Here is a 68,831-nt window from a genome sequence, read left to right on the forward strand (position 1 = left end):
ATACAGCTCTGGGAAGAGAGGGAGAGAGAGAGAGACAGCACGAGGGAGAGGGAGAGAGAGTGAGAGCATGAGGGAGATAGAGGTAGACAGCGCAGGAGAGAGAGAGTGAGACAGCACGAGGGAGAGAGATAGACAGCATGAGGAAGAGAGGGAGACAGCCCGGGGTGAGTGAGAGAGAGACAGCGCCAGGGAGAGAGAGAGAGAGAGACAGCATGAGGGAGAGAGAGAGACAGCGCGAGGGAGAGAGAGACAGTATGAGGAAGAGAGGGAGAGAGAGAGAACAGCATGAGGGAGAGAGAGATAGAGACAGCATGAGGGATGGAGAGAGAAAAAGAGATGTGCGAGGGAGATAGGGAGACCGACAGCGGGACGGAGAGAGAGAGACAGCACGGGGGAGAGAGATAGACAGCGCGAGGGAGAGAGAGACAGCACGAGGAAGAGAGGGAGAGAGAGAGAGACAGCGTGAGGGAGAGAGAGAGAGAGACAGCATGAGGGATGGAGAGAGAAAAAGAGACAGTGCGAGGGAGAGAGAGAGACAGCATGAGGGATGGAGAGAGAAAAAGAGACAGTGCGAGGGGGTGAGAGACAAAGCATGATGGGTAGAGAGAGAGAGAGAGTTAGCGCAAGGGAGAGGGAGAGAGAGACAGCATGAGGGATGGAGAGGGTGACAGCGTGAGGGAGAGAGAGTGACAGCATGAGGAAGAGAGGGAGAGAGAGAGAGACAGTGTGAGGGAGACAGAGAGAGAGAGAGCATGAGGGATGGAGAGGGAAAAAGAGACAGTGCGAGGGAGAGAGAGAGAGACAGCATGAGGGGGAGAGAGAGAGAGAGAAAGAGAGAGTCAGCGCGAGCGAGAGGGAGAGAGAGAGACAGCGTGAGGGAGAGAGAGGGAGACAGCATGGGGGAGAGAGAGACAGCGCGAGGGAGAGGTAGAGAGAGCGAGAGAAAGACAGCATGAGGGAGAGAGAGACAGCGTGGGGGAGAGAGAGAAAGACTGCAAGAGGGAAAGAGTGACGGCACGAAGTACAGAGAGAGACAGCGTGAGGGAGAGTGAGAGAGAAACAGCTGGGGGAGGGAGAGAGAGAGAGAGAGACAGTGCAATGGAGAGAGTGAGAGAGAGAGACAGCGCAGGGGAGAGAGAGAGAGAGAGAGACAACATGAGGGAGAGGGAGAGCGAGAGACAGCGTGTGGGAGAGAGAGAGAGACAGCGTGAGGGGGAGAGAGAGACAGCGCAAGGGAGAGAGAGAGAGAGACAGCATGATTGAGAGAGAGAGACAGCACGTGGGAGAGAGAGACAGCACGAGGAAGAGAGGGTGAGAGAGAGAGACAGCACGAGGGAGAGAGAGTGTGCGAGAGAGACAACGCAGGGGAGAGAGTGAGAGAGACAATGCCAGGGAGAGGGAGAGAGAGAGACAGCATGAGGGAGAGAGAGAGAGACACCGTGAAGGGGAGAGACAGCGCAAGAGAAAGAGAGGGAGAGAGAGAGAACATGAGGAAGAGAGGGAGAGTGAGAGAGAGACAGCGTGAGGGAGAGAGAGAGACAGCGCGAGGGAGAGACAGACAGCATTAGGAAGAGAGGGAGAGAGAGGGAGACAGCGCGAGGGAGAGGGAGAGAGAGAGACTGCATGAGGGAGAGAGAGGGAGACAGCGCAGGGGAGAAAGAGAGACAGCACGAGGGAGAGAGATAGACAGCATGAGGAAGAGAGAGAGACAGCCCGGGGGAGCGAGAGAGAGACAGCAGGAGGGAGAGAGATAGACAGCATGAGGAAGAGACAGTGACAGCGCGAGGGACAGGGAGAGAGAGAGACAGCATGAGGGAGAGAGAGGGAGACAGCACGGGGGAGAGAGAGTGTGTGAGAGAGACAGCGCAGGGGAGAGAGTGAGAGAGACAATGCCAGGGAGAGGGAGAGAGAGAGACAGCATGAGGGAGAGAGAGAGACACCGTGAAGGGGAGAGACAGTGCAAGAGAAAGAGAGAGAGAGAGAGACAGCATGACGAAGAGAGGGAGAGAGAGAGAGAGACAGCGTGAGGGAGAGAGAGGGACAGCGCGAGGGAGAGAGAGACAGCACTAGGAAGAGTCGGAGAGAGAGAGAGACAGCGCGAGGGAGAGGGAGAGAGAGAGACAGCATGAGGGAGATAGAGGGAGACAGCCCGGGGGAGAGAGAGAGACAGCACGAGGGAGAGAGAGAGACAGCCCGGGGGAGAGAGAGAGAGAGACAGCGCGAGTGAGAGAGAGAGACTTTATGAGGGAGAGAGAGAGAGACACCGTGAAGGGGAGAGACAGCGCAAGAGAAAGAGAGAGAGAGAGAGGCAGCATGAGAAAGAGAGGGAGAGGGAGAGAGACAGCGTGAGGGAGAGAGAGAGACAGCGCGAGGGAGAGACAGACAGCAGTATTAAGAAAGGGAGAGAGAGGGAGACAGCGCGAGGGAAAGGGAGAGAGAGAGACTGCATGAGGGAGAGAGATAGACAGCATGAGGAAGAGAGAGAGACAGCGCGGGGGAGAGAGAGAGTCAGCGCGAGGGACAGAGAGAGAGAGAGACAGCATGAGGGAGACAGAGAGACAGCTTGAGGGAGAGAGAGACAGCATGAGGAAGAGAGGGAGAGAGAGAGACAGCATGAGGGACAGAGTGAGATAGACAGCATGAGGGAAGGAGAGTGAAAAAGAGACAGTGCGAGGGAGATAGGGAGAGAGACTGCATGAGGGGGAGAGAGAGTGTGAGAGAGAGTCAGTGTGAGGGGGAGGGAGAGAAAGGGAGACAGCGTGAGTGAGAGAGAGAGACTGCGTGAGGGAGAGAGAGAGAGAGAGACAGCGTGAGAGTGAGAGAGAGACAGCAGGGGAGAGAGATCGAACGTGCGAGGGAGAGAGAGAAAGCATGAATTAGAGAGAGAGACAGCGCGAGGGAGAGAGAGAGGGAGAGACAGCTGGAGGGAGAGAGACAGACAGCGTGAGGGAGAGAGAGAGTGAGAAAGTGTGAGGGAGAGGGAGAGAGAGAGACAGCGTGAGGGAGAGAGAGGGAGACAGCACGAGTGAGAGAGAGAGACAGCGTGAGGTAGAGAGAGAGAGAGAAAAAGCTTGAGGGAGAGAAAGACAGCACGGGTGAGAGAGAGAGACAGCACGAGGGAGAGAGAGACAGCACCAAGTAGAGGGAGAGACAGCACGAGGGAGAGAGAGGGAGACAGCGCAGGGGAGAGAGAGAGAGAGACAGCAGGAGGGAGAGAGATAGACAGCATGAGGGAGAGAGAGAGACAGCCCGGGGGAGAGAGAGAGAGACAGCATGAGGGAGAGAGATAGACAGCATGAGGAAGAGAGAGAGACAGCCCGGGGGAGAGAGAGAGAGACAGCGCGAGGGAGAGAGAGGCAGCACTAGAAAGAGAGGGAGAGAGAGAGAGAGACAGCGCTAGGGAGAGGGAGAGAGAGAGAGCATGAGGGAGAGAGTGGGAGACAGCGCGGGGGAGAGAGAGAGACAGCACGAGGGAGAGAGATAGACAGCATGAGGAAGAGAGAGAGAGACAGCACGGGGGAGAGAGAGAGAGACAGCGCGAGGGAGAGAGAGAGAGAGAGAGACAGCATGAGGGAGAGAGAGAGACAGATCGAGAGAGAGACAGCATGAAGAAGAGAGGGAGAGAGAGAGAGACAGCGTGAGGGAGAGAGAGAGACAGCGCGAGGGAGAGAGAGACAGCACTAGGAAGAGAGGGAGAGAGAGAGAGGCAGCGCGAGGGAGAGGGAGAGAGAGAGACAGCATGAGGGAGAGAGAAGGAGACAGCGCGGGGGAGAGAGAGAGACAGCACGACGGAGAGAGATAGACAGCATGAGGAAGAGAGAGAGAGACAGCCCGGGGGAGAGAGAGAGAGACAGCGCGAGGGAGAGAGAGAGAGCCAGTATGAGGGTGAGAGAGAGACAGCATGAGGGAGAGAGAGACAGCATGAGGAAGAGAGGGAGAGAGAGAGGGACAGCGTGAGGGAGAGAGACAGTGCGAGGGAGAGGGAAAGAGAGAGACAGCGTGAGGGAGAGAGAGAGACAGCATGAGGGAGAGAGAGGGAGACAGCGTGGGGGAGAGAGAGACAGCGTGAGGGAGAGGTAGAGAGAGCGAGAGAGAGACAGCATGAGGGAGAGAGAGAGACAGCGCGGGGGAGAGAGAGAAAGACTGCACGAGGGAAAGAGTGACGGCACGAAGTACAGAGAGAGACAGCGTGAGGGAGAGTGAGAGAGAAACAGTTGGGGGAGGGTGAGAGAGAGAGAGAGACAGTGCGATTGAGAGAGTGAGAGAGAGAGACAGCGCAGGGGAGAGAGAGAGACAACATGAGGGAGAGGGAGAGCGAGAGACAGCGTGTGGGAGAGAGAGAGAGACAGCGTGAGGGGGAGAGAGAGACAGCGCAAGGGAGAGAGAGAGAGAGACAGCATGATTGAGAGAGAGAGACAGCACGTTGGAGAGAGAGACAGCACGAGGAAGAGAGGGAGAGAGAGAGAGAGACAGCACGAGGGAGAGAGAGTGTCCGAGAGAGACAGCGCAGGGGAGAGAGTGAGAGAGACAATGCCAGGGAGAGGGAGAGAGAGAGACAGCATGAGGGAGAGAGAGAGAGACACCGTGAAGGGGAGACACAGCGCAAGAGAACGAGGGAGAGAGAGAGACAGCATGAGGAAGAGAGACAGACAGCGCGAGGGAGAGAGAGACAGCACTAGGAAGATTGGGAGAGAGAGAGAGACAGAGCGAGGGAGAGGGAGAGAGAGAGACAGCATGAGGGAGATAGAGGGAGACAGCCCGGGGGAGAGAGAGAGACAGCACGAGGGAGAGAGGGGGAGACAGCGCAGGGGAGAGAGAGAGAGACAGCAGGAGGGAGAGAGATAGACAGCATGAGGAAGAGAGAGAGACAGCCAGGGGGAGAGAGAGAGACACAGCAGGAGGGAGAGAGATAGACAGCATGAGGAAGAGAGAGAGACAGCCCGGGGGAGAGAGAGAGAGACAGCGCGAGGGTCAGGGAGAGAGAGAGACAGCATGAGGGAGAGAGAGGGAGACAGCGCAGGGGAGAGAGAGAGACAGCACGAGGGAGAGAGATAGACAGCTTGAGGAAGAGAGAGAGACAGACCGGGGGAGAGAGAGAGAGACAGCGCGAGGGAGAGAGAGGCAGCACTAGAAAGAGAGGGAGAGAGAGAGAGACAGCGCGAGGGAAAGGGAGAGAGAGAGAGACAGCATGAGGGAGAGAAAGGGAGACAGCGCTGGAGAGAGAGAGAGACAGCACGAGGGAGAGAGATAGACAGCATGAGGAAGAGAGAGAGAGACAGCCTGGGGGAGAGAGAGAGAGACAGCGCGAGGGAGAGAGAGAGAGAGAGAGACAGCATGAGGGAGAGAGAGGGACAGATCGAGAGAGAGACAGCATGAGGAAGAGAGGGAGAGAGAGAGAGACAGCATGAGGGAGAGAGAGACAGCACGAGTGAGAGAGAGACAGCACTAGGAAGAGAGGGAGAGAGAGAGAGAGGCAGCGCGAGGGAGAGGGAGAGAGAGAGACAGCGCAAGGGAGAGAGAGAGAGAGAGAGGGAGAGACAGCTTGAGGGAGAGAGAGAGACAGTGCGAGAGAGGGACAGCATGAGGAAGAGAGGGAGAGAGAGAGAGACAGCGTGAGGGAGAGAGAGACAGCGCGAGGGAGAGAGAGACAGCACTAGGAAGAGAGGGAGAGAGAGAGAGACAGCTTGAGGGAGAGAGAGAGAGAGACAGCATGAGGGATGGAGAGAGAAAAAGAGACAGTGCGAGGGAGAGAGAGACAGCATGAGGGATGGAGAGAGAAAAAGAGACAGTGCGAGGGGGCGAGAGACAAAGCATGAGGGGTAGAGAGAGAGAGAGAGAGAGAGTTAGCGCAAGGGAGAGGGAGAGAGAGACAGCATGAGGGAGAGTGAAGGAGACAGCACGGGGGAGAGAGAGAGACAGCATGAGGGAGAGAGATAGACAGCAAGTGGAAGAGAGAGAGACAGCCCGTGGGAGAGAGAGAGAGACAGCGCGAGGGAGAGAGAGACAGCGCGAGGGAGAGAGAGACAGCACTAGGAAGAGAGGGAGAGAGAGAGAGGCAGCGCGAGGGAGAGGGAGAGAGAGAGACAGCATGAGGGAGAGTGAAGGAGACTGCGCGGGGGAGAGAGAGAGACAGCATGAGGGAGAGAGATAGACAGCAAGAGGAAGAGAGAGAGACAGCCCGTGGGAGAGAGAGAGAGACAGCGCGAGGGAGAGAGAGAGAGGCAGCGCGAGGGAGAGGGAGAGAGAGAGACAGCATGAGGGAGACAGAAGGAGATAGCGTGGGGGAGAGAGAGAGACAGCATGAGGGAGAGAGATAGACAGCATGAGGAAGAGAGAAGGAGACAGCGCGGTGGAGAGAGAGAGAGACAGCATGCAGGACGGAGAGAGAAAAAGAGACAGTGCGAGGGAGAGAGAGAGAGTCAGCATGAGGGAGAGGGAGAGAGAGAGACAGCGTGAGGGAGAGAGAGGGAGACAGCGTGGGGGAGAGGGAGAGACAGCGCGAGAGAGAGAGAGCATGAGGGAGAGAGAGAGACAGCGTGGGGGAGATAGAGAGTCGGCGCGAGGGAGAGAGAGACAGCATGAAGTAGAGAGAGACAGTGCGAGGGAGAGGGAGAGACAGCTGGGGGGGAGGGAGAGAGAGAGAGAGAGACAGCGCCAGGGAGAGCGAGTTTGTGAGAGAGACAGCGCATGAGAGAGAGTGAGACAGACAATGCGAGGGAGAGGGACAGAGAGAGAGACAGCATGAGGGAGAGAGAGAGAGAGACACCGTGAAGGGGTGAGACAGCGCAAGAGAGAGAGAGAGAGAGAGAGAGACAGCATGAGGGAGAGAGAGAGACAGCGTGAGGGAGAGAGAGACAGCACGAGGAAGAGAGGGAGAGAGAGAGAGACAGCATGAGGGAGAGAGAGAGAGACAGCGCGAGGGTGAGAGATACAGCTCTGGGAAGAGATGGAGAGAGAGAGAGACAGCACGAGGGAGAGGGAGAGAGAGTGAGAGCATGAGGGAGAGAGAGGTAGACAGCGCAGGAGAGAGAGAGAGAGACAGCACGAGGGAGAGAGATAGACAGCATGAGGAAGAGAGGGAGACAGCCCGGGGTGAGTGAGAGAGAGACAGCGCCAGGGAGAGAGAGAGAGAGAGACAGCATGAGGGAGAGAGAGAGACAGCGTTAGGGATGGAGAGAGAAAAAGAGACAGTGCGAGGGAGATAGGGAGACCGACAGCGGGACGGAGAGAGAGAGACAGCACGGGGGAGAGAGATAGACAGCGCGAGGGAGAGAGAAAGAGCACGAGGAAGAGAGGGAGAGAGAGAGAGACAGCGTGAGGGAGAGAGAGAGAGAGACAGCATGAGGGATGGAGAGAGAAAAAGAGACAGTGCGAGGGAGAGAGAGAGACAGCATGAGGGATGGAGAGAGAAAAAGAGACAGTGCGAGGGGGCGAGAGACAAAGCTTGAGGGGTAGAGAGAGAGAGAGAGAGAGTTAGTGCAAGGGAGAGGGAGAGAGAGACAGCATGAGGGAGAGAGAGGGAGACAGCGTGAGGGAGAGAGAGTGACAGCACGAGGAAGAGAGGGAGAGAGAGAGAGACAGCGTGAGGGAGACAGAGAGAGAGAGAGCATGAGGGATGGAGAGAGAAAAAGAGACAGTGTGAGGGAGAGAGAGAGAGACAGCATGAGGGAGAGAGAGAGAGAGAGAAAGAGAGAGTCAGCATGAGCGAGAGGGAGAGAGAGAGAGACAGCGTGAGGGAGAGAGAGGGAGACAGCATGGGGGAGAGAGAGACAGTGCGAGGGAGAGATAGAGAGAGCGAGAGAGAGACAGCATGAGGGAGAGAGAGAGACAGCGCGAGGGAGAGAGAGTGACAGCATGAGGAAGAGAGGGAGAGAGAGAAAAACAGCGTGAGGGAGAGTGAGAGAGAAACAGCTGGGGGAGGGAGAGAGAGAGAGAGAGACAGTGCGATGGAGAGAGTGAGAGAGAGAGACAGCACAGGGGAGAGAGAGAGAGAGAGACAACATGAGGGAGAGGGTGAGCGAGAGACAGCGTGTGGGAGAGAGAGAGAGACAGCGTGAGGGGGAGAGAGAGACAGCGCAAGGGAGAGAGAGAGAGAGACAGCATGATTGAGAGAGAGAGACAGCACGTGGGAGAGAGAGACAGCACGAGGAAGAGAGCGAGAGAGAGAGAGACAGCACAAGGGAGAGAGAGTGTGCGAGAGAGACAGCGCAGGGGAGAGAGTGAGAGAGACAATGCCAGGGAGAGGGAGAGAGAGAGACAGCATGAGGGAGAGAGAGAGAGACACCGTGAAGGGGAGAGACAGCGCAAGAGAAAGAGAGAGAGAGAGAGACAGCATGAGGAAGAGAGGGAGAGAGAGAGAGAGAGACAGCGTGAGGGAGAGAGAGAGACAGCGCGAGGGAGAGAGAGACAGCACTAGGAAGAGTGGGAGAGAGAGAGAGACAGTGCGAGGGAGAGGGAGAGAGAGAGACAGCATGAGGGAGATAGAGGGAGACAGCCCGGGGGAGAGAGAGAGACAGCACGAGGGAGAGAGAGAGACAGCCCGGGGGAGAGAGAGAGAGAGACAGCGCGAGGGAGAGAGAGAGACAGTATGAGGGAGAGAGAGAGACAGCGTGAGGGAGAGAGAGGCAGCATGAGGAAGAGAGGGAGAGGGAGAGAGACAGCGTGAGGGAGAGAGAGAGACAGTGCGAGGGAGAGACAGACAGCACTAGGAAGAGAGGGAGAGAGAGGGAGACAGCGCGAGGGAGAGGGAGAGAGAGACAGCATGAGGGAGAGAGAGAGAGACATCATGAAGGGGAGAGACAGCGCAAGAGAAAGAGTGAGAGAGAGAGACAGCATGAGGAAGAGAGGGAGACAGAGAGAGAGACAGCGTGAGAGTGAGAGAGAGACAGCAGGGGAGAGAGATCGACCGTGCGAGGGAGAGAGAGAAAGCATGAATTAGAGAGAGAGACAGCGCGAGGGAGAGAGAGAGGGAGAGACAGCTGGAGGGAGAGAGACAGACAGCGTGAGGGAGAGAGAGAGTGAGAAAGTGTGAGGGAGAGGGAGAGAGAGAGACAGCGTGAGGGGGAGAGAGGGAGACAGCACGAGTGAGAGAGAGAGACAGCGTGAGGTAGAGAGAGAGAGAGAAAAAGCTTGAAGGAGAGAAAGACAGCACGGGTGAGAGAGAGAGACAGCACGAGGGAGAGAGAGACAGCACCAAGTAGAGGGAGAGACAGCACGAGGGAGAGAGAGGGAGACAGCGCAGGGGAGAGAGAGAGAAAGACAGCAGGAGGGAGAGAGATAGACAGCATGAGGGAGAGAGAGAGACAGCCCGGGGGAGAGAGAGAGAGACAGCATGAGGGAGAGAGATAGACAGCATGAGGAAGAGAGAGAGACAGCCCGGGGGAGAGAGAGAGAGACAGCGCGAGGGAGAGAGAGGCAGCACTAGAAAGAGAGGGAGAGAGAGAGAGAGACAGCGCTAGGGAGAGGGAGAGAGAGAGAGCATGAGGGAGAGAGAGGGAGACAGCGCGGGGGAGAGAGAGAGACAGCACGAGGGAGAGAGATAGACAGCATGAGGAAGAGAGAGAGAGACAGCCCGGGGGAGAGAGAGAGAGACAGCGCGAGGGAGAGAGAGAGAGAGAGAGACAGCATGAGGGAGAGAGAGAGACAGATCGAGAGAGAGACAGCATGAAGAAGAGAGGGAGAGAGAGAGAGACAGCGTGAGGGAGAGAGAGAGACAGCGCGAGGGAGAGAGAGACAGCACTAGGAAGAGAGGGAGAGAGAGAGAGGCAGCGCGAGGGAGAGGGAGAGAGAGAGACAGCATGAGGGAGAGAGAAGGAGATAGCGCGGGGGAGAGAGAGAGACAGCATGAGGGAGAGAGATAGACAGCATGAGGAAGAGAGAGAGAGACAGCCCGGGGGAGAGAGAGAGAGACAGCGCGAGGGAGAGAGAGAGAGCCAGTATGAGGGTGAGAGAGAGACAGCATGAGGGAGAGAGAGACAGCATGAGGAAGAGAGGGTGAGAGAGAGGGACAGCGTGAGGGAGAGAGACAGTGCGAGGGAGAGGGAGAGAGAGAGACAGCGTGAGGGAGAGAGAGAGACAGCATGAGGGAGAGAGAGGGAGACAGCGTGGGGGAGAGAGAGACAGCGCGAGGGAGAGGTAGAGAGAGCGAGAGAGAGACAGCATGAGGGAGAGAGAGAGACAGCGCGGGGGAGAGAGAGAAAGACTGCACGAGGGAAAGAGTGACGGCACAAAGTACAGAGAGAGACAGCGTGAGGGAGAGTGAGAGAGAAACAGCTGGGGGAGGGTGAGAGAGAGAGAGAGACAGTGCGATGGAGAGAGTGAGAGAGAGAGACAGCGCAGGGGAGAGAGAGAGACAACATGAGGGAGAGGGAGTGCGAGAGACAGCGTGTGGGAGAGAGAGAGAGACAGCGTGAGGGGGAGAGAGAGACAGCGCAAGGGAGAGAGAGAGAGAGACAGCATGATTGAGAGAGAGAGACAGCACGTTGGAGAGAGAGACAGCACGAGGAAGAGAGGGAGAGAGAGAGAGACAGCACGAGGGAGAGAGAGTGTCCGAGAGAGACAGCGCAGGGGAGAGAGTGAGAGAGACAATGCCAGGGAGAGGGAGAGAGAGAGACAGCATGAGGGAGAGAGAGAGAGAGACACCGTGAAGGGGAGAGACAGCGCAAGAGAACGAGAGAGAGAGAGAGACAGCATGAGGAAGAGAGAAAGACAGCGTGAGGGAGAGAGAGACAGCACTAGGAAGAGTGGGCGAGAGAGAGAGACAGCGCGAGGGAGAGGGAGAGAGAGAGACAGCATGAGGGAGAGAGAGGGAGACAGCCCGGGGGAGAGAGAGAGACAGCACGAGGGAGAGAGGGGGAGACAGCGCTGGGGAGAGAGAGAGAGACAGCAGGAGGGAGAGAGATAGACAGCATGAGGAAGAGAAAGAGACAGCCAGGGGGAGAGAGAGAGATACAGCAGGAGGGAGAGAGATAGACAGCATGAGGAAGAGAGAGAGACAGCCCGGGGGAGAGAGAGAGAGACAGCGCGAGGGTCAGGGAGAGAGAGAGACAGCATGAGGGAGAGAGAGGGAGACAGCGCAGGGGAGAGAGAGAGACAGCACGAGGGAGAGAGATAGACAGCTTGAGGAAGAGAGAGAGACAGACCGGGGGAGAGAGAGAGAGACAGCGCAAGGGAGAGAGAGGCAGCACTAGAAAGAGAGGGAGAGAGAGAGAGACAGCGCGAGGGAGAGGGAGAGAGAGAGACAGCATGAGGGAGAGAAAGGGAGACAGCGCGGGGGAGAGAGAGAGACAGCACGAGGGAGAGAGATAGACAGCATGAGGAAGAGAGAGAGAGACAGCCCGGGGGAGAGAGAGAGAGGCAGCGCGAGGGAGAGAGAGAGAGAGAGAGACAGCATGAGGGAGAGAGAGGGACAGATCGAGAGAGAGACAGCATGAGGAAGAGAGGGAGAGAGAGAGAGACAGCATGAGGGAGAGAGAGTCAGCACGAGGGAGAGAGAGACAGCACTAGGAAGAGAGGGAGAGAGAGAGAGGCAGCGCGAGGGAGAGGGAGAGAGAGAGACAGCGCAAGGGAGAGAGAGAGAGAGAGAGAGAGAGAGAGACAGCTTGAGGGAGACAGAGAGACAGTGCGAGAGAGGGACAGCATGAGGAAGAGAGGGAGAGAGAGAGAGACAGCGCAAGGGAGAGAGAGAGAGAGAGAGAGAGACAGCTTGAGGGAGAGAGAGAGACAGTGCGAGAGACAGACAGCACTAGGAAGAGAGGGAGAGAGAGAGAGGCAGCGCAAGGGAGAGGGAGAGAGAGAGACTGCATGAGGGAGAGAGAAGGAGACAGCGCGGGGGAGAGAGAGAGACAGCATGAGGGAGAGAGATAGACAGCTAGAGGAAGAGAGAGAGACAGCCCGTGGGAGAGAGAGAGAGACAGCGCGAGGGAGAGAGACAGGCAGCGCGAGGGAGAGGGAGAGAGAGAGACAGCATGGGAGAGAGAAGGAGACAGCGCGGGGGAGAGAGAGAGACAGCATGAGGGAGAGAGTTAGACAGCATGAGGAAGAGAGAAGGAGACAGCGCGGTGGAGAGAGAGAGAGACAGCATGCAGGACGGAGAGAGAAAAAGAGACAGTGCGAGGGAGAGAGAGAGAGTCTGCATGAGGGAGAGGGAGAGAGAGAGACAGCGTGAGGGAGAGAGAGGGAGACAGCGTGGGGGAGAGGGAGAGACAGCGCGAGAGAGAGAGAGCATGAGGGAGAGAGAGAGACAGCGTGGGGGAGATAGAGAGTCGGCGCGAGGGAGAGAGAGACAGCATGAAGTAGAGAGAGACAGTGCGAGGGAGAGAGAGAGACAGCTGGGGGGGAGGGAGAGAGAGAGAGAGAGACAGCGCCAGGGAGAGCGAGTTTGTGAGAGAGACAGCGCATGAGAGAGAGTGAGACAGACAATGCGAGGGAGAGGGACAGAGAGAGAGACAGCATGAGGGAGAGAGAGAGAGAGACACCGTGAAGGGGTGAGACAGCGCAAGAGAGAGAGAGAGAGAGAGAGAGACAGCATGAGGGAGAGAGAGAGACAGCGTGAGGGAGAGAGAGACAGCACGAGGAAGAGAGGGAGAGAGAGAGAGACAGCATGAGGGAGAGAGAGAGAGACAGCGCGAGGGTGAGAGATACAGCTCTGGGAAGAGATGGAGAGAGAGAGAGACAGCACGAGGGAGAGGGAGAGAGAGTGAGAGCATGAGGGAGAGAGAGGTAGACAGCGCAGGAGAGAGAGAGAGAGACAGCACGAGGGAGAGAGATAGACAGCATGAGGAAGAGAGGGAGACAGCCCGGGGTGAGTGAGAGAGAGACAGCGCCAGGGAGAGAGAGAGAGAGAGACAGCATGAGGGAGAGAGAGAGACAGCGCGAGGGAGAGAGAGACAGCATGAGGAAGAGAGGGAGAGAGAGAGAGTCAGCGTGAGGGAGAGAGAGATAGAGACAGCATGAGGGATGGAGAGAGAAAAAGAGACAGTGCGAGGGAGATAGGGAGACCGACAGCGGGACGGAGAGAGAGAGACAGCACGGGGGAGAGAGATAGACAGCGCGAGGGAGAGAGAAAGAGCACGAGGAAGAGAGGGAGAGAGAGAGAGACAGCGTGAGGGAGAGAGAGAGAGAGACAGCATGAGGGATGGAGAGAGAAAAAGAGACAGTGCGAGGGAGAGAGAGAGACAGCATGAGGGATGGAGAGAGAAAAAGAAACAGTGCGAGGGGGCGTGAGACAAAGCATGAGGGGTAGAGAGAGAGAGAGAGTTAGTGCAAGGGAGAGGGAGAGAGAGACAGCATGAGGGAGAGAGAGGGAGACAGCGTGAGGGCGAGAGAGTGACAGCACGAGGAAGAGAGGGAGAGAGAGAGAGACAGCGTGAGGGAGACAGAGAGAGAGAGAGCATGAGGGATGGAGAGAGAAAAAGAGACAGTGCGAGGGAGAGAGAGAGAGACAGCATGAGGGAGAGAGAGAGAGAGAGAAAGAGAGAGTCAGCACGAGCGAGAGGGAGAGAGAGAGACAGCGTGAGGGAGAGAGAGGGAGACAGCATGGGGGAGAGAGAGACAGTGCGAGGGAGAGATAGAGAGAGCGAGAGAGAGACAGCATGAGGGAGAGAGAGAGACAGCGCGAGGGAGAGAGAGTGACAGCATGAGGAAGAGAGAGAGAGAGAGAGAGACAGCGTGAGGGAGAGTGAGAGAGAAACAGCTGGGGGAGGGAGAGAGAGAGAGAGAGACAGTGCGATGGAGAGAGTGAGAGAGAGAGACAGCGCAGGGGAGAGAGAGAGAGAGAGACAACATGAGGGAGAGGGTGAGCGAGAGACAGCGTGTGGGAGAGAGAGAGAGACAGCGTGAGGGGGAGAGAGAGACAGCGCAAGGGAGAGAGAGAGAGAGACAGCATGATTGAGTGAGAGAGACAGCACGTGGGAGAGAGAGACAGCACGAGGAAGAGAGGGAGAGAGAGAGAGACAGCACGAAGGAGAGAGAGTGTGCGAGAGAGACAGCGCAGGGGAGAGAGTGAGAGAGACAATGCCAGGGAGAGGGAGAGAGAGAGACAGCATGAGGGAGAGAGAGAGAGACACCGTGAAGGGGAGAGACAGCGCAAGAGAAAGAGAGAGAGAGAGAGACAGCATGTGGAAGAGAGGGAAAGAGAGAGAGAGAGACAGCGTGAGGGAGAGAGAGAGACAGCGCGAGGGAGAGAGAGACAGCACTAGCAAGAGTGGGAGAGAGAGAGAGACAGCGCGAGGGAGAGGGAGAGAGAGAGACAGCATGAGGGAGATAGAGGGAGACAGCCCGGGGGAGAGAGAGAGACAGCACGAGGGAGAGAGAGAGACAGCCCGGGGGAGACAGAGAGAGAGACAGCGCGAGGGAGAGAGAGAGACAGTATGAGGGAGAGAGAGAGACAGCGTGAGGGAGAGAGAGGCAGCATGAGGGAGAGAGAGAGACAGCGCGGGGGAGAGAGAGAAAAACTGCACGAGGGAAAGAGTGACGGCACAAAGTACAGAGAGAGACAGCGTGCGGGAGAGTGAGAGAGAAACAGCTGGGGGAGGGTGAGAGAGAGAGAGAGACAGTGCGATGGAGAGAGTGAGAGAGAGAGACAGCGCAGGGGAGAGAGAGAGACAACATGAGGGAGAGGGAGAGCGAGAGACAGCGTGTGGGAGAGAGAGAGAGAGACAGCGTGAGGGGGAGAGAGAGACAGCGCAAGGGAGAGAGAGAGAGAGACAGCATGATTGAGAGAGAGAGACAGCACTTTGGAGAGAGAGACAGCACGAGGAAGAGAGGGAGAGAGAGAGAGACAGCACGAGGGAGAGAGGGTGTCCGAGAGAGACAGCGCAGGGGAGAGAGTGAGAGAGACAATGCCAGGGAGAGGGAGAGAGAGAGACAGCATGAGGGAGAGAGAGAGAGAGACACCGTGAAGGGGAGAGACAGCGCAAGAGAACGAGAGAGAGAGAGAGACAGCATGAGGAAGAGAGACAGACAGCGCGAGGGAGAGAGAGACAGCACTAGGAAGAGTGGGAGAGAGAGAGAGACAGCGCGAGGGAGAGGGAGAGAGAGAGACAGCATGAGGGATGGAGAGAGAAAAAGAGACAGTGCGAGGGGGTGAGAGACAAAGCATGAGGGGTAGAGAGAGAGAGAGAGAGAGTTAGTGCAAGGGAGAGGGAGAGAGAGACAGCATGAGGGAGAGAGAGGGAGACAGCGTGAGGGAGAGAGAGTGACAGCACGAGGAAGAGAGGGAGAGAGAGAGAGACAGCGTGAGGGAGACAGAGAGAGAGAGAGCATGAGGGATGGAGAGAGAAAAAGAGACAGTGCGAGGGAGAGAGAGAGAGACAGCATGAGGGAGAGAGAGAGAGAGAGAAAGAGAGAGTCAGCACAAGCGAGAGGGAGAGAGAGAGACAGCGTGAGGGAGAGAGAGGGAGACAGCATGGGGGAGAGAGAGACAGTGCGAGGGAGAGATAGAGAGAGCGAGAGAGAGACAGCATGAGGGAGAGAGAGAGACAGCGCGAGGGAGAGAGAGTGACAGCATGAGGAAGAGAGGGAGAGAGAGAGAGACAGCGTGAGGGAGAGTGAGAGAGAAACAGCTGGGTGAGGGAGAGAGAGAGAGAGAGACAGTGCGATGGAGAGAGTGAGAGAGAGAGACAGCGCAGGGGAGAGAGAGAGAGAGAGACAACATGAGGGAGAGGGTGAGCGAGAGACAGCGTGTGGGAGAGAGAGAGAGACAGCGTGAGGGGGAGAGAGAGACAGCGCAAGGGAGAGAGAGAGAGAGACAGCATGATTGAGTGAGAGAGACAGCACGTGGGAGAGAGAGACAGCACGAGGAAGAGAGGGAGAGAGAGAGAGACAGCACGAAGGAGAGAGAGTGTGCGAGAGAGACAGCGCAGGGGAGAGAGTGAGAGAGACAATGCCAGGGAGAGGGAGAGAGAGAGACAGCATGAGGGAGAGAGAGAGAGACACCGTGAAGGGGAGAGACAGCGCAAGAGAAAGAGAGAGAGAGAGAGACAGCATGAGGAAGAGAGGGAAAGAGAGAGAGAGACAGCGTGAGGGAGAGAGAGAGACAGCGCGAGGGAGAGAGAGACAGCACTAGCAAGAGTGGGAGAGAGAGAGAGACAGCGCGAGGGAGAGGGAGAGAGAGAGACAGCATGAGGGAGATAGAGGGAGACAGCCCGGGGGAGAGAGAGAGACAGCACGAGGGAGAGAGAGAGACAGCCCGGGGGAGACAGAGAGAGAGACAGCGCGAGGGAGAGAGAGAGACAGTATGAGGGAGAGAGAGAGACAGCGTGAGGGAGAGAGAGGCAGCATGAGGGAGAGAGAGAGACAGCGCGGGGGAGAGAGAGAAAAACTGCACGAGGGAAAGAGTGACGGCACAAAGTACAGAGAGAGACAGCGTGCGGGAGAGTGAGAGAGAAACAGCTGGGGGAGGGTGAGAGAGAGAGAGAGACAGTGCGATGGAGAGAGTGAGAGAGAGAGACAGCGCAGGGGAGAGAGAGAGACAACATGAGGGAGAGGGAGAGCGAGAGACAGCGTGTGGGAGAGAGAGAGAGAGACAGCGTGAGGGGGAGAGAGAGACAGCGCAAGGGAGAGAGAGAGAGAGACAGCATGATTGAGAGAGAGAGACAGCACTTTGGAGAGAGAGACAGCACGAGGAAGAGAGGGAGAGAGAGAGAGACAGCACGAGGGAGAGAGGGTGTCCGAGAGAGACAGCGCAGGGGAGAGAGTGAGAGAGACAATGCCAGGGAGAGGGAGAGAGAGAGACAGCATGAGGGAGAGAGAGAGAGAGACACCGTGAAGGGGAGAGACAGCGCAAGAGAACGAGAGAGAGAGAGAGACAGCATGAGGAAGAGAGACAGACAGCGCGAGGGAGAGAGAGACAGCACTAGGAAGAGTGGGAGAGAGAGAGAGACAGCGCGAGGGAGAGGGAGAGAGAGAGACAGCATGAGGGAGATAGAGGGAGACAGCCCGGGGGAGAGAGAGAGACAGCACGAGGGAGAGAGGGGGAGACAGCGCAGGGGAGAGAGAGAGAGACAGCAGGAGGGAGAGAGATAGACAGCATGAGGAAGAGAGAGAGACAGCCAGGGGGAGAGAGAGAGACACAGCAGGAGGGAGAGAGATAGACAGCATGAGGAAGAGAGAGAGACAGCCCGGGGGAGAGAGAGAGAGACAGCGCGAGGGTCAGGGAGAGAGAGAGACAGCATGAGGGAGAGAGAGGGAGGCAGCGCAGGGGAGAGAGAGAGACAGCACGAGGGAGAGAGAGAGAGACAGCGCGAGGGTCAGGGAGAGAGAGAGACAGCATGAGGGAGAGAGAGGGAGACAGCGCAAGGGAGAGAGAGGCAGCACTAGAAAGAGAGGGAGAGAGAGAGAGAGAGACAGCGCGAGGGAGAGGGAGAGAGAGAGACAGCATGAGGGAGAGAAAGGGAGAGAGCGCGGGGGAGAGAGACAGACAGCACGAGGGAGAGAGATAGACAGCATGAGGAAGAGAGAGAGAGACAGCCCGGGGGAGAGAGAGAGAGGCAGCGCGAGGGAGCGAGAGAGAGAGAGAGACAGCATGAGGGAGAGAGAGGGACAGATCGAGAGAGAGACAGCATGAGGGAGAGAGAGACAGCATGAGGGAGAGAGAGACAGCACTAGGAAGAGAGGAAGAGAGAGAGAGGCAGCGCGAGGGAGAGGGAGAGAGAGAGACAGCGCAAGGGAGAGAGAGAGAGAGAGAGAGAGACAGCTTGAGGGAGAGAGAGAGACAGTGCGAGAGAGGGACAGCATGAGGAAGAGAGGGAGAGAGAGAGAGACAGCGTGAGGGAGAGACAGACAGCGCGAGGGAGAGAGAGACAGCACTAGGAAGAGAGGGAGAGAGAGAGAGGCAGCGCGAGGGAGAGGGAGAGAGAGAGACAGCATGAGGGAGAGTGAAGGAGACAGCGCGGGGGAGAGAGAGAGACAGTATGAGGGAGAGAGATAGACAGCAAGAGGAAGAGAGAGAGACAGCCCGTGGGAGAGAGAGAGAGACAGCGCGAGGGAGAGAGAGAGAGGCAGCGCGAGGGAGAGGGAGAGAGAGAGACAGCATGAGGGAGAGAGAAGGAGACAGCGCGGGGGAGAGAGAGAGACAGCATGAGGGAGAGAGATAGACAGCATGAGGAAGACAGAAGGAGACAGCGCGGTGGAGAGAGAGAGAGACAGCATGCAGGACGGAGAGAGAAAAAGAGAAAGTGCGAGGGAGAGAGAGAGAGTCAGCATGAGGGAGAGGGAGAGAGAGAGACAGCGTGAGGGAGAGAGACAGGGTGGGGGAGAGGGAGAGACAGCGCGAGAGAGAGAGAGCATGAGGGAGAGAGAGAGACAGCGTGGGGGAGATAGAGAGTCGGCGCGAGGGAGAGAGAGACAGCATGAAGTAGAGAGAGACAGTGCGAGGGAGAGAGAGAGACAGCTGGGGGGGAGGGAGAGAGAGAGAGAGAGACAGCACCAGGGAGAGCGAGTTTGTGAGAGAGACAGCGCATGAGAGAGAGTGAGACAGACAATGCGAGGGAGAGGGACAGAGAGAGAGACTGCATGAGGGAGAGAGAGAGAGAGACACCGTGAAGGGGTGAGACAGCGCAAGAGAGAGAGAGAGAGAGAGAGAGACAGCATGAGGGAGAGAGAGAGACAGCGTGAGGGAGAGAGAGACAGCACGAGGAAGAGAGGGAGAGAGAGAGAGACAGCATGAGGGAGAGAGAGAGAGACAGCGCGAGGGTGAGAAATACAGCCCTGGGAAGAGATGGAGAGAGAGAGAGACAGCACGAGGGAGAGGGAGAGAGAGTGAGAGCATGAGGGAGAGAGAGGTAGACAGCGCAGGAGAGAGAGAGAGAGACAGCACGAGGGAGAGAGATAGACAGCATGAGGAAGAGAGGGAGACAGCCCGGGGTGAGTGAGAGAGAGACAGCGCCAGGGAGAGAGAGAGAGAGAGACAGCATGAGGGAGAGAGAGAGACAGCGCGAGGGAGAGAGAGACAGCATGAGGAAGAGAGGGAGAGAGAGAGAGTCAGCATGAGGGAGAGAGAGATAGAGACAGCATGAGGGATGGAGAGAGAAAAAGAGACAGTGCGAGGGAGATAGGGAGACCGACAGCGGGACGGAGAGAGAGAGACAGCACGGGGGAGAGAGATAGACAGCGCGAGGGAGAGAGAAAGAGCACGAGGAAGAGAGGGAGAGAGAGAGAGACAGCGTGAGGGAGAGAGAGAGAGAGACAGCATGAGGGATGGAGAGAGAAAAAGAGACAGTGCGAGGGAGAGAGAGAGACAGCATGAGGGATGGAGAGAGAAAAAGAGACAGTGCGAGGGGGCGAGAGACAAAGCATGAGGGGTAGAGAGAGAGAGAGAGAGAGTGAGTGCAAGGGAGAGGGAGAGAGAGACAGCATGAGGGAGAGAGAGGGAGACAGCGTGAGGGAGAGAGAGTGACAGCACGAGGAAGAGAGGGAGAGAGAGAGAGACAGCGTGAGGGAGACAGAGAGAGAGAGAGCATGAGGGATGGAGAGAAAAAAAGAGACAGTGCGAGGGAGAGAGAGAGAGACAGCATGAGGGAGAGAGAGAGAGAGAGAAAGAGAGAGTCAGCACGAGCGAGAGGGAGAGAGAGAGACAGCGTGAGGGAGAGAGAGGGAGACAGCATGGGGGAGAGAGAGACAGTGCGAGGGAGAGATAGAGAGAGCGAGAGAGAGACAGCATGAGGGAGAGAGAGAGACAGCGCGAGGGAGAGAGAGTGACAGCATGAGGAAGAGAGGGAGAGAGAGAGAGACAGCGTGAGGGAGAGTGAGAGAGAAACAGCTGGGGGAGGGAGAGAGAGAGAGAGAGACAGTGCGATGGAGAGAGTGAGAGAGAGAGACAGCGCAGGGGAGAGAGAGAGAGAGAGACAACATGAGGGAGAGGGTGAGCGAGAGACAGCGTGTGGGAGAGAGAGAGAGACAGCGTGAGGGGGAGAGAGAGACAGCGCAAGGGAGAGAGAGAGAGAGACAGCATGATTGAGTGAGAGAGACAGCACGTGGGAGAGAGAGACAGCACGAGGAAGAGAGGGAGAGAGAGAGAGACAGCGCGAGGGAGAGAGAGTGTGCGAGAGAGACAGCGCAGGGGAGAGAGTGAGAGAGACAATGCCAGGGAGAGGGAGAGAGAGAGACAGCATGAGGGAGAGAGAGAGAGACACCGTGAAGGGGAGAGACAGCGCAAGAGAAAGAGAGAAAGAGAGAGACAGCATGAGGAAGAGAGGGAGAGAGAGAGAGAGAGACAGCGTGAGGGAGAGAGAGAGACAGCGCGAGGGAGGAAGAGACAGCACTAGCAAGAGTGGGAGAGAGAGAGAGACAGCGCGAGGGAGAGGGAGAGAGAGAGACAGCATGAGGGAGATAGAGGGAGACAGCCCGGGGGAGAGAGAGAGACAGCACGAGGGAGAGAGAGAGACAGCCCGGGGGAGAGAGAGAGAGAGACAGCGCGAGGGAGAGAGAGAGACAGTATGAGGGAGAGAGAGAGACAGCTTGAGGGAGAGAGAGGCAGCATGAGGAAGAGAGGGAGAGGGAGAGAGACAGCGTGAGGGAGAGAGGGAGACAGCGCGAGGGAGAGACAGACAGCACTAGGAAGAGAGGGAGAGAGAGGGAGACAGCGCGAGGGAGAGGGAGAGAGAGAGACAGCATGAGGGAGAGAGAGAGAGACAACATGAAGGCGAGAGACAGCGCAAGAGAAAGAGAGAGAGAGAGAGACAGCATGAGGAAGAGAGGGAGAGAGAGAGAGAGACAGCGTGAGGGAGAGAGAGAGACAGCACGAGGGAGAGAGAGACAGCACTAAGAAGAGTGGGAGAGAGAGAGAGACAGCGCGAGGGAGAGGGAGAGAGAGAGACAGCATGAGGGAGGTAGAGGGACACAGCCCGGGGGAGAGAGAGAGACAGCACGAGGGAGAGAGAGAGACAGCCCGGGGGAGAGAGAGAGAGACAGCGCGAGGGAGAGAGAGAGACAGTATGAGATAGAGAGTGAGACAGCGTGAGGGAGAGAGAGGCAGCATGAGGAAGAGAGGGAGAGGGAGAGAGACAGCGTGAAGGAGAGAGAGAGACAGCGCGAGGGAGAGACAGACAGCAATGGAAGAGAGTGAGAGAGAGGGAGACAGTGCGAGGGAGAGGGAGAGAGAGAGACTGCATGAGGGAGAGAGAGGGCGACAGCGCAGGGGAGAAAGAGAGACAGCACGAGGGAGAGAGATAGACAGCATGAGGAAGAGAGATAGACAGCGCGGGGGAGAGAGAGAGTCAGCGCGAGGGAGAGGGAGAGAGAGAGACAGCATGAGGGAGATAGAGGGAGACAGCCCGGGGGAGAGAGAGAGACAGCACGAGGGAGAGAGAGAGACAGCCCGGGGGAGAGAGAGAGAGAGACAGCGCGAGGGAGAGAGAGAGACAGTATGAGGGAGAGAGAGAGACAGCGTGAGGGAGAGTGAGGCAGCATGAGGGAGAGGGAGAGGGAGAGAGACAGCACAAGGGACAGTGAGAGGGAGAGAGAGACAGCGCGAGGGAGAGACAGACAGCACTAGGAAGAGAGGGAGAGAGAGGGAGACAGCACGAGGGAGAGGGAGAGAGAGAGACAGCATGAGGGAGAGAGAGAGAGACACCATGAAGGGGAGAGACAGCGCAAGAGAAAGAGAGAGAGAGAGAGACAGCATGAGGAAGAGAGGGAGAGAGAGAGAGAGACAGCGTGAGGGAGAGAGAGAGACAGCACGAGGGAGAGAGAGACAGCACTAAGAAGAGTGGGAGAGACAGAGAGACAGCGCGAGGGAGAGGGAGAGAGAGAGACAGCATGAGGGAGATAGAGGGACACAGCCCGGGGGAGAGAGAGAGACAGCACGAGGGAGAGAGAGAGACAGCCCGGGGGAGAGAGAGAGAGACAGCGCGAGGGAGAGAGAGAGACAGTATGAGGTAGAGAGTGAGACAGCGTGAGGGAGAGAGAGGCAGCATGAGGAAGAGAGGGAGAGGGAGAGAGACAGCGTGAAGGAGAGAGAGAGACAGCGCGAGGGAGAGACAGACAGCAATGGAAGAGAGGGAGAGAGAGGGAGACAGTGCGAGGGAGAGGGAGAGAGAGAGACTGCATGAGGGAGAGAGAGGGCGACAGCGCAGGGGAGAAAGAGAGACAGCACGAGGGAGAGAGATAGACAGCATGAGGAAGAGAGATAGACAGCGCGGGGGAGAGAGAGAGTCAGCGCGAGGGAGAGGGAGAGGGAGAGACAGCATGAGGGAGATAGAGGGAGACAGCCCGGGGGAGAGAGAGAGACAGCACGAGGGAGAGAGAGAGACAGCCCGGGGGAGAGAGAGAGAGAGACAGCGCGAGGGAGAGAGAGAGACAGTATGAGGGAGAGAGAGAGACAGCGTGAGGGAGAGAGAGGCAGCATGAGGAAGAGAGGGAGAGGGAGAGAGACAGCGTGAGGGAGAGAGAGAGACAGCGCGAGGGAGAGACAGACAGCACTAGGAAGAGAGGGAGAGAGAGGGAGACAGCGCGAGGGAGAGGGAGAGAGAGAGACAGCATGAGGGAGAGAGAGAGAGACACCATGAAGGGGAGAGACAGCGCAAGAGAAAGAGAGAGAGAGAGAGACAGCATGAGGAAGAGAGGGAGAGAGAGAGAGAGACAGCGTGAGGGAGAGAGAGAGACAGCACGAGGGAGAGTGAGACAGCACTAAGAAGAGTGGGAGAGAGAGAGAGACAGCGCGAGGGAGAGGGAGAGAGACAGCACGAGGGAGAGAGATAGACAGCATGAGGAAGAGCGAGAGACAGCGCGGGGGAGAGAGAGAGTCAGCGCGAGGGAGAGAGAGAGAGAGACAGCATGAGGGAGAGAGAGAGACCGCGCGAGGGAGAGAGAGACAGCATGAGGAAGAGAGGGAGAGAGAGAGACAGCATGAGGGAGAGAGTGAGATAGACAGCATAAGGGATGGAGAGTGAAAAGGAGACAGTGCGAGGGTGATAGGGAGAGAGACTGCATGAGGGGGAGAGAGAGTGTGAGAGAGAGTCAGTGTGAGGGGGAGGGAGAGAAAGGGAGACTGCGCGAGTGAGAGAGAGAGACCGCGTGAGGGAGAGAGAGAGAGAGAGACAGCGTGAGAGTGAGAGAGAGACAGCAGGGGAGAGAGATAGACTGTGCGAGGGAGAGAGAGAAAGCATGAAGTAGAGAGAGAGACAGCGCGAGGGAGAGAGAGAGGGAGAGACAGATGGAGGGAGCGAGACAGACAGCGTGAGGGAGAGAGAGAGAGTGAGAAAGTGTGAGGGAGAGGGAGAGAGAGAGACAGCGTGAGAGAGAGAGAGGGAGACAGCACGAGTGAGAGAGAGAGACAGCGTGAGGGAGAGAGAGAGAGAGAAAAAGCTTGTGGGAGAGAGAGACAGCACGGGCGAGAGAGAGAGACAGCACGAGGGAGAGAGAGACAGCACCAAGTAGAGAGAGAGACATCACGTGGGAGAGAGAGGAGGACAGCGCAGGGGAGAGAGAGAGAGACAGCAGGAGGGAGAGAGATAGACAGCATGAGGAAGAGAGAGAGACAGCCCGGGGGAGAGAGAGAGAGACAGCAGGAGGGAGAGAGATAGACAGCATGAGGAAGAGAGAGAGACAGCCCGGGGAGAGAGAGAGAGAGAGACAGCGCGAGGGACAGGGAGAGAGAGAGAGAGCATGAGGGAGAGAAAGGGAGACAGCGCGGGGGAGAGAGAGAGACAGCACGAGGGAGAGAGATAGACAGCATGAGGAAGAGAGAGACAGACAGCCCGGGGGAGAGAGAGAGAGACAGCGCGAGGTAGAGAGAGAGAGGCAGCGCGAGGGAAAGGGAGAGAGAGAGACAGCATGAGGGAGAGAAAAGGAGACAGCGCGGGGGAGAGAGAGAGACAGCATGAGGGAGAGAGATAGACAGCATGAGGAAGAGAGAAGGAGACAGCGCGGTGGAGAGAGAGAGAGACAGCATGCAGGACGGAGAGAGAAAAAGAGACAGTGCGAGGGAGAGAGAGAGAGTCAGCATGAGGGAGAGGGAGAGAGGGAGACAGCGTGGGGGAGAGGGAGAGACAGCGCGAGAGAGAGAGTGCATGAGGGAGAGAGAGAGACAGCGTGGGGGAGATAGAGAGTCGGCGCGAGGGAGAGAGAGACAGCATGAAGTAGAGAGAGACAGTGCGAGGGAGAGAGAGAGACAGCTGGGGGGGAGGGAGAGAGAGAGAGAGAGAGACAGCGCCAGGGAGAGCGAGTTTGTTAGAGAGACAGCGCATGAGAGAGAGTGAGACAGACAATGCGAGGGAGAGGGACAGAGAGAGAGACAGCATGAGGGAGAGAGAGAGAGAGACACCGTGAAGGGGTGAGACAGCGCAAGAGAGAGAGAGAGAGAGAGAGAGAGACAGCATGAGGGAGAGAGAGAGACAGCGTGAGGGAGAGAGAGACAGCACGAGGAAGAGAGGGAGAGAGAGAGAGACAGCATGAGGGAGAGAGAGAGAGACAGCGCGAGGGTGAGAGATACAGCTCTGGGAAGAGATGGAGAGAGAGAGAGACAGCACGAGGGAGAGGGAGAGAGAGTGAGAGCATGAGGGAGAGAGAGGTAGACAGCGCAGGAGAGAGAGAGAGAGACAGCACGAGGGAGAGAGATAGACAGCATGAGGAAGAGAGGGAGACAGCCCGGGGTGAGTGAGAGAGAGACAGCGCCAGGGAGAGAGAGAGAGAGAGACAGCATGAGGGAGAGACAGAGACAGCTCGAGGGAGAGAGAGACAGCATGAGGAAGAGAGGGAGAGAGAGAGAGTCAGCGTGAGGGAGAGAGAGATAGAGACAGCATGAGGGATGGAGAGAGAAAAAGAGACAGTGCGAGGGAGATAGGGAGACCGACAGCAGGACGGAGAGAGAGAGACAGCACGGGGGAGAGAGATACACAGCGCGAGGGAGAGAGAAAGAGCACGAGGAAGAGAGGGAGAGAGAGAGAGACAGCGTGAGGGAGAGAGAGAGAGAGACAGCATGAGGGATGGAGAGAGAAAAAGAGACAGTGCGAGGGAGAGAGAGAGACAGCATGAGGGATGGAGAGAGAAAAAGAGACAGTGCGAGGGGGCGAGAGACAAAGCATGAGGGGTAGAGAGAGAGAGAGAGAGAGTTAGTGCAAGGGAGAGGGAGAGAGAGACAGCATGAGGGAGAGAGAGGGAGACAGCGTGAGGGAGAGAGAGTGACAGCACGAGGAAGAGAGGGAGAGAGAGAGAGACAGCGTGAGGGAGACAGAGAGAGAGAGAGCATGAGGGATGGAGAGAGAAAAAGAGACAGTGCGAGGGAGAGAGAGAGAGACAGCATGAGGGAGAGAGAGAGAGAGAGAAAGAGAGAGTCAGCACGAGCGAGAGGGAGAGAGAGAGACAGCGTGAGGGAGAGAGAGGGAGACAGCATGGGGGAGAGAGAGACAGTGCGAGGGAGAGATAGAGAGAGCGAGAGAGAGACAGCATGAGGGAGAGAGAGAGACAGCGCGAGGGAGAGAGAGTGACAGCATGAGGAAGAGAGGGAGAGAGAGAGAGACAGCGTGAGGGAGAGTGAGAGAGAAACAGCTGGGGGAGGGAGAGAGAGAGAGAGAGACAGTGCGATGGAGAGAGTGAGAGAGAGAGACAGCGCAGGGGAGAGAGAGAGAGAGAGACAACATGAGGGAGAGGGTGAGCGAGAGACAGCGTGTGGGAGAGAGAGAGAGACAGCGTGAGGGGGAGAGAGAGACAGCGCAAGGGAGAGAGAGAGAGAGACAGCATGATTGAGTGAGAGAGACAGCACGTGGGAGAGAGAGACAGCACGAGGAAGAGAGGGAGAGAGAGAGAGACAGCACGAGGGAGAGAGAGTGTGCGAGAGAGACAGCGCAGGGGAGAGAGTGAGAGAGACAATGCCAGGGAGAGGGAGAGAGAGAGACAGCATGAGGGAGAGAGAGAGAGACACCGTGAAGGGGAGAGACAGCGCAAGAGAAAGAGAGAGAGAGAGAGACAGCATGAGGAAGAGAGGGAGAGGGAGAGAGAGACAGTGTGAGGGAGAGAGAGAGACAGCGCGAGGGAGAGGGAGAGAGAGAGACAGCATGAGGGAGATAGAGGGAGACAGCCCGGGGGAGAGAGAGAGACAGCACGAGGGAGAGAGAGAGACAGCCCGGGGGAGAGAGAGAGAGAGACAGCGCGAGGGAGAGAGAGAGACAGTATGAGGGAGAGAGAGAGACAGCGTGAGGGAGAGAGAGGCAGCATGAGGAAGAGAGGGAGAGGGAGAGAGACAGCGTGAGGGAGAGAGAGAGACAGCGCGAGGGAGAGACAGACAGCACTAGGAAGAGAGGGAGAGAGAGGGAGACAGCGCGAGGGAAAGGGAGATAGAGAGACAGCATGAGGGAGAGAGAGAGAGACAACATGAAGGGGAGAGACAGCGCAAGAGAAAGAGAGGGAGAGAGAGACAGCATGAGGAAGAGAGGGAGAGAGAGAGAGAGACAGCGTGAGGGAGAGAGAGAGACAGCACGAGGGAGAGAGAGACAGCACTAAGAAGAGTGGGAGAGAGAGAGAGACAGCGCGAGGGAGAGGGAGAGAGAGAGACAGCATGAGGGAGATAGAGGGAGACAGCTCGGGGGAGAGAGAGAGACAGCACGAGGGAGAGAGAGAGACAGCCCGGGGGAGAGAGAGAGAGAGAGACAGCGCGAGGGAGAGAGAGAGACAGTATGAGGTAGAGAGTGAGACAGCGTGAGGGAGAGAGAGGCAGCATGAGGAAGAGAGGGAGAGGGAGAGAGACAGCATGAAGGAGAGAGAGAGACAGCGCGAGGGAGAGACAGACAGCAATGGAAGAGAGGGAGAGAGAGGGAGACAGCGCGAGGGAGAGGGAGAGAGAGAGACTGCATGAGGGAGAGAGAGGGCGACAGCGCAGGGGAGAAAGAGAGACAGCACGAGGGAGAGAGATAGACAGCATGAGGAAGAGAGAGAGACAGCGCGGGGGAGAGAGAGAGTCAGCGCGAGGGAGAGGGAGAGAGAGAGACAGCATGAGGGAGATAGAGGGAGACAGCCCGGGGGAGAGAGAGAGACAGCACGAGGGAGAGAGAGAGACAGCCCGGGGGAGAGAGAGAGAGAGACAGCGCGAGGGAGAGATAGAGACAGTATGAGGGAGAGAGAGAGACAGCGTGAGGGAGAGAGAGGCAGCATGAGGAAGAGAGGGAGAGGGAGAGAGACAGCGTGAGGGAGAGAGAGAGACAGCGCGAGGGAGAGACAGACAGCACTAGGAAGAGAGGGAGAGAGAGGGAGAGAGCGCGAGGGAGAGGGAGAGAGAGAGACAGCATGAGAGAGAGAGAGAGAGACACCATGAAGAGGAGAGACAGCGCAAGATAAAGAGAGAGAGAGAGAGACAGCATGAGAAAGAGAGGGAGAGAGAGAGAGAGACAGCGTGAGGGAGAGAGAGAGACAGCACGAGGGAGAGAGAGACAGCACTAAGAAGAGTGGGAGAGAGAGAGAGACAGCGCGAGGGAGAGGGAGAGAGAGAGACAGCATGAGGGAGATAGAGGGAGACAGCCCGGGGGAGAGAGAGAGACAGCACGAGGGAGAGAGAGAGACAGCCCGGGGGAGAGAGAGAGAGAGACAGCGCGAGGGAGAGAGAGAGACAGTATGAGGTAGAGAGTGAGACAGCGTGAGGGAGAGAGAGGCAGCATGAGGAAGAGAGGGAGAGGGAGAGAGACAGCGTGAGGGAGAGAGAGAGACAGCATAAGACAGCATAAGGGATGGAGAGTGAAAAGGAGACAGTGCGAGGGTGATAGGGAGAGAGACTGCATGAGGGGGAGAGAGAGTGTGAGAAAGTGTGAGGGAGAGGGAGAGAGAGAGACAGCGTGAGAGAGAGAGAGGGAGACAGCACAAGTGAGAGAGAGAGACAGCGTGAGGGAGAGAGAGAGAGAGAAAAAGCTTGAGGGAGAGAGAGACAGCACGGGCGAGAGAGAGAGACAGCACGAGGGAGAGAGAGGGGGACAGCGCAGGGGAGAGAGAGAGAGACAGCAGGAGGGAGAGAGATAGACAGCATGAGGAAGAGAGAGAGACAGCCCGGGGGAGAGAGAGAGAGACAGCAGGAGGGAGAGAGATAGACAGCATGAGGAAGAGAGAGAGACAGCCCGGGGAGAGAGAGAGAGAGAGAGACAGCGCGAGGGACAGGGAGAGAGAGAGACAGCATGAGGGAGAGAGAGGGAGACAGCGCAGGGGAGAGAGAGAGACAGCACGAGGGAGAGAGATAGACAGCATGAAGAAGAGAGAGACAGCCCGGGGGAGAGAGAGAGAGAGACAGCGTGAGGGAGAGAGAGGCAGCACTAGAAAGAGAGGGAGAGAGAGAGAGAGACAGCGCGAGGGAGAGGGAGAGAGAGAGAGAGCATGAGGGAGAGAGAGGGAGACAGCGCGGGGGAGAGCGAGAGACAGCACGAGGGAGAGAGATGGACAGCATGAGGAAGAGAGAGACAGACAGCCCGGGGGAGAGAGAGAGAGACAGCGCGAGGGAGAGAGAGAGAGAGAGAGACAGCATGAGGGAGAGAGAGAGACAGATCGAGAGGGAGACAGCATGAAGAAGAGAGGGAGAGAGAGAGAGAGACAGCGTGAGGGAGAGAGAGGCAGCGCGAGGGAGAGAGAGACAGCACTAGGAAGAGAGGGAGAGAGAGAGAGGCAGCGCGAGGGAGAGGGAGAGAGAGAGACAGCATGAGGGAGAGAGAAGGAGACAGCGAGGGGGAGAGAGAGAGACAGCACGAGGGAGAGAGATAGACAGCATGAGGAAGAGAGAGAGATAGCCCGGGGGAGAGAGAGAGAGACAGCGCGAGGGTCAGGGAGAGAGAGAGAGACAGCATGAGGGAGAGAGAGGGAGACAGCGCAGTGGAGAGAGAGAGACAGGACGAGGGAGAGAGAAAGACAGCGTGAGGAAGAGAGAGAGACAGCCCGGGGGAGAGAGAGAGACAGCGCGAGGGAGAGAGAGGCAGCACCAGGTAGAGAGGGAGAGAGAGAGAGAGACAGCGTGAGGGAGAGGGAGAGAGAGAGGCAGCATGAGGGAGAGAGAGGGAGACAGCGCAGGGGAGAGAGAGAGACAGCACGAGGGAGAGAGATAGACAGCATGAGGAAGAGAGAGAGACAGCCCGGGGGAGAGAGATAGAGACAGCGCGAGGGAGAGAGAGAGAGAGAGACAGCGCGAAGTTCAGGGAGAGAGAGAGACAGCATGAGGGAGAGAGAGGGAGACAGCGCAGTGGAGAGAGAGAGACAGGACGAGGGAGAGAGAAAGACAGCAAGAGGAAGAGAGAGAGACAGCCCGGGGGAGAGAGAGAGAGACAGCGCGAGGGAGAGAGAGGCAGCACCAGGTAGAGAGGGAGAGAGAGAGAGAGACAGCGTGAGGGAGAGGGAGAGAGAGAGACAGCATGAGGGAGAGAGAGGGAGACAGCGCGGGGGAGAGAGAGAGACAGCACGAGGGAGAGAGATAGACAGCATGAGGAAGAGAGAGAGACAGCCCGGGGGAGAGAGATAGAGACAGCGCGAGGGAGAGAGAGAGGGAGAGACAGCATGAGGGAGAGAGAGACAGCGCTAGAGAGAGACAGCATGAGGAAGAGAGGGAGAGAGAGAGAGACAGCGTGAGGGAGAGAGAGACAGCGCGAGGGAGAGAGAGACAGCACTAGGAAGAGAGGGAGAGAGAGAGAGGCAGTGCGAGGGAGAGGGAGAGAGACAGCATGAGGGAGAGAGAAGGAGACAGCGCGGGGGAGAGAGAGAGACAGCATGAGGGAGAGAGATAGACAGCATGAGGAAGAGAGAAGGAGACAGCGCGGTGGAGAGAGAGAGAGACAGCATGAGGGATGGAAAGAGAAAAAGAGACAGTGCGAGGGAGAGAGAGTGAGTCAGCATGAGGGAGAGGGAGAGAGAGAGACTGCGTGAGGGAGAGAAAGGAAGACAGCGTGGGGGAGAGGGAGAGACAGCGCGAGAGAGAGAGAGCATGAGGGAGAGAGAGAGACAGCGCGGGGTGATAGAGAGTCAGCGCGAGGGAGAGAGAGACAGCATGAAGTAGGGAGAGACAGTGCGAGGGAGAGATAGAGAGAGAGAGACAGCTGGGGGTAGGGAGAGAGAGAGGGAGAGACAGCGCGAGGGAGAGCGAATTTGTGAGAGAGACAGCGCAGGGGAGAGAGTGAGACAGACAATGCGAGGGAGAGGGAGAGAGAGAGACAGCATGAGGGAGAGAGAGAGAGAGACACCGTGAAGGGGAGAGACAGCGCAAGAGAGAGAGAGAGAGAGAGAGAGAGACAGCATGAGGGAGAGAGAGAGACAGCGTGAGGGAGAGAGAGACAGCACGAGGAAGAGAGGGAGAGAGAGACAGCATGAGGGAGAGAGAGAGAGACAGCGCGAGGGTGAGAGATACAGCTCTGGGAAGAGATGGAGAGAGAGAGAGACAGCACGAGGGAGAGGGATAGAGAGTGAGAGCATGAGGGAGAGAGAGGTATACAGCGCAGGAGAGAGAGAGAGACAGCACGAGGAAGAGAGAGAGACAGCGCGGGGGAGAGAGAGAGTCAGCGTGAGGGAGAGAGAGAGAGAGAGACAGCATGAGGGAGAGAGAGAGATAGCGCAAGGGAGAGAGAGACAGCATGAGGAAGAGAGGGAGAGAGAGAGACAGCATGAGGGAGAGAGTGAGATAGACAGCATGAGGGATGGAGAGTGGAAAAGGGAAGGTGCGAGGGAGATAGGGAGAGAGACTGCATGAGGGGGAGAGAGAGTGTGAGAGTGAGTCAGTGTGAGGGGGAGGGAGAGAAAGGGACACAGCGCGATTGAGAGAGAGAGACCGCGTGAGGGAGAGAGAGAGAGAGACAGCGTGAGAGTGAGAGAGAGACAGCAGGGGAGAGAGATAGACCGTGCAAGGGAGAAAGAGAAAGCATGAAGTAGAGAGAGAGACAGCGTGAGGGAGAGAGAGAGAGTGAGAAAGTGTGAGGGAGAGGGAGAGAGAGAGACAGCATGAGGGAGAGAGAGGGAGACAGCACGAGTGAGAGAGAGAGACAGCGTGAGGGAGAGAGAGAGAGAAAAAGCTTGAGGGAGAGAGAGAGAGCACGGGCGAGAGAGAGAGACAGCACGAGGGAGAGAGAGACAGCACCAAGTAGAGAGAGAGACAGCACGAGGGAGAGAGAGGGAGACAGCGCAGGGGAGAGAGAGAGAGACAGCAGGAGGGAGAGAGATAGACAGCATAAGGAAGAGAGAGAGACAGCCCGGGGGAGAGAGAGAGAGACAGCAGGAGGGAGAGAGATAGACAGCATGAGGATGTGAGAGAGACAGCCCGGGGGAGAGAGAGAGAGACAGCGTGAGGGACAGAGAGGCAGCACTAGGAAGAGAGGGAGAGAGAGAGAGAGACAGCATGAGGGAGAGAGAGGAAGACAGTGCGGGGGAGAGAGAGAGACAGCACGAGGAAGAGAGAGAGAGACAGCACGGGGGAGAGAGAGAGACAGCGCGAGGGAGAGAGAGAGAGAGAGACAGCATGAGGGAGAGAGAGAGACAGATCGAGAGAGAGACAGCATGAAGAAGAGAGGGAGAGAGAGAGAGACAGCGTGAGGGAGAGAGAGAGACAGCACGAGGGAGAGAGAGACAGCACTAGGAAAAGAGGGAGAGAGAGAGAGGCAGCGCGAGGGAGAGGGAGAGAGAGAGACAGCATGAGGGAGAGAGAAGGAGACAGCGAGGGGGAGAGAGAGAGACAGCACGAGGGAGAGAGATAGACAGCATGGGGAAGAGAGAGAGACAGGCCGGGAGAGAGAGAGGGAGACAGCGCGAGGGAGAGAGAGAGAGACAGTATGAGGGAGAGAGAGGGACAGCGTGAGGGAGAGAGAGAGACAGCACGATGGAGAGAGATAGACAGCATGAGGGAGAGAGAGAGAGACAGCCCGGGGGAGAGAGATAGAGACAGCGCGAGGGAGAGAGAGAGAGAGAGACAGCATGAGGGAGAGAGAGAGACAGCTCTAGAGAGAGACAGCATGAGGAAGAGAGGGAGAGAGAGAGAGACAGCGTGAGGGAGAGAGAGACAGCGCGAGGGAGAGAGAGATTGCACTAGGAAGAGAGGGAGAGAGAGAGAGGCAGCGCGAGGGAGAGGGAGAGAGACAGCATGAGGGAGAGAGAAGGAGACAGCGCGGGGGAGAGAGAGAGACAGCATGAGGGAGAGAGATAGACAGCATGAGGAAGAGAGAAGGAGACAGCGCGGTGGAGAGAGAGAGAGACAGCATGAGGGATGGAGAGAGAAAAAGAGACAGTGCGAGGGAGAGAGAGAGAGTCAGCATGAGGGCGAGGGAGAGAGAGAGACAGCATGAGGGAGAGAGAGGGAGACAGCGCGGGGGAGAGAGAGAGACAGCACGAGGGAGAGAGATAGACAGCATGAGGAAGAGAGAGAGACAGCCCGGGGGAGAGAGATAGAGACAGCGCGAGGGAGAGAGAGAGAGAGAGACAGCATGAGGGAGAGAGAGACAGCGCTAGAGAGAGACAGCATGAGGAAGAGAGGGAGAGAGAGAGAGACAGCGTGAGGGAGAGAGAGACAGCGCGAGGGAGAGAGAGACAGCACTAGGAAGAGAGGGAGAGAGAGAGAGGCAGTGCGAGGGAGAGGGAGAGAGACAGCATGAGGGAGAGAGAAGGAGACAGCGCGGGGGAGAGAGAGAGACAGCATGAGGGAGAGAGATAGACAGCATGAGGAAGAGAGAAGGAGACAGCGCGGTAGAGAGAGAGAGAGACAGCATGAGGGATGGAGAGAGAAAAAGAGACAGTGCGAGGGAGAGAGAGTGAGTCAGCATGAGGGAGAGGGAGAGAGAGAGACTGCGTGAGGGAGAGAGAGGGAGACAGCGTGGGGGAGAGGGAGAGACAGCGCGAGAGAGAGAGAGCATGAGGGAGAGAGAGAGACAGCGCGGGGTGATAGAGAGTCAGCGCGAGGGAGAGAGAGACAGCATGAAGTAGGGAGAGACAGTGCGAGGGAGAGATAGAGAGAGAGAGACAGCTGGGGGTAGGGAGACAGAGAGGGAGAGACAGCGCGAGGGAGAGCGAATTTGTGAGAGAGACAGCGCAGGGGAGAGAGTGAGACAGACAATGCGAGGGAGAGGGAGAGAGAGAGACAGCATGAGGGAGAGAGAGAGAGAGACACCGTGAAGGGGAGAGACAGCGCAAGAGAGAGAGAGAGAGAGAGAGACAGCATGAGGGAGAGAGAGAGACAGCGTGAGGGAGAGAGAGACAGCACGAGGAAGAGAGGGAGAGAGAGACAGCATGAGGGAGAGAGAGAGAGACAGCGCGAGGGTGAGAGATACAGCTCTGGGAAGAGATGGAGAGAGAGAGAGACAGCACGAGGGAGAGGGATAGAGAGTGAGAGCATGAGGGAGAGAGAGGTATACAGCGCAGGAGAGAGAGAGAGACAGCACGAGGAAGAGAGAGAGACAGCGCGGGGGAGAGAGAGAGTCAGCGTGAGGGAGAGAGAGAGAGAGAGACAGCATGAGGGAGAGAGAGAGATAGCGCAAGGGAGAGAGAGACTGCATGAGGAAGAGAGGGAGAGAGAGAGACAGCATGAGGGAGAGAGTGAGATAGACAGCATGAGGGATGGAGAGTGGAAAAGGGAAGGTGCGAGGGAGATAGGGAGAGAGACTGCATGAGGGGGAGAGAGAGTGTGAGAGTGAGTCAGTGCGAGGGGGAGGGAGAGAAAGGGAGACAGCGCGATTGAGAGAGAGAGACCGCGTGAGGGAGAGAGGGAGAGAGACAGCGTGAGAGTGAGAGAGAGACAGCAGGGGAGAGAGATAGACCGTGCAAGGGAGAAAGAGAAAGCATGAAGTAGAGAGAGAGACAGCGTGAGGGAGAGAGAGAGAGTGAGAAAGTGTGAGGGAGAGGGAGAGAGAGAGACAGCATGAGGGAGAGAGAGGGAGACAGCACGAGTGAGAGAGAGAGACAGCGTGAGGGAGAGAGAGAGAGAAAAAGCTTGAGGGAGAGAGAGAGAGCACGGGCGAGAGAGAGAGACAGCACGAGGGAGAGAGAGACAGCACCAAGTAGAGAGAGAGACAGCACGAGGGAGAGAGAGGGAGACAGCGCAGGGGAGAGAGAGAGAGACAGCAGGAGGGAGAGAGATAGACAGCATGAGGATGTGAGAGAGACAGCCCGGGGGAGAGAGAGAGAGACAGCGCGAGGGACAGAGAGGCAGCACTAGGAAGAGAGGGAGAGAGAGAGAGAGACAGCGTGAGGGAGAGGGAGAGAGAGAGACAGCATGAGGGAGAGAGAGGAAGACAGTGCGGGGGAGAGAGAGAGACAGCACGAGGAAGAGAGAGAGAGACAGCACGGGGGAGAGAGAGAGAGACAGCGCGAGGGAGAGAGAGAGAGAGAGACAGCATGAGGGAGAGAGAGAGACAGATCGAGAGAGAGACAGCATGAAGAAGAGAGGGAGAGAGAGAGAGACAGCGTGAGGGAGAGAGAGAGACAGCACGAGGGAGAGAGAGACAGCACTAGGAAGAGAGGGAGAGAGAGAGAGGCAGCGCGAGGGAGAGGGAGAGAGAGAGACAGCATGAGGGAGAGAGAAGGAGACAGCGAGGGGGAGAGAGAGAGACAGCACGAGGGAGAGAGATAGACAGCATGGGGAAGAGAGAGAGACAGGCCGGGAGAGAGAGAGGGAGACAGCGCGAGGGAGAGAGAGAGAGACAGTATGAGGGAGAGAGAGGGACAGCGTGAGGGAGAGAGAGAGACAGCACGATGGAGAGAGATAGACAGCATGAGGGAGAGAGAGAGAGACAGCCCGGGGGAGAGAGATAGAGACAGCGCGAGGGAGAGAGAGAGAGAGAGACAGCATGAGGGAGAGAGAGAGACAGCTCTAGAGAGAGACAGCATGAGGAAGAGAGGGAGAGAGAGAGAGACAGCGTGAGGGAGAGAGAGACAGCGCGAGGGAGAGAGAGATTGCACTAGGAAGAGAGGGAGAGAGAGAGAGGCAGCGCGAGGGAGAGGGAGAGAGACAGCATGAGGGAGAGAGAAGGAGACAGCGCGGGGGAGAGAGAGAGACAGCATGAGGGAGAGAGAGAGACAGCATGAGGAAGAGAGAAGGAGACAGCGCGGTGGAGAGAGAGAGAGACAGCATGAGGGATGGAGAGAGAAAAAGAGACAGTGCGAGGGAGAGAGAGAGAGTCAGCATGAGGGAGAGGGAGAGAGAGAGACAGCGCCAGAGAGAGAGAGCATGAGGGAGAGAGAGAGACAGCGCGGGCTGATAGAGAGTCAACGCGAGGGAGAGAGAGACAGCATGAAGTAGGGAGAGACAGTGCGAGGGAGAGATAGAGAGAGAGAGACAGCTGGGGGTAGGGAGAGAGAGAGGGAGAGACAGCGCGAGGGAGAGCGAGTTTGTGAGAGAGACAGCGCAGGGGAGAGAGTGAGACAGACAATGCGAGGGAGAGGGAGAGAGAGAGACAGCATGAGGGAGAGAGAGAGAGAGACACCGTGAAGGGGAGAGACAGCGCAAGAGAGAGAGAGAGAGAGAGAGAGAGAGAGAGAGAGACGCATGAGGGAGAGAGAGAGACAGCGTGAGGGAGAGAGAGACAGCACGAGGAAGAGAGGGAGAGAGAGACAGCATGAGGGAGAGAGAGAGAGACAGCGCGAGGGTGAGAGATACGGCTCTGGGTAGAGATGGAGAGAGAGAGAGACAGCACGAGGGAGAGGGATAGAGAGTGAGAGCATGAGGGAGAGAGAGGTAGACAGCGCAGGAGAGAGAGAGAGACAGCACGAGGAAGAGAGAGAGAGACAGCGCGGGGGAGTGAGAGAGTCAGCGTGAGGGAGAGAGAGAGAGAGAGACAGCATGAGGGAGAGAGAGAGATAGCGCAAGGGAGAGAGAGACAGCATGAGGAAGAGAGGGAGAGAGAGAGACAGCATGAGGGAGAGAGTGAGATAGACAACATGAGGGATGGAGAGTGGAAAAGAGAAGGTGCGAGGGAGATAGGGAGAGAGACTGCATGAGGGGGAGAGAGAGTGTGAGAGAGAGTCAGTGCGAGGGGGAGGGAGAGAAAGGGAGACAGCGCGATTGAGAGAGAGAGACCGCGTGAGGGAGAGAGAGAGAGAGAGACAGCGTGGGAGTGAGAGAGAGACAGCAGGGGAGAGAGATAGACCGTGCAAGGGAGAAAGAGAAAGCATGAAGTAGAGAGAGAGACAGCATGAGGGAGAGAGAGAGAGTGAGAAAGTGTGAGGGAGAGGGAGACAGAGAGACAGCATGAGGGAGAGAGAGGGAGACAGCACGAGTGAGAGAGAGAGACAGTGTGAGGGAGAGAGAGAGAGAGAAAAGCTTGAGGGAGAGAGAGAGAGCACGGGCGAGAGAGAGAGACAGCACGAGGGAGAGATATACAACACCAAGTAGAGAGAGAGACAGCACGAGGAAGAGAGAGGGAGACAGCGCAGGGGAGAGAGAGAGAGACAGCAGGAGGGAGAGAGATAGACAGCATGAGGAAGAGAGAGAGACAGCCCGGGGGAGAGAGAGAGAGACAGCAGGAGGGAGAGAGATAGACAGCATGAGGATGTGAGAGAGACAGCCCGGGGGAGAGAGAGAGAGACAGCGCGAGGGACAGAGAGTCAGCAATAGGAAGAGAGGGAGAGAGAGAGAGAGACAGCGCGAGGGAGAGGGAGAGAGAGAGACAGCATGAGGGAGAGAGAGGGAGACAGTGCGGGGGAGAGAGAGAGACAGCACGAGGAAGAGAGAGAGACAGCACGGGGGAGAGAGAGAGAGACAGCGCGAGGGAGAGAGAGAGAGAGAGAGGCAGCACGAGGGAGAGAGAGAGACAGTTCGAGAGAGAGACAGCATGAAGAAGAGAGGGAGAGAGAGAGAGACAGCGTGAGGGCGAGAGAGAGACAGCACGAGGGAGAGAGAGACAGCACTAGGAAGAGAGGGAGAGAGAGAGAGGCAGCGCGAGGGAGAGGGAGAGAGAGAGACAGCATGAGGGAGAGAGAAGGAGACAGCGCGGGGGAGAGAGAGAGACAGCACGAGGGAGAGAGATAGACAGCATGAGGAAGAGAGAGAGACAGCCTGGGGGAGAGAGAGAGAGACAGCGCGAGGCAGAGAGAGAGAGAGAAAGTATGAGTGAGAGAGGGAGACAGCGTGAGGGAGAGAGAGGCAGCATGAGAAAGAGAGGGAGAGAGAGAGGGACAGCGTGAGGGAGAGAGACAGCGTGAGGGAGAAGGAGAGAGAGAGACAGCATGAGGGAGAGAGAGGGAGACTGCGAGGGGGAGAGAGAGAGACAGCACGAGGGAGAGAGATACACAGCATGAGGAAGAGAGAGAGACAGCCCGGAGGTGAGAGAGAGAGACAGCGCGAGCGAGAGAGAGAGAGAGGCAGTATGAGGGAGAGACAGAGACAGCGTGAGGGAGGGAGAGGCAGCATGAGGAAGAGAGGGTGAGAGAGAGAGACAGCGTGAGGGAGAGAGAGATACAGCGCAAGGGAGAGACAGACAACACTAGGAAGAGAGGGAGAGAGAGGGAGACAGCACGAGGGAGAGGGAGAGAGAGACTGCATGAGGGAGAGAGAGGGAGACAGCGCAGGGGAGAGAGAGAGACAGCATGAGGGAGAGAGATAGACAGCATGAGGAAGAGAGAGAGACAGCGCGGGGGAGAGAGGGAGTCAGCGTGAGGGAGAGAGAGAGAGAGAGACAGCATGAGGGAGAGAGAGAGACAGTGCGAGGGAGAGAGAGACAGCATGAGGAAGAGAGGGAGAGAGAGAGACAGCATGAGAGAGAGAGTGAGATAGACAGCATGAGGGATGAAGAGTGGAAAAGAGACAGTGCGAGGGAGATAGGGAGAGAGACTGCATGAGGGGGAGAGAGAGTTTGAGAGAGAGTCAGTGCGAGGGGGAGGGAGAGAAAGGGAGACAGCGCGAGTGAGAGAGAGAGACCGCGTGAGGGAGAGAGAGAGAGAGAAAGCGTGAGAGTGAGAGAGAGACAGCAGGGGAGAGAGATAGACCGTGCAAGGGAGAAAGAGAAAGCATGAAATAGAGAGAGAGACAGCGTGAGGGAGAGAGAGAGAGAGAAAAAGCTTGAGGGAGAGAGAGACAGCACGGGCGAGAGAGAGAGACAGCACGAGGGAGAGAGAGGGAGTCAGCACGAGTGAGAGAGAGAGACAGCGTGAGGGAGAGAGAGAGAGAGAAAAAGCTTGAGGGAGAGAGAGACAGCACGGGCGAGAGAGAGAGACAGCACAAGGGAGAGAGAGACAGCACCAAGTAGAGAGAGAGACAGCACGAGGGAGAGAGAGGGAAACAGCGCAGGGGAGAGAGAGAGAGACAGCAGGAGGGAGTGAGATAGACAGCATAAGGAAGAGAGAGAGACAGCCTGGGGGAGAGAGAGAGAGACAGCGCGAGGGACAGGGAGAGAGAGAGACAGCATGAGGGAGAGAGAGGGAGACAGCGCAGTGGAGAGAGAGAGACAGGACGAGGGAGAGAGAAAGACAGCATGAGGAATAGAGAGAGACAGCCCGGGGGAGAGAGAGGCAGCACTAGGTAGAGAGGGAGAGAGAGAGAGATACAGCATGAGGGAGAGGGAGTGAGAGAGACAGCATGAGGGAGAGAGAGGGAGACAGCGCGGGGGAGAGAGAGAGACAGCACGAGGGAGAGAGATAGACAGCATGAGGAAGAGAGAGAGACAGCCCGGGGGAGAGAAATAGAGACAGCGCGAGGGAGAGAGAGAGAGAGAGAGACAGCATGAGGGAGAGAGAGAGTCGGCGCTAGAGAGAGACAGCATGAGGAAGAGAGGGAGAGAGAGAGAGAGACAGCGTGAGGGAGAGAGAGACAGCGCGAGGGAGAGAGAGACAGCACTAGGAAGAGAGGGAGAGAGAGAGAGGCAGCGCGAGGGAGAGGGAGAGAGAGAGACAGCATGAGGGAGAGAGAAGGAGACAGCGTGGGGTAGAGAGAGAGACAGCATGAGGGAGAGAGAGGGAGACTGCGCGGGGGAGAGAGAGTGACAGCACGAGGGACAGAGATAGACAGCATGAGGAAGAGAGAGAGACAGCCCGGAGGTGAGAGAGAGAGACAGCGCGAGTGAGAGAGAGAGAGAGACAGTATGAGGGAGAGACAGAGACAGCATGAGGGAGGGAGAGGCAGCATGAGGAAGAGAGGGTGAGAGAGAGAGACAGCGTGAGGGAGAGAGAGATACAGCGCAAGGGAGAGAAAGACAGCACTAGGAAGAGAGGGAGGGAGAGAGAGACAGCACGAGGGAGAGGGAGAGAGAGACAGCATGAGGGAGAGGGAGAGAGAGACAGCGCGAGGGGAGAGAGAGAGACAGCACGAGGGAGAGAGATAGACAGCATGAGGAAGAGAGAGAGACAGCGCGGGGGAGAGAGAGAGTCAGCGTGAGGGAGAGAGAGAGAGAGACAGCATGAGGGAGAGAGAGAGACAGTGCGAGGGAGAGAGAGACAGCATGAGGAAGAGAGGGAGAGAGAGGGACAGCATGAGGGAGAGAGTGAGATAGACAGCATGAGGGATGAAGAGTGGAAAAGAGACAGTGCGAGGGAGATAGGGAGAGAGACTGCATGAGGGGGAGAGAGAGTTTGAGAGAGAGTCAGTGCGAGGGGGAGGGAGAGAAAGGGAGACAGCGCGAGTGAGAGAGAGAGACCGCGTGAGGGAGAGAGAGAGAGAGACAGTGTGAGGGAGAGAGAGGGAGACAGCACGAGTGAGAGAGAGAGACAGCGTGAGGGAGAGAGAGAGAGAGAAAAAGCTTGAGGAAGAGAGAGACAGCACAGGCGAGAGAGAGAGAGACAGCACAAGGGAGAGAGAGACAGCACCAAGTAGAGAGAGAGACAGCACGAGGGAGAGAGAGGGAAACAACGCAGGGGAGAGAGAGAGAGACAGCAGGAGGGAGTGAGATAGACAGCATAAGGAAGAGAGAGAGACAGCCCGGGGGAGAGAGAGACAGCGCGAGGGGCAGGGAGAGAGAGAGACAGCATGAGGGAGAGAGAGGGAGACAGCGCAGTGGAGAGAGAGAGACAGGACGAGGGAGAGAGAAAGACAGCATGAGGAATAGAGAGAGACAGCCCGGGGGAGAGAGATAGAGACAGCGCGAGGGAGAGAGAGAGAGAGAGACAGCATGAGGGTGAGAGAGAGACAGCGCTAGAGAGAGACAGCATGAGGAAGAGAGGGAGAGAGAGAGAGACAGTGTGAGGGAGAGAGAGACAGCGCGAGGGAGAGAGAGACAGCACTAGGAAGAGAGGGAGAGAGAGAGAGGCAGCGCGAGGGAGAGGGAGAGAGAGAGAGACAGCATGAGGGAGACAGAGAGACAGCTTGTGGGAGAGAGAGACAGCATGAGGAAGAGAGGGAGAGAGAGACAGCATGAGGGACAGAGTGAGATAGACAGCATGAGGGAAGGAGAGTGAAAAAGAGACAGTGCGAGGGAAATAGGGAGAGAGACTGCATGAGGGGGAGAGAGAGTGTGAGAGAGAGTCAGTGTGAGGGGGAGGGAGAGAAAGGGAGACAGCGTGAGTGAGAGAGAGAGACCGCGTGAGGGAGAGATAGAGAGAGAGACACCGTGAGAGTGAGAGAGAGACAGCAGGGGAGAGAGATCGACCGTGCGAGGGAGTGAGAGAAAGCATGAATTAGAGAGAGAGACAGCGCGAGGGAGAGGGAGAGGGAGAGACAGCTGGAGGGAGAGCGACAGACAGCGTGAGGGAGAGAGAGAGTGAGAAAGTGTGAGGGAGAGGGAGAGAGAGAGACAGCGTGAGGGGGAGAGAGGGAGACAGCACGAGTGAGAGAGAGAGACAGCGTGAGGTAGAGAGAGAGAGAGAAAAAGCTTGAGGGAGAGAAAGACAGCACGGGCGAGAGAGAGACACAGCACGAGGGAGAGAGAGACAGCACCAAGTAGAGGGAGAGACAGCACGAGGGAGAGAGAAAGAGACAGCACAGGGGAGAGAGAGAGAGACAGCAGGAGGGAGAGAGATAGACAGCATGAGGAAGAGAGAGAGCCAGCCCGGGGGAGAGAGAGAGAGACAGCATGAGGGAGAGAGATAGACAGCATGAGGAAGAGAGAGAGACAGCCCGGGGGAGAGAGAGAGAGACAGCGCGAGGGAGAGAGAGGCAGCACTAGAAAGAGAGGGAGAGAGAGAGAGAGACAGCGCTAGGGAGAGGGAGAGAGAGAGAGAGCATGAGGGAGAGAGAGGGAGACAGCGCGGGGGAGAGAGAGAGACAGCACGAGGGAGAGAGATAGACAGCATGAGGAAGAGAGAGAGAGACAGCACGGGGGAGAGAGAGAGAGACAGCGCGAGAGAGAGAGAGAGAGAGACAGAATGAGGGAGAGAGAGAGAAAGATCGAGAGAGAGACAGCATGAAGAAGAGAGGGAGAGAGAGAGAGGCAGCGCGAGGGAGAGGGAGAGAGAGAGACAGCATGAGGGAGAGAGAAGGAGACAGCGCGGGGGAGAGAGAGAGACAGCATGAGGGAGAGAGAGGGAGACTGCGCGGGGGAGAGAGAGTGACAGCACGAGGGACAGAGATAGACAGCATGAGGAAGAGAGAGAGACAGCCCGGAGGTGAGAGAGAGAGACAGCGCGAGTGAGAGAGAGAGAGAGACAGTATGAGGGAGAGACAGAGACAGCATGAGGGAGGGAGAGGCAGCATGAGGAAGAGAGGGTGAGAGAGAGAGACAGCGTGAGGGAGAGAGAGATACAGCGCAAGGGAGAGAAAGACAGCACTAGGAAGAGAGGGAGAGAGAGAGAGACAGCACGAGGGAGAGGGAGAGAGAGACTGCATGAGGGAGAGAGAGGGAGACAGCGCAGGGGAGAGAGAGAGACAGCACGAGGGAGAGAGATAGACAGCATGAGGAAGAGAGAGAGACAGCGCGGGGGAGAGAGAGAGTCAGCGTGAGGGAGAGAGAGAGAGAGACAGCATGACGGAGAGAGAGAGACAGTGCGAGGGAGAGAGAGACAGCATGAGGAAGAGAGGGAGAGAGAGGGACAGCATGAGGGAGAGAGTGAGATAGACAGCATGAGGGATGAAGAGTGGAAAAGAGACAGTGCGAGGGAGATAGGGAGAGAGACTGCATGAGGGGGAGAGAGAGTTTGAGAGAGAGTCAGTGCGAGGGGGAGGGAGAGAAAGGGAGACAGCGCGAGTGAGAGAGAGAGACCGCGTGAGGGAGAGAGAGAGAGAGACAGCGTGAGAGTGAGAGAGAGACAGCAGGGGAGAGAGATAGACCGTGCAAGGGAGAGAGAGAAAGCATGAAGTAGAGAGAGAGACAGCGTGAGGGAGAGAGAGAGTAGGAAAGTATGCGGGAGAGGGAGAGAGAGAGACAGCATGAGGGAGAGAGAGGGAGACAGCACGAGTGAGAGAGAGAGACAGCGTGAGGGAGAGAGAGAGAGAGAAAAAGCTTGAGGAAGAGGGAGACAGCACGGGCGAGAGAGAGAGAGACAGCACAAGGGAGAGAGGGACAGCACCAAGTAGAGAGAGAGACAGCACGAGGGAGAGAGAGGGAAACAGCGCAGGGGAGAGATAGAGAGACAGCAGGAGGGAGTGAGATAGACAGCATAAGGAAGAGAGAGAGACAGCCCGGGGGAGATAGAGAGAGACAGCGCGAGGGGCAGGGAGAGAGAGAGACAGCATGAGGGAGAGAGAGGGAGACAGCGCAGTGGAGAGAGAGAGACAGGACGAGGGAGAGAGAAAGACAGCATGAGGAATAGAGAGAGACAGCCCGGGGGAGAGAGATAGAGACAGCGCGAGGGAGATAGAGAGAGAGAGACAGCATGAGGGTGAGAGAGAGACAGCGCTAGAGAGAGACAGCATGAGGAAGAGAGGGAGAGAGAGAGAGACAGCGTGAGGGAGAGAGAGACAGCGCGAGGGAGAGAGAGACAGCACTAGGAAGAGAGGGAGAGAGAGAGAGGCAGCGCGAGGGAGAGGGAGAGAGAGAGACAGCATGAGGGTGACAGAGAGACAGCTTGAGGGAGAGAGAGACAGCATGAGGAAGAGAGGGAGAGAGAGACAGCATGAGGGACAGAGTGAGATAGACAGCATGAGGGAAGGAGAGTGAAAAAGAGACAGTGCGAGGGAAATAGGGAGAGAGACTGCATGAGGGGGAGAGAGAGTGTGAGAGAGAGTCAGTGTGAGGGGGAGGGAGAGAAAGGGAGACAGCGTGAGTGAGAGAGAGAGACCGCGTGAGGGAGAGATAGAGAGAGAGACAGCGTGAGAGTGAGAGAGAGACAGCAGGGGAGAGAGATCGACCGTGCGAGGGAGTGAGAGAAAGCATGAATTAGAGAGAGAGACAGCGCGAGGGAGAGAGAGAGGGAGAGACAGCTGGAGGGAGAGAGACAGACAGCGTGAGGGAGAGAGAGAGTGAGAAAGTGTGAGGGAGAGGGAGAGAGAGAGACAGCGTGAGGGGGAGAGAGGGAGACAGCACGAGTGAGAGAGAGAGACAGCGTGAGGTAGAGAGAGAGAGAGAAAAAGCTTGAGGGAGAGAAAGACAGCACGGGCGAGAGAGAGACACAGCACGAGGGAGAGAGAGACAGCACCAAGTAGAGAGAGAGACAGCACGAGGGAGAGAGAGGGAGACAGCACAGGGGAGAGAGAGAGAGACAGCAGGAGGGAGAGAGATAGACAGCATGAGGAAGAGAGAGAGCCAGCCCGGGGGAGAGAGAGAGAGACAGCATGAGGGAGAGAGATAGACAGCATGAGGAAGAGAGAGAGACAGCCCGGGGGAGAGAGAGAGAGACAGCGCGAGGGAGAGAGAGGCAGCACTAGAAAGAGAGGGAGAGAGAGAGAGAGACAGCGCTAGGGAGAGGGAGAGAGAGAGACAGCATGAGGGAGAGAGAGGGAGACAGCGCGGGGGAGAGAGAGAGACAGCACGAGGGAGAGAGATAGACAGCATGAGGAAGAGAGAGAGAGACAGCACGGGGGAGAGAGAGAGAGACAGCGCGAGGGAGAGAGAGAGAGAGAGAGACAGAATGAGGGAGAGAGAGAGAAAGATCGAGAGAGAGACAGCATGAAGAAGAGAGGGAGAGAGAGAGAGACAGCGTGAGGGAGAGAGAGAGACAGCGCGAGGGAGAGAGAGACAGCACTAGGAAGAGAGGGAGAGAGAGAGAGGCAGCGCGAGGGAGAGGGAGAGAGAGAGGCAGCATGAGGGAGAGAGAAGGAGACAGCGTGGGGGAGAGAGAGAGACAGCACGAGGGAGAGAGATAGACAGCATGAGGAAGAGAGAGAGAGACAGCCCGGGGGAGAGAGAGAGAGACAGCACGAGGGAGAGAGAGAGAGAGACAGTTTGAGGGTGAGAGAGAGACAGCATGAGGGAGAGAGAGACAGCATGAGGAAGAGAGGGAGAGAGAGAGGGACAGCGTGAGGGAGAGAGACAGTGCGAGGGAGAGGGAGAGAGAGAGACAGCGTGAGGGAGAGAGAGAGACAGCATTAGAGAGAGAGAGGGAGACAGCATGGGGGAGAGAGAGACAGCGCGAGGGAGAGGTAGAGAGAGCGAGAGAGAGACAGCATGAGGGAGAGAGAGAGACAGCGTGGGGGAGAGAGAGAAAGACTGCACGAGGGAAAGACTGACGGCACAAAGTACAGAGAAAGACAGCGTGAGGAAGAGTGAGAGAGAAACAGCTGGGGGAGGGAGAGAGAGAGACAGAGACAGTGCGATGGAGAGAGTGAGAGAAAGAGACAGCGCAGGGGAGAGAGACAACATGAGGGAGAGGGAGAGCGAGAGACAGCGTGTGGGAGAGAGAGAGAGACAGCGTGAGGGGGAGAGAGAGACAGCGCAAGGGAGAGAGAGAGAGACAGCATGATTGAGAGAGAGAGACAGCACGTTGGAGAGAGAGACAGCACGAGGAAGAGAGGGAGAGAGAGAGAGACAGCACGAGGGAGAGAGAGTGTGCGAGAGGGACAGCGCAAGGGAGAGAGTGAGAGAGACAATGCCAGGGAGAGGGAGAGAGAGAGACAGCATGAGGGAGAGAGAGAGAGACACCGTGAAGGGGAGAGACAGCGCAAGAGAACGAGAGAGAGAGAGAGACAGACAGCGCGAGGGAGAGAGAGACAGCACTAGGAAGAGTGGGAGAGAGAGAGAGACAGCGCGAGGGAGAGGGAGAGAGAGAGACAGCATGAGGGAGATAGAGGGAGACAGCCCGGGGGAGAGAGAGAGACAGCACGAGGGAGAGAGAGGGAGACAGCGCAGGGGAGAGAGAGAGAGACAGCAGGAGGGAGAGAGATAGACAGCATGAGGAAGAGAGAGAGACAGCCCGGGGGAGAGAGAGAGACGCAGCAGGAGGGAGAGAGATAGACAGCATGAGGAAGAGAGAGAGACAGCCCGGGGGAGAGAGAGAGAGACAGCGCGAGGGTCAGGGAGAGAGAGAGACAGCATGAGGGAGAGAGAGGGAGACAGCGCAGGGGAGAGAGAGAGACAGCACGAGGGAGAGAGATAGACAGCTTGAGGAAGAGAGAGATACAGACCGGGGGAGAGAGAGAGAGACAGCGCGAGGGAGAGAGAGGCAGCACTAGAAAGAGAGGGAGAGAGAGAGAGAGAGTCAGCGCGAGGGAGAGGGAGAGAGAGAGACAGCATGAGGGAGAGAGAGAGACAGTTTGAGGGGGAGAGAGGGAGACAGCACGAGTGAGAGAGAGAGACAGCGTGAGGTAGAGAGAGAGAGAGAAAAAGCTTGAGGGAGAGAAAGACAGCACGGGCGAGAGAGAGACACAGCACGAGGGAGAGAGAGACAGCACCAAGTAGAGAGAGAGACAGCACGAGGGAGAGAGAGGGAGACAGCACAGGGGAGAGAGAGTGAGACAGCAGGAGGGAGAGAGATAGACAGCATGAGGAAGAGAGAGAGCCAGCCCGGGGGAGAGAGAGAGAGACAGCATGAGGGAGAGAGATAGACAGCATGAGGAAGAGAGAGAGACAGCCCGGGGGAGAGAGAGAGAGACAGCGCGAGGGAGAGAGAGGCAGCACTAGAAAGAGAGGGAGAGAGAGAGAGAGACAGCGCTAGGGAGAGGGAGAGAGAGAGAGAGCGTGAGGGAGAGAGAGGGAGACAGCGCGGGGGAGAGAGAGAGACAGCAGGAGGGAGAGAGATAGACAGCATGAGGAAGAGAGAGAGACAGCCCGGGGGAGAGAGAGAGAGACAGCGCGAGGGTCAGGGAGAGAGAGAGACAGCATGAGGGAGAGAGAGGGAGACAGCGCAGGGGAGAGAGAGAGACAGCACGAGGGAGAGAGATAGACAGCTTGAGGAAGAGAGAGATACAGACCGGGGGAGAGAGAGAGAGACAGCGCGAGGGAGAGAGAGGCAGCACTAGAAAGAGAGGGAGAGAGAGAGAGAGAGGCAGCGCGAGGGAGAGGGAGAGAGAGAGACAGCATGAGGGAGAGAGAGAGACAGTTTGAGGGGGAGAGAGGGAGACAGCACGAGTGAGAGAGAGAGACAGCGTGAGGTAGAGAGAGAGAGAGAAAAAGCTTGAGGGAGAGAAAGACAGCACGGGCGAGAGAGAGACACAGCACGAGGGAGAGAGAGACAGCACCAAGTAGAGAGAGAGACAGCACGAGGGAGAGAGAGGGAGACAGCACAGGGGAGAGAGAGTGAGACAGCAGGAGGGAGAGAGATAGACAGCATGAGGAAGAGAGAGAGCCAGCCCGGGGGAGAGAGAGAGAGACAGCATGAGGGAGAGAGATAGACAGCATGAGGAAGAGAGAGAGACAGCCCGGGGGAGAGAGAGAGAGACAGCGCGAGGGAGAGAGAGGCAGCACTAGAAAGAGAGGGAGAGAGAGAGAGAGACAGCGCTAGGGAGAGGGAGAGAGAGAGAGAGCGTGAGGGAGAGAGAGGGAGACAGCGCGGGGGAGAGAGAGAGACAGCAGGAGGGAGAGAGATAGACAGCATGAGGAAGAGAGAGAGACAGCCCGGGGGAGAGAGAGAGAGACAGCGCGAGGGTCAGGGAGAGAGAGAGACAGCATGAGGGAGAGAGAGGGAGACAGCGCAGGGGAGAGAGAGAGACAGCACGAGGGAGAGAGATAGACAGCTTGAGGAAGAGAGAGATACAGACCGGGGGAGAGAGAGAGAGACAGCGCGAGGGAGAGAGAGGCAGCACTAGAAAGAGAGGGAGAGAGAGAGAGAGAGGCAGCGCGAGGGAGAGGGAGAGAGAGAGACAGCATGAGGGAGAGAGAGAGACAGTTTGAGGGGGAGAGAGGGAGACAGCACGAGTGAGAGAGAGAGACAGCGTGAGGTAGAGAGAGAGAGAGAAAAAGCTTGAGGGAGAGAAAGACAGCACGGGCGAGAGAGAGACACAGCACGAGGGAGAGAGAGACAGCACCAAGTAGAGAGAGAGACAGCACGAGGGAGAGAGAGGGAGACAGCACAGGGGAGAGAGAGTGAGACAGCAGGAGGGAGAGAGATAGACAGCATGAGGAAGAGAGAGAGCCAGCCCGGGGGAGAGAGAGAGAGACAGCATGAGGGAGAGAGATAGACAGCATGAGGAAGAGAGAGAGACAGCCCGGGGGAGAGAGAGAGAGACAGCGCGAGGGAGAGAGAGGCAGCACTAGAAAGAGAGGGAGAGAGAGAGAGAGACAGCGCTAGGGAGAGGGAGAGAGAGAGAGAGCGTGAGGGAGAGAGAGGGAGACAGCGCGGGGGAGAGAGAGAGACAGCACGAGGGAGAGAGATAGACAGCATGAGGAAGAGAGAGAGAGACAGCACGGGGGAGAGAGAGAGAGACAGCGCGAGGGAGAGAGAGAGAGAGAGAGACAGAATGAGGGAGAGAGAGAGAAAGATCGAGAGAGAGACAGCATGAAGAAGAGAGGGAGAGAGAGAGAGACAGCGTGAGGGAGAGAGAGAGACAGCGCGAGGGAAAGAGAGACAGCACTAGGAAGAGAGGGAGAGAGAGAGAGGCAGCGCGAGGGAGAGGGAGAGAGAGAGACAGCATGAGGGAGAGAGAAGGAGACAGCGTGGGGGAGAGAGAGAGACAGCACGAGGGAGAGAGATAGACAGCATGAGGAAGAGAGAGAGAGACAGCCCGGGGGAGAGAGAGAGAGACAGCGCGAGGGAGAGAGAGAGAGAGACAGTATGAGGGTGAGAGAGAGACAGCATGAGGGAGAGAGAGACAGCATGAGGAAGAGAGGGAGAGAGAGAGGGACAGCGTGAGGGAGAGAGACAGTGCGAGGGAGAGGGAGAGAGAGAGACAGCGTGAGGGAGAGAGAGAGACAGCATTAGAGAGAGAGAGGGAGACAGCGTGGGGGAGAGAGAGACAGCGCGAGGGAGAGGTAGAGAGAGCGAGAGAGAGACAGCATGAGGGAGAGAGAGAGACAGCGTGGGGGAGAGAGAGAAAGACTGCACGAGGGAAAGACTGACGGCACAAAGTACAGAGAAAGACAGCGTGAGGGAGAGTGAGAGAGAAACAGCTGGGGGAGGGAGAGAGAGAGACAGCATGAGGGAGAGAAAGGGAGACAGCGCGGGGGAGAGAGAGAGACAGCACGAGGGAGAGAGATAGACAGCATGAAGAAGAGAGAGAGAGACAGCCCGGGGGAGAGAGAGAGAGACAGCGCGAGGGAGAGAGAGAGAGAGAGAGACAGCATGAGGGAGAGAGAGGGACAAATCGAGAGAGAGACAGCATGAGGAAGAGAGGGAGAGAGAGAGAGACAGCATGAGGGAGAGAGAGACAGCGCGAGGGAGAGAGAGACAGCACTAGGAAGAGAGAGAGAGAGAGAGAGGCAGCGCGAGGGAGAGGGAGAGAGAGAGACAGCGCAAGGGAGAGAGAGAGAGAGAGAGAGACAGCTTGAGGGAGAGAGAGAGACAGTGCGAGAGAGGGACAGCATGAGGAAGAGAGGGAGAGAGAGAGAGACAGCATGCGGGAGAGAGAGACAGCACGAGGGAGAGAGAGACATCACTAGGAAGAGAGGGAGAGAGAGAGAGGCAGCGCGAGGGAGAGGGAGAGAGAGAGACAGCATGAGGGAGAGAGAAGGAGACAGCGCGGGGGAGAGAGAGAGACAGCATGAGGGAGAGATATAGACAGCAAGAGGAAGAGAGAGAGACAGCCCGTGGGAGAGAGAGAGAGACAGCGCGAGGGAGAGAGAGAGGCAGCGCGAGGGAGAGGGAGAGAGAGAGACAGCATGAGGGAGAGAGAAGGAGACAGCGCCGTGGAGAGAGAGAGACAGCATGAGGGAGAGAGATAGACAGCATGAGGAAGAGAGAAGGAGACAGCACGGTGGAGAGAGAGAGAGACAGCATGCGGGACGGAGAGAGAAAAAGAGACAGTGCGAGGGAGAGAGAGAGAGTCAGCATGAGGGAGAGGGAGAGAGAGAGACAGCGTGAGGGAGAGAGAGGGAGACAGCGTGGGGGAGAGGGAGAGACAGCGCGAGAGAGAGAGAGCATGAGGGAGAGACAGAGACAGCATGGGGGAGATAGAGAGTCGGCGCGAGGGAGAGAGAGACAGCATGAAGTAGAGAGAGACAGTGCGAGGGAGAGAGAGAGAAAGCTGGGCGGGAGGGAGAGAGAGAGAGACAGCGCGAGGGAGAGCGAGTTTGTGAGAGAGACAGCGCATGAGAGAGAGTGAGACAGACAATGCGAGGGAGAGGGACAGAGAGAGAGACAGCATGAGGGAGAGAGAGAGAGAGAGACACCGTGAAGGGGTGAGACAGCGCAAGAGAGAGAGAGAGAGAGAGAGACAGCATGAGGGAGAGAGAGAGACAGCGTGAGGGAGAGAGAGACAGCACGAGGAAGAGAGGGAGAGAGAGAGAGACATCATGAGGGAGAGAGAGAGAGACAGCGCGAGGGAGAGGGATAAAGAGTGAGAGCATGAGGGAGAGAGAGGTAGACAGCGCAGGAGAGAGAGAGAGAGACAGCACGAGGGAGAGAGATAGACAGCATGAGGAAGAGAGGGAGACAGCCCGGTGTGAGTGAGAGAGAGACAGCGCCAGGGAGAGAGAGAGAGAGAGAGAGCATGAGGGAGAGAGAGAGACAGCGCGAGGGAGAGAGAGACAGCATGAGGAAGAGAGGGAGAGAGAGAGAGTCAGCGTGAGGGAGAGAGAGATAGAGACAGCATGAGGGATGGAGAGAGAAAAAGAGACAGTGCGAGGGAGATAGGGAGACCGACAGCGGGACGGAGAGAGAGAGACATCACGGGGGAGAGAGATAGACAGCGCGAGGGAGAGAGAAAGAGCACGACGAAGAGAGGGAGAGAGAGAGAGACAGCGTGAGGGAGAGAGAGAGACAGCATGAGGGATGGAGAGAGAAAAAGAGACAGTGCGAGGGAGAGAGAGAGACAGCATGAGGGATGGAGAGAAAAAAAGAGACAGTGCGAGGGGGCGAGAGACAAAGCATGAGGGGTAGAGAGAGAGAGAGAGAGAGTTAGCGCAAGGGAGAGGGAGAGAGAGACAGCATGAGGGAGAGAGAGGGAGACAGCGTGAGGGAGAGAGAGTGACAGCACGAGGAAGAGAGGGAGAGAGAGAGAGACAGCGTGAGGGAGACAGAGAGAGAGAGAGAGCATGTGGGATGGAGAGGGAAAAAGAGACAATGCGAGGGAGAGAGAGAGAGACAGCATGAGGGAGAGAGAGAGAGAGAGAAAGAGAGAGTCAGCGTGAGCGAGAGGGAGAGAGAGAGACAGCGTGAGGGAGAGAGAGGGAGACTGCATGGGGAGAGAGAGACAGCGCGAGGGAGAGGTAGAGAGAGCGAGAGAGAGACAGCATGAGGGAGAGAGAGAGACAGCGCGGGGGAGAGGGAGAAAGACTGCACGAGGGAAAGAGTGACGGCACGAAGTACAGAGAGAGACAGCGTGAGGGAGAGTGAGAGAGAAACAGCTGGGGCAGGGAGAGAGAGAGAGAGACAGTGCAATGGAGAGAGTGAGAGAGAGAGACAGCGCAGGGGAGAGAGAGAGAGAGAGACAACATGAGGGAGAGGGTGAGCGAGAGACAGCTTGTGGGAGAGAGAGAGAGACAGCGTGAGGGGGAGAGAGAGACAGCGCAAGGGAGAGAGAGAGAGGGACAGCATGATTGAGAGAGAGAGACAGCACGTGGGAGAGAGAGACAGCACGAGGAAGAGAGGGAGAGAGAGAGAGACAGCACGAGGGAGAGAGAGTGTGCGAGAGAGACAGCGCAGGGGAGAGAGTGAGAGAGACAATGCCAGGGAGAGGGAGAGAGAGAGACAGCATGAGGGAGATAGAGGGAGACAGCCCGGGGGAGAGAGAGAGACAGCACGAGGGAGAGAGAGAGACAGCCCGGGGGAGAGAGAGAGAGAGACAGCGCGAGGGAGAGAGAGAGACAGTATGAGGGAGAGAGAGAGACAGCGTGAGGGAGAGAGAGGCAGCATGAGGAAGAGAGGGAGAGGGAGAGAGACAGCGTGAGGGAGAGAGAGAGACAGCGCGAGGGAGAGACAGACAGCACTAGGAAGCGAGGGAGAGAGAGGGAGACAGCGCGAGGGAGAGGGAGAGAGAGAGACAGCATGAGGGAGAGAGAGAGAGACACCATGAAGGGGAGAGACAGCGCAAGAGAAAGAGAGAGAGAGAGAGACAGCATGAGGAAGAGAGGGAGAGAGAGAGAGAGACAGCGTGAGGGAGAGAGAGAGACAGCACGAGGGAGAGAGAGACAGCACTAAGAAGAGTGGGAGAGAGAGAGAGACAGCGCGAGGGAGAGGGAGAGAGAGAGACAGCATGAGGGAGATAGAGGGAGACAGCCCGGGGCAGAGAGAGAGACAGCACGAGGGAGGGAGAGAGACAGCCCGGGGGAGAGAGAGAGAGAGACAGCGCGAGGGAGAGAGAGAGACAGTATGAGGTAGAGAATGAGACAGCGTGAGGGAGAGAGAGGCAGCATGAGGAAGAGAGGGAGAGGGAGAGAGACAGCATGAGGGAGAGAGAGAGACAGCGCGAGGGAGAGACAGACAGCAATGGAAGAGAGGGAGAGAGAGGGAGACAGCGCGAGGGAGAGGGAGAGAGACAGCACGAGGGAGAGAGATAGACAGCATGAGGAAGAGAGAGAGACAGCGCGGGGGAGAGAGAGAGTCAGCGTGAGGGAGAGAGAGAGAGAGAGACAGCATGAGGGAGAGAGATAGACAGCATGAGGAAGAGAGAGAGACAGCGCGGGGGAGAGAGAGAGACAGCGCGAGGGAGAGAGAGACAGCATGAGGAAGAGAGGGAGAGAGAGAGACAGCATGAGGGAGAGAGTGAGATAGACAGCATAAGGGATGGAGAGTGAAAAGGAGACAGTGCGAGGGTGATAGGGAGAGAGACTGCATGAGGGGGAGAGAGAGTGTGAGAGAGAGTCAGTGTGAGGGGGAGGGAGAGAAAGGGAGACAGCGCGAGTGAGAGAGAGAGACCGCGTGAGGGAGAGAGAGAGAGAGAGACAGCGTGAGAGTGAGAGAGAGACAGCAGGGGAGAGAGATAGACCGTGCGAGGGAGAGAGAGAAAGCATGAAGTAGAGATAGAGACAGCACGAGGGAGAGTGAGAGGGAGAGACAGCTGGAGGGAGAGAGACAGACAGCGTGAGGGAGAGAGAGAGAGTGAGAAAGTGTGAGGGAGAAGGAGAGAGAGAGACAGCATGAGAGAGAGAGGGAGACAGCACAAGTGAGAGAGAGAGACAGCGTGAGGGAGAAAGAGAGAGAGAAAAAGCTTGAGGGAGAGAGAGACAGCACGGGCGAGAGAGAGAGACAGCACGAGGGAGAGAGAGACAGCACCAAGTAGAGAGAGAGACATCACGAGGGAGAGAGAGGAGGACAGCGCAGGGAGAGAGAGAGAGACAGCAGGAGGGAGAGAGATAGACAGCATGAGGAAGAGAGAGAGACAGCCCAGGGGAGAGAGAGAGAGACAGCAGGCGGGAGAGAGATAGACAGCATGAGGAAGAGAGAGAGACAGGCCGGGGGGAGAGAGAGAGAGAGACAGCGCGAGGGACAGGGAGAGAGAGAGACAGCATGAGGGAGAGAGAGGGAGACAGCGCAGGGGAGAGAGAGAGACAGCACGAGGGAGAGAGATAAACAGCATGAAGAAGAGAGAGTGACAGCCCGAGGGAGAGAGAGAGAGACAGCGCGAGGGAGAGAGAGAGAGAGAGAGACAGCATGAGGGAGAGAGAGAGACAGATCGAGAGAGAGACAGCATGAAGAAGAGAGTGAGAGAGAGAGAGACAGCGTGAGGGAGAGAGAGAGACAGCGCGAGGGAGAGAGAGACAGCACTAGGAAGAGAGGGAGAGAGAGAGAGTCAGCGCGAGGGAGAGGGACAAGGAGAGAGAGACAGCATGAGTGAGAGAGAAGGAGACAGCGCGGGGGAGAGAGAGAGACAGCACGAGGGAGAGAGATAGACAGCATGAGGAAGAGCGAGAGACAGCCCGGGGGAGAGAGAGAGAGACAGCGCGAGGGTCAGGGAGAGAGAGAGACAGCATGAGGGAGAGAGAGGGAGACAGCGCAGTGGAGAGAGAGAGACAGGATGAGGGAGAGAGAAAGACAGCATGAGGAAGAGAGAGAGACAGCCCAGGGGAGAGAGAGAGAGACAGCGCGAGGGAGAGAGAGAGAGAGAGACAGCGCGAGTGTCAGGGAGAGAGAGAGACAGCATGAGGGAGTGAGAGGGAGTCAGCGCAGTGGAGAGAAAGAGACAGGACGAGGGAGAGAGAAAGACAGCATGAGGAAGAGAGAGAGACAGCCCGGGGAAGAGAGAGAGAGACAGCGCGAGGGAGAGAGAGGCAGCACCAGGTAGAGAGGGAGAGAAGAGAGAGAGACAGCGTGAGGGAGAGGGAGAGAGAGAGACAGCATGAGGGAGAGAGAGGGAGACAGCGCGGGGGAGAGAGAGAGACAGCACGAGGGAGAGAGATAGACAGCATGAGGAAGAGAGAGAGACAGCCGGGGGGGAGAGAGATAGAGACAGCGCGAGGGAGAGAGAGAGAGACAGCATGAGGGAGAGAGAGAGACAGCGCTAGAGAGAGACAGCATGAGGAAGAGAGGGAGAGAGAGAGAGACAGCGTGAGGGAGAGAGAGACAGCGCGAGGGAGAGAGAGATTGCACTAGGAAGAGAGGGAGAGAGAGAGAGGCAGTGCGAGGGAGAGGGAGAGAGACAGCATGAGGGAGAGAGCAGGAGACAGCGTGAGGGAGAGAGAGAGACAGCATGAGGGAGAGAGATAGACAGCATGAGGAAGAGTGAAGGAGACAGCGCGGTGGAGAGAGAGAGAGACAGCATGAGGGATGGAGAGAGAAAAAGAGACAGTGCCAGGGAGAGAGAGAGAGACAGCATGAGGGAGAGGGAGAGAGAGAGACAGCTTGAGGGAGAGAGAGGGAGACAGCGTGGGGGAGAGGGAGAGACAGCGCGAGAGAGAGAGAGCATGAGGGAGAGAGAGAGACAGCGCGGGGTGATAGAGAGTCAGCGCGAGGGAGAGAGAGACAGCATGAAGTAGGGAGAGACAGTGCGTGGGAGAGATAGAGAGAGAGAGAGACAGCTGGGGGTAGGGAGAGAGAGAGGGAGAGACAGCGCGAGGGAGAGCGAGTTTGTGAGAGAGACAGCGCAGGGGAGAGAGTGAGACAGACAATGCGAGGGAGAGGGAGAGAGAGAGACAGCATGAGGGAGAGAGAGAGAGAGACACCGTGAAGGGGAGAGACAGCGCAAGAGAGAGAGAGAGAGAGAGAGACAGCGTGAGGGAGAGAGAGAGACAGCGTGAGGGAGAGAGAGACAGCACGAGGAAGAGAGGGAGAGAGAGACAGCATGAGGGAGAGAGAGAGAGACAGCGCGAGGGTGAGAGATACAGCTCTGGGAAGAGATGGAGAGAGAGAGAGACAGCACGAGGGAGAGGGATAGAGAGTGAGAGCATGAGGGAGAGAGAGGTAGACAGCGCAGGAGAGAGAGAGAGACAGCACGAGGAAGAGAGAGAGACAGCGCGGGGGAGAGAGAGAGTCAGCGTGAGGGAGAGAGAGAGAGAGAGACAGCATGAGGGAGAGAGAGAGATAGCGCAAGGGAGAGAGAGACAGCATGAGGAAGAGAAGGAGAGAGAGAGACAGCATGAGGGAGAGAGTGAGATAGACAGCATGAGGGATGGAGAGTGGAAAAGAGAAGGTGCGAGGGAGATAGGGAGAGAGACTGCATGAGGGGGAGAGAGAGTGTGAGAGAGAGTCAGTGCGAACGGGAGGGAGAGAAAGGGAGACAGCGCGATTGAGAGAGAGAGACCGCGTGAGGGAGAGAGAGAGAGAGACAGCGTGAGAGTGAGAGAGAGACAGCAGGGGAGAGAGATAGACCGTGCAAGCGAGAAAGAGAAAGCATGAAGTAGAGAGAGAGACAGCACGAGGGAGAGAGAGGGAGACAGCGCAGGGGAGAGAGAGAGAGACAGCAGGATGAGAGAGATAGACAGCATGAGGAAGAGAGAGAGACAGCCCGGGGGAGAGAGAGAGAGACAGCAGGAGGGAGAGAGATAGACAGCATGAGGATGTGAGAGAGACAGCCCGGGGGAGAGAGAGAGAGACAGCGCGAGGGACAGAGAGGCAGCACTAGGAAGAGAGGGAGATAGAGAGAGAGACAGCGCGAGGGAGAGGGAGAGAGAGAGACAGCATGAGGGAGAGAGAGGGAGACAGTGCGGGGGAGAGAGAGAGACAGCACGAGGAAGAGAGAGAGAGAAAGCACGGGGGAGAGAGAGAGAGACAGCGCGAGGGAGAGAGAGAGAGAGAGAGACAGCATGAGGGAGAGAGAGAGACAGATCGAGAGAGAGACAGCATGAAGAAGAGAGGGAGAGAGAGAGAGACAGCGTGAGGGAGAGAGAGAGACAGCACGAGGGAGAGAGAGACAGCACTAGGAAGAGAGGGAGAGAGAGAGAGGCAGCGCGAGGGAGAGGGAGAGAGAGAGACAGCATGAGGGAGAGAGAAGGAGACAGCGCGGGGGAGAGAGAGAGACAGCACGAGGGAGAGAGAGAGAGAGAGACAGTATGAGGGAGAGAGAGGGACAGCGTGAGGGAGAGAGAGAGACAGAACGAGGGAGAGAGATAGACAGCATGAGGAAGAGAGAGAGACAGCCCGGGGGAAAGAGATAGAGACAGCGCGAGGGAGAGAGAGAGAGAGAGACAGCATGAGGGAGAGAGAGAGACAGAGCTAGAGAGAGACAGCATGAGGAAGAGAGGGAGAGAGAGAGAGACAGCGTGAGGGAGAGAGAGACAGCGCGAGGGAGAGAGAGATTGCACTAGGAAGAGAGGGAGAGAGAGAGAGGCAGCGCGAGGGAGAGGGAGAGAGACAGCATGAGGGAGAGAGAAGGAGACAGTGTGGGGGAGAGAGAGAGACAGCATGAGGGAGAGAGATAGAAAGCATGAGGAAGAGAGAAGGAGACAGCGCGGTGGAGAGAGAGAGAGACAGCATGAGGGATGGAGAGAGAAAAAGAGACAGTGCGAGGGAGAGAGAGAGAGTCAGCATGAGGGAGAGGGAGAGAGAGAGACAGCGTGAGGGAGAGAGAGGGAGACAGCGTGGGGGAGAGGGAGAGACAGCGCGAGAGAGAGAGCATGAGGGAGTGAGAGAGACAGCGCGGGGTGATAGAGAGTCAATGCGAGGGAGAGAGAGACAGCATGAAGTAGGGAGAGACAGTGCGAGGGAGAGATAGAGAGAGAGAGACAGCTGGGGGTAGGGAGAGAGAGAGGGAGAGACAGCGCGAGGGAGAGCAAGTTTGTGAGAGAGACAGCGCAGGGGAGAGAGTGAGACAGACAATGCGAGGGAGAGGGAGAGAGAGAGACAGCATGAGGGAGAGAAAGAGAGAGACACCGTGAAGGGGAGAGACAGCGCAAGAGAGAGAGAGAGAGAGAGAGAGAGAGACAGCATGAGGGAGAGAGAGAGACAGCGTGAGGGAGAGAGAGACAGCACGAGGAAGAGAGGGAGAGAGAGACAGCATGAGGGAGAGAGAGAGAGACAGCGCGAGGGTGAGAGATACAGCTCTGGGTAGAGATGGAGAGAGAGAGAGACAGCACGAGGGAGAGGGATAGAGAGTGAGAGCATGAGGGAGAGAGAGGTAGACAGCGCAGGAGAGAGAGAGAGACAGCACGAGGAAGAGAGAGAGACAGCGCGGAGAAGAGAGAGAGAGTCAGCGTGAGGGAGAGAGAGAGAGAGAGACAGCAGGCGGGAGAGAGATAGACAGCATGAGGAAGAGAGAGAGACAGGCCGGGGGGAGAGAGAGAGAGAGACAGCGCGAGGGACAGGGAGAGAGAGAGACAGCATGAGGGAGAGAGAGGGAGACAGCGCAGGGGAGAGAGAGAGACAGCACGAGGGAGAGAGATAAACAGCATGAAGAAGAGAGAGTGACAGCCCGAGGGAGAGAGAGAGAGACAGCGCGAGGGAGAGAGAGAGAGAGAGAGACAGCATGAGGGAGAGAGAGAGACAGATCGAGAGAGAGACAGCATGAAGAAGAGAGTGAGAGAGAGAGAGACAGCGTGAGGGAGAGAGAGAGACAGCGCGAGGGAGAGAGAGACAGCACTAGGAAGAGAGGGAGAGAGAGAGAGTCAGCGCGAGGGAGAGGGAGAGAGAGAGACAGCATGAGGGAGAGAGAAGGAGACAGCGCGGGGGAGAGAGAGAGACAGCACGAGGGAGAGAGATAGACAGCATGAGGAAGAGCGAGAGACAGCCCGGGGGAGAGAGAGAGAGACAGCGCGAGGGTCAGGGAGAGAGAGAGACAGCATGAGGGAGAGAGAGGGAGACAGCGCAGTGGAGAGAGAGAGACAGGATGAGGGAGAGAGAAAGACAGCATGAGGAAGAGAGAGAGACAGCCCGGGGGAGAGAGAGAGAGACAGCGCGAGGGAGAGAGAGAGAGAGAGACAGCGCGAGTGTCAGGGAGAGAGAGAGACAGCATGAGGGAGTGAGAGGGAGTCAGCGCAGTGGAGAGAAAGAGACAGGACGAGGGAGAGAGAAAGACAGCATGAGGAAGAGAGAGAGACAGCCCGGGGAAGAGAGAGAGAGACAGCGCGAGGGAGAGAGAGGCAGCACCAGGTAGAGAGGGAGAGAGAGAGAGAGACAGCGTGAGGGAGAGGGAGAGAGAGAGACAGCATGAGGGAGAGAGAGGGAGACAGCGCGGGGGAGAGAGAGAGACAGCACGAGGGAGAGAGATAGACAGCATGAGGAAGACAGAGAGACAGCCGGGGGGGAGAGAGATAGAGACAGCGCGAGGGAGAGAGAGAGAGACAGCATGAGGGAGAGAGAGAGACAGCGCTAGAGAGAGACAGCATGAGGAAGAGAGGGAGAGAGAGAGAGACAGCGTGAGGGAGAGAGAGACAGCGCGAGGGAGAGAGAGATTGCACTAGGAAGAGAGGGAGAGAGAGAGAGGCAGTGCGAGGGAGAGGGAGAGAGACAGCATGAGGGAGAGAGCAGGAGACAGCGTGAGGGAGAGAGAGAGACAGCATGAGGGAGAGAGATAGACAGCATGAGGAAGAGTGAAGGAGACAGCGCGGTGGAGAGAGAGAGAGACAGCATGAGGGATGGAGAGAGAAAAAGAGACAGTGCCAGGGAGAGAGAGAGAGACAGCATGAGGGAGAGGGAGAGAGAGAGACAGCTTGAGGGAGAGAGAGGGAGACAGCGTGGGGGAGAGGGAGAGACAGCGCGAGAGAGAGAGAGCATGAGGGAGAGAGAGAGACAGCGCGGGGTGATAGAGAGTCAGCGCGAGGGAGAGAGAGACAGCATGAAGTAGGGAGAGACAGTGCGTGGGAGAGATAGAGAGAGAGAGAGACAGCTGGGGGTAGGGAGAGAGAGAGGGAGAGACAGCGCGAGGGAGAGCGAGTTTGTGAGAGAGACAGCGCAGGGGAGAGAGTGAGACAGACAATGCGAGGGAGAGGGAGAGAGAGAGACAGCATGAGGGAGAGAGAGAGAGAGACACCGTGAAGGGGAGAGACAGCGCAAGAGAGAGAGAGAGAGAGAGAGAGAGAGACAGCGTGAGGGAGAGAGAGAGACAGCGTGAGGGAGAGAGAGACAGCACGAGGAAGAGAGGGAGAGAGAGACAGCATGAGGGAGAGAGAGAGAGACAGCGCGAGGGTGAGAGATACAGCTCTGGGAAGAGATGGAGAGAGAGAGAGACAGCACAAGGGAGAGGGATAGAGAGTGAGAGCATGAGGGAGAGAGAGGTAGACAGCGCAGGAGAGAGAGAGAGACAGCACGAGGAAGAGAGAGAGACAGCGCGGGGGAGAGAGAGAGTCAGCGTGAGGGAGAGAGAGAGAGAGAGACAGCATGAGGGAGAGAGAGAGATAGCGCAAGGGAGAGAGAGACAGCATGAGGAAGAGAAGGAGAGAGAGAGACAGCATGAGGGAGAGAGTGAGATAGACAGCATGAGGGATGGAGAGTGGAAAAGAGAAGGTGCGAGGGAGATAGGGAGAGAGACTGCATGAGGGGGAGAGAGAGTGTGAGAGAGAGTCAGTGCGAACGGGAGGGAGAGAAAGGGAGACAGCGCGATTGAGAGAGAGAGACCGCGTGAGGGAGAGAGAGAGAGAGACAGCGTGAGAGTGAGAGAGAGACAGCAGGGGAGAGAGATAGACCGTGCAAGCGAGAAAGAGAAAGCATGAAGTAGAGAGAGAGACAGCACGAGGGAGAGAGAGGGAGACAGCGCAGGGGAGAGAGAGAGAGACAGCAGGATGAGAGAGATAGACAGCATGAGGAAGAGAGAGAGACAGCCCGGGGGAGAGAGAGAGAGACAGCAGGAGGGAGAGAGATAGACAGCATGAGGATGTGAGAGAGACAGCCCGGGGGAGAGAGAGAGAGACAGCGCGAGGGACAGAGAGGCAGCACTAGGAAGAGAGGGAGATAGAGAGAGAGACAGCGCGAGGGAGAGGGAGAGAGAGAGACAGCATGAGGGAGAGAGAGGGAGACAGTGCGGGGGAGAGAGAGAGACAGCACGAGGAAGAGAGAGAGAGAAAGCACGGGGGAGAGAGAGAGAGACAGCGCGAGGGAGAGAGAGAGAGAGAGAGACAGCATGAGGGAGAGAGAGAGACAGATCGAGAGAGAGACAGCATGAAGAAGAGAGGGAGAGAGAGAGAGACAGCGTGAGGGAGAGAGAGAGACAGCACGAGGGAGAGAGAGACAGCACTAGGAAGAGAGGGAGAGAGAGAGAGGCAGCGCGAGGGAGAGGGAGAGAGAGAGACAGCATGAGGGAGAGAGAAGGAGACAGCGCGGGGGAGAGAGAGAGACAGCACGAGGGAGAGAGAGAGAGAGAGACAGTATGAGGGAGAGAGAGGGACAGCGTGAGGGAGAGAGAGAGACAGAACGAGGGAGAGAGATAGACAGCATGAGGAAGAGAGAGAGACAGCCCGGGGGAAAGAGATAGAGACAGCGCGAGGGAGAGAGAGAGAGAGAGACAGCATGAGGGAGAGAGAGAGACAGAGCTAGAGAGAGACAGCATGAGGAAGAGAGGGAGAGAGAGAGAGACAGCGTGAGGGAGAGAGAGACAGCGCGAGGGAGAGAGAGATTGCACTAGGAAGAGAGGGAGAGAGAGAGAGGCAGCGCGAGGGAGAGGGAGAGAGACAGCATGAGGGAGAGAGAAGGAGACAGCGTGGGGGAGAGAGAGAGACAGCATGAGGGAGAGAGATAGAAAGCATGAGGAAGAGAGAAGGAGACAGCGCGGTGGAGAGAGAGAGAGACAGCATGAGGGATGGAGAGAGAAAAAGAGACAGTGCGAGGGAGAGAGAGAGAGTCAGCATGAGGGAGAGGGAGAGAGAGAGACAGCGTGAGGGAGAGAGAGGGAGACAGCGTGGGGGAGAGGGAGAGACAGCGCGAGAGAGAGAGCATGAGGGAGTGAGAGAGACAGCGCGGGGTGATAGAGAGTCAATGCGAGGGAGAGAGAGACAGCATGAAGTAGGGAGAGACAGTGCGAGGGAGAGATAGAGAGAGAGAGACAGCTGGGGGTAGGGAGAGAGAGAGGGAGAGACAGCGCGAGGGAGAGCAAGTTTGTGAGAGAGACAGCGCAGGGGAGAGAGTGAGACAGACAATGCGAGGGAGAGGGAGAGAGAGAGACAGCATGAGGGAGAGAAAGAGAGAGACACCGTGAAGGGGAGAGACAGCGCAAGAGAGAGAGAGAGAGAGAGAGAGAGACAGCATGAGGAAGAGAGGGAGAGAGAGACAGCATGAGGGAGAGAGAGAGAGACAGCGCGAGGGTGAGAGATACAGCTCTGGGAAGAGATGGAGAGAGAGAGAGACAGCACGAGGGAGAGGGATAGAGAGTGAGAGCATGAGGGAGAGAGAGGTAGACAGCGCAGGAGAGAGAGAGAGACAGCACGAGGAAGAGAGAGAGACAGCGCGGGGGAGAGAGAGAGTCAGCGTGAGGGAGAGAGAGAGAGAGAGACAGCATGAGGGAGAGAGAGAGATAGCGCAAGGGAGAGAGAGACAGCATGAGGAAGAGAGGGAGAGAGAGAGACAGCATGAGGAAGAGAGTGAGATAGACAGCATGAGGGATGGAGAGTGGAAAAGAGAAGGTGCGAGGGAGATAGGGAGAGAGACTGCATGAGGGGGAGAGAGAGTGTGAGAGTGAGTCAGTGCGAACGGGAGGGAGAGAAAGGGAGACAGCGCGATTGAGAGAGAGAGACCGCGTGAGGGAGAGAGAGAGAGAGAGACAGCGTAAGAGTGAGAGAGAGACAGCAGGGGAGAGAGATAGACCGTGCAAGGGAGAAATAGAAAGCATGAAGTAGAGAGAGAGACAGCGTGAGGGAGAGAGAGAGAGTGAGAAAGTGTGAGGGAGAGGGAGAGAGAGAGACAGCATGAGGGAGAGAGAGGGAGACAGCACGAGTGAGAGAGAGACAGCGTGAGGGAGAGAGAGAGAGAGAAAAAGCTTGAGGGAGAGAGAGAGAGCACGGGCGAGAGAGAGAGACAGCACGAGGGAGAGAGAGAGAGCGTGTGAGGGAGAGAGGGCGAGAGAGAGAGACAGCGCGATAGAGAGAGACAGACAGCCAGATGTAGAGAGGGAGAGAGAGAGACAGCGTGAGGGACGGAGAGAGATAAAGAGCCAGCATGAGGGAGAGAGAGAGAGACAGCATGATGGGGGAAGAGAAAGAGAGGAACACAGCGCGAGGGAGAGAGAGTGACACAGTGCGAGGGAGAGAGAGAGAGACAGCATGAGGGGGGAGAGAGAAAGAGAGGAAGACAGTGCGAGTGAGAGAGAGAGACAGCACGAGGGAGAGAGGGAGAGGGAGAGACACAGCATGAGGGGGAGAGAGCGAGACAGCGTGAGGGAGAGAGGGAGAGAGAGGGAGCGCAAGGGAGAGAGGGAGAGGGAGAGACACAGCGCGAGGGAGAGAGAGAGAGACAGCGTGAGGGAGAGAGGGAGAGAGAGAGCACGCGAGGGAAAGAGAGAGAGAGACAGCGTGAGGGATGGAGAGAGAAAAAGAGACAGTGTGAGGGATAGAAAGAGAGGCAGCGTGACGGGGGGGGAGAGAGAGAGACAGTGTGAAGGAGAGAGAGAGAGAGCGTGAGGGAGAGAGGGAGGGAGCGAGACAGCGCAAGGGAGAGAGGGAGAGAGACAGATAGTGCGATGGAGAGAGAGAAAGAGACAGCGCAAGGGAGAGAGGTAGAGAGAGAGACAGGGTGAGGGAGAGAGGGAGACAGAGAGAGACAGCGTGAGGGAAAGAGGGAGAGAGAGAGAGCGCAAGGGAGAAAGGGACAGACAGAGGGACAGTGCGAGGGAGAGAGAGAGAGAGACAGCATGAGGGAGAGAGGGAGAGAGAGAGACAGCATGAGGGAGAGAGAGATAGAGAGAGACAGCACGAGGGAGAGAGGGAGATAGAGACAGCATGAGGGAGAGAGAGTAAGCACGAGGGAGAGAGAGACAGCACAAGGGAGAGAGAGACAGCGCAAGGGAGAGAGAGAGAGACAGTGCATGGGAGAGAGAGAGAGACAGCGCAAGGGAGAGGGAGAGACCGCATGAGGGAGTGAGAGAGACAGCGGGATGGAGAGAGAGAAAGAGAGTACGAGGGAGAGAGAGAGAGAGAGAGACAGCGCGAGGGAGAGCAGGAGAGGGAGAGACTGCACAAGGGAGAGAGAGAGAGAGAGTTAGCGGGAGAGAAGGAGAGAGAGAGAGACGGCATGAGGGAGAGAGGGAGAGGGAGAGAGTCAGCACCATGGAATGAGATAGAGAGAGCATGAGGGACGGAGAGAGAAAAAGTGACAGCACAAAGGAGAGAGAGAGAGACAGCATTAGGGCGAGAGAGAGAGAGAGACAGGGTGAGGGAGTGAGGGAGAGAGAGTGAGACAGCGTGATGGAAAGAGGGAGAGAGAGAGAGACAGCGCAAGGGAGAGAGGGACAGCACGAGGGAGAGAGGGAGAGAGAGAGAAAGCACGAGGGAGAGAGGGAGACAGAAAGCGTGAGGGACGGAGCAAGAGAAAGAGCGTGAGAGAGAGAGAGAGAGAGACAGCGCCAGGAAGAGAGCGAGACAGCGTGAGGGAGAGAGGGAGAAAGAGAGACCGCGTGAGAGAGAGAGAGAGAGAGACCGCGTGGGGGATGGAGAGAGAAAAAGAGACAGCGTGAGGGAGAGAGATAGACACAGCATGATGTGGAGAGAGAGAGAGAGACAGTGTGAGGGAGAGAGAGAGAGCATGAGGGTGAGAGGGAGGGAGCAAGACAGCGCAAGGGAGAGAGGGAGAGAGACAGATAGTGTGATGGTGAGAGAGAGAGAGACAGCGCAAGGGAGTGAGGGAGAGAGAGAGACAGGGTGAGGGAGAGAGGGAGACAGAGAGAGACAGCGCAAGAGAGAGAGGGACAGCGCGAGGGACAGGGGAGAGAGAGAGATTCAGCGTGAGGGAGAGAGGGAGAGAGAGAGACTGCAGGAGGGAGAGAGAGAGAGAGAGAGACAGCGTGAGGGATAGAGAGAGAAAGCATGAGGGACGGAGCGAGAAAAAGAGACAGCATGAGGGAGAGAGAGAGAGACAGCGCGAGGGAGAGAGAGAGAGCGTGTGAGGGAGAGAGGGCGAGAGAGAGAGAAAGCGCGATAGAGAGAGACAGACAGCCAGAGGTAGAGAGGGAGAGAGAGAGACAGCGTGAGGGACGGAGAGAGATAAAGAGCCAGCATGAGGGAGAGAGAGAGAGACAGCATGATGGGGGAAGAGAAAGAGAGGAACACAGCGCGAGGGAGAGAGAGAGACACAGTGCGAGGGAGAGAGAGAGAGACAGCATGAGGGGGGAGAGAGAAAGAGAGGAAGACAGTGCGAGTGAGAGAGAGAGACAGCGTGAGGGAGAGATGGAGGGAGAGAGACAAGGTGAGGGAGAGAGGGAGAGAGAGAGAGAGACAGCGTGAGGGAGAGAGAGAGTCAGCATGAGGGAGAGAGGGAGAGAGGGAGACAGTGTGAGGGAGAGAGAGAGGGACACAGTGCGAGGGAGAGAGAGAGACAGCATGAGGGAGAGAGAGAGACAGGGCGAGGGAGATATAGAGAGACATAGTGCGAGGCAGAGAGAGACTGTGTGAGGGAGAGAGAGTGAGACAGTGCAATACAGAGAGAGAGACAGCGGGTGGGACGGAGAGAGAAAAAGAGCCAGCGTGGGGGAGAGAGAGAGAGACAGCTTGAGGGTGGAAAGAGAAAGAGAAGAAAGACAGCGCAAGGGAGAGAGAGAGACACATTGCGAGGGAGAGAGAGAGCGTGAGGGAGAGATGGAGGGAGAGAGACAACGTAAGGGAGTGAGGGAGAGGGAGAGAGACCGTGTGAGGGAGAGAGACAGACAGCATGAGGGGGAGAGGGAGAGGGAGAGACACAGCATGAGGGGGAGAGAGCGAGACAGCGTGAGGGAGAGAGGGAGAGAGAGGGAGCGCAAGGGAGAGAGGGAGAGGGAGAGACACAGCGCGAGAGAGAGAGAGAGAGACAGCGTGAGGGAGAGAGGGAGAGAGAGAGCACGCGAGGGAGAGAGAGAGAGAGACAGCGTGAGGGATGGAGAGAGAAAAAGAGACAGTGTGAGGGATAGAAAGAGAGGCAGCGTGACGGGGGGAGAGAGAGAGAGACAGTGTGAAGGAGAGAGAGAGAGAGCGTGAGGGAGAGAGGGAGGGAGCGAGACAGCGCAAGGGAGAGAGGGAGAGAGAGACAGATAGTGCGATGGAGAGAGAGAAAGAGACAGCGCAAGGGAGAGAGGTAGAGAGAGAGACAGGGTGAGGGAGAGAGGGAGACAGAGAGAGACAGCGTGAGGGAAAGAGGGAGAGAGAGAGAGCGCAAGGGAGAAAGGGACAGACAGAGGGACAGTGCGAGGGAGAGAGAGAGAGAGACAGCATGAGGGAGAGAGGGAGAGAGAGAGACAGCATGAGGGAGAGAGAGAGAGTCAGCGCGAGGGAGAGAGGGAGAGAGAGAGATTCAGCGCAAGGGAGAGAGGGAGAGAGAGAGACTGCACGAGGGTGAGAGGAGAGAGAGAGACAGCACGAGGGTGAGAGCTAGAGTCAGCGCGAGGGAGTGAGAGAGACAGCGTGAGGGAGAGAGGGAGAGAGAGAGACAGCGCGAGGGAGAGAGAGAGAGAGACCGCGTGATGGATGGAGAGAGAAAAAGAGACAGCGTGAGGGAGAGAGAGAGACACGGCATGATGGGGAGAGAGAGAGAGACAGTGTGAGGGAGAGAGAGAGAGAGCGTGAGCGAGAGAGGGAGGGAGCGAGACACCGCAAGGGAGAGAGGGCACGAGAGACAGATAGTGTGATGGAGAGAGAGAGAGACAGCGCAAGAGAGAGAGGGAGAGACAGAGACAGGGCGAGGGAGAGAGGGAGAGTGAGAGAGACAGCATGAGGGAAAGAGGGAGAGAGAGAGAGACAGCGCAAGGGAGAAAGGGACAGCGCGAGGGAGAGAGGGAGAGAGAGAGATTCAGCATGAGGGAGAGAGGGAGCGAGAGAGACTGCAGGAGGGAGAGAGGCAGAGAGAGAGACAGCGTGAGGGAGAGAGAGAGAAAGTGTGAGGGACGAAGCCAAGAAAAGAGACAGCATGAGGGAGAGAGAGAGACACAGTGCGAGGGAGGGAGAGAGACAGTGTGAGGGAGAGAGAGAGAGACAGCGCGATAGAGAGAGAGACAGCCGGAGGGAGAGAGGCAGAGAGAGAGACAGCCTGAGGGAGAGAGTGAGAGACAGCGTGAGGGCGAAAGAGAGAGACAGCACGAGGGAAAGAGAGAAACAGTGCGAGGGAGAGAGAGTCAGCACGAGGGAGAGAGAGTAAGCACGAGGGAGAGAGAGTAAGCACGAGGGAGAGAGAGACAACACAAGGGAGAGAGAGACAGCGCAAGGGAGAGAGAGAGAGACAGTGCGTGGGAGAGAGAGAGAGACAGCGCAAGGGAGAGGGAGATACCGCATGAGGGAGTGAGAGAGACAGCGGGATGGAGAGAGAGAAAGAGAGCACGAGGGAGAGAGAGAGAGAGAGAGACAGCGCGAGGGAGAGCAGGAGAGGGAGAGACTGCACAAGGGAGAGAGAGAGAGAGAGTTAGCGGGAGAGAAGGAGAGAGAGAGAGACGGCTTGAGGGAGAGAGGGAGAGGGAGAGAGTCAGCACCATGGAATGAGATAGAGAGAGCATGAGGGACGGAGAGAGAAAAAGTGACAGCACAAAGGAGAGAGAGAGAGACAGCATTAGGGCGAGAGAGAGAGAGAGACAGGGTGAGGGAGTGAGGGAGAGAGAGTGAGACAGCGTGATGGAAAGAGGGAGAGAGAGAGAGACAGCGCAAGGGAGAGAGGGATAGCACGAGGGAGAGAGGGAGAGAGAGAGACAGCACGAGGGAGAGAGGGAGAGAGAGAGATTCAGCATGAGGGAGAGAGAGAGAGAGACTGCACGAGGGAGGGAGAGAGAGAGACAGCGCGAGGGAGAGAGGGAGACAGAAAGCGTGAGGGACGGAGCAAGAGAAAGAGCGTGAGAGAGAGAGAGAGAGAGACAGCGCCAGGAAGAGAGCGAGACAGCGTGAGGGAGAGAGGGAGAAAGAGAGACCGCGTGAGAGAGAGAGAGAGAGAGACCGCGTGGGGGATGGAGAGAGAAAAAGAGACAGCGTGAGGGAGAGCGATAGACACAGCATGATGTGGAGAGAGAGAGAGAGACAGTGTGAGGGAGAGAGAGAGAGCATGAGGGTGAGAGGGAGGGAGCAAGACAGCGCAAGGGAGAGAGGGAGAGAGAGACAGATAGTGTGATGGTGAGAGAGAGAGAGACAGCGCAAGGGAGTGAGGGAGAGAGAGAGACAGGGCGAGGGAGAGAGGGAGACAGAGAGAGACAGCGCAAGGGAGAGAGGGACAGCGCGAGGGACAGGGGAGAGAGAGAGATTCAGCGTGAGGGAGAGAGGGAGAGAGAGAGACTGCAGGAGCGAGAGAGACAGAGAGAGAGACAGCGTGAGGGATAGAGAGAGAAAGCATGAGGGATGGAGCGAGAAAAAGAGACAGCATGAGGGAGAGAGAGAGAGACAGCGCGAGGGAGAGAGAGAGAGCATGTGAGGGAGAGAGGGCGAGAGAGAGAGAGAGCGCGATAGAGAGAGACAGACAGCCAGAGGTAGAGAGGGAGAGAGAGAGACAGCGTGAGGGACGGAGAGAGATAAAGAGCCAGCATGAGGGAGAGAGAGAGAGACAGCATGATGGGGGAAGAGAAAGAGAGGAACACAGCGCGAGGGAGAGAGAGAGACACAGTGCGAGGGAGAGAGAGAGAGACAGCATGAGGGGGGAGAGAGAAAGAGAGGAAGACAGTGCGAGTGAGAGAGAGAGACAGCGTGAGGGAGAGATGGAGGGAGAAAGACAAGGTGAGGGAGAGAGGGAGAGAGAGAGAGAGACAGCGTGAGGGAGAGAGAGAGTCAGCATGAGGGAGAGAGGGAGAGAGGGAGACAGTGTGAGGGAGAGAGAGAGGGACACAGTGCGAGGGAGAGAGAGAGACAGCATGAGGGAGAGAGAGAGACAGGGCAAGGGAGATATAGAGAGACACAGTGCGAGGCAGAGAGAGACTGTGTGAGGGAGAGAGAGTGAGACAGTGCAATACAGAGAGAGAGACAGCGGGTGGGACGGAGAGAGAAAAAGAGCCAGCGTGGGGGAGAGAGAGAGACAGCTTGAGGGTGGAAAGAGAAAGAGAAGAAAGACAGCGCAAGGGAGAGAGAGAGACACATTGCGAGGGAGAGAGAGAGCGTGAGGGAGAGATGGAGGGAGAGAGACAACGTGAGGGAGTGAGGGAGAGGGAGAGAGACCGTGTGAGGGAGAGAGAGAGACAGCACGAGGGAGAGAGGGAGAGGGAGAGACACAGCATGAGGGGGAGAGAGCGAGACAGCGTGAGGGAGAGAGGGAGAGAGAGGGAGCGCAAGGGAGAGAGGGAGAGGGAGAGACACAGCGCGAGGAAGAGAGAGAGAGACAGCGTGAGGGAGAGAGGGAGAGAGAGAGCACGCGAGGGAGAGAGAGAGAGAGACAGCGTGAGGGATGGAGAGAGAAAAAGAGACAGTGTGAGGGATAGAAAGAGAGGCAGCGTGACGGGGGGAGAGAGAGAGAGACAGTGTGAAGGAGAGAGAGAGAGAGCGTGAGGGAGAGAGGGAGGGAGCGAGACAGCGCAAGGGAGAGAGGGAGAGAGAGACAGATAGTGCGATGGAGAGAGAGAAAGAGACAGCGCAAGGCAGAGAGGTAGAGAGAGAGACAGGGTGAGGGAGAGAGGGAGACAGAGAGAGACAGCGTGAGGGAGAGAGAGAGAGAGCGTGAGCGAGAGAAGGAGGGAGCGAGACACCGCAAGGGAGAGAGGGCGAGAGAGACAGATAGTGTGATGGAGAGAGAGAGAGAGGCAGCGCAATGGAGAGAGGGAGAGGGAGAGACAGGGCGAGGGTGGGAGGGAGAGTGAGAGAGACAGCGTGAGGGAAAGAGGCAAAGAGAGAGAGACAGCGCAAGGGAGAGAGGGACAGCGTGAGGGAGAGAGGGAGAGAGAGAGATTCAGCGTGAGGGAGAGAGGGAGAGAGATAGACTGCAGGAGGGAGAGAGGCAGAGAGAGTCAAAGCGTGAGGGAGAGAGAGAGATAGAAAGCTTGAGGGACGGAGCGAGAAAAAGAGACAGCATGAGGGAGAGAGAGAGAGCGCGAGGGAGAGAGAGAGACAGTGTGAGGGAGAGAGACAGCCGGAGGGAGAGATGGAGAGACAGAGACAGGGCGAGGGAGTGAGGGAGAGTGAGCGAGACAGTGTGAAGGAAAGAGAGAG

Source organism: Carcharodon carcharias, chromosome 1 (assembly GCF_017639515.1).
Source record: "Carcharodon carcharias isolate sCarCar2 chromosome 1, sCarCar2.pri, whole genome shotgun sequence".
NCBI lineage: Eukaryota > Metazoa > Chordata > Chondrichthyes > Lamniformes > Lamnidae > Carcharodon > Carcharodon carcharias.